At 34.9% G+C, this 72089-nt stretch overlaps 3 protein-coding genes, 1 long non-coding RNA gene and 1 pseudogene across 5 annotated transcripts; 2 read left to right on the plus strand and 3 right to left on the minus strand.

The window, feature by feature from the left end:
• The first annotated feature begins 469 nt into the window (after positions 1 to 469).
• On the plus strand, positions 470 to 7704 carry LOC143551708 (cysteine-rich receptor-like protein kinase 10). Its single transcript, XM_077042088.1, has 4 exons — positions 470 to 739; positions 1270 to 1718; positions 7038 to 7188; positions 7257 to 7704. Exons 1-4 carry the CDS (start codon positions 560 to 562, stop codon positions 7626 to 7628), a joined length of 1152 nt encoding a protein of 383 aa, XP_076898203.1. The 5' UTR covers positions 470 to 559; the 3' UTR covers positions 7629 to 7704.
• Positions 7705 to 8563: 859 nt separating this feature from the next.
• On the minus strand, positions 8564 to 10064 carry LOC143551709 (uncharacterized). Of its 2 annotated transcripts, XR_013138546.1 has the most exons (4): positions 9872 to 10064; positions 9132 to 9263; positions 8761 to 9055; positions 8564 to 8686 (listed from the first exon to the last, which is right to left on the minus strand). It is a non-coding gene; the product is annotated as an uncharacterized LOC143551709 (long non-coding RNA). The 2 variants fall into 2 exon arrangements; XR_013138545.1 differs by lacking the exon at positions 8564 to 8686 and having other exon boundaries at positions 8723 to 9055.
• A 19529-nt stretch (positions 10065 to 29593) lies between these two features.
• LOC143551710 (putative glucan endo-1,3-beta-glucosidase GVI) lies at positions 29594 to 30839 on the minus strand (annotated as a pseudogene).
• A 15326-nt stretch (positions 30840 to 46165) lies between these two features.
• Positions 46166 to 48621, plus strand: LOC143551717 (zinc finger CCCH domain-containing protein 56-like). The gene is made up of 2 exons (XM_077042094.1): positions 46166 to 47559; positions 48212 to 48621. Exons 1-2 carry the CDS (start codon positions 46695 to 46697, stop codon positions 48487 to 48489), a joined length of 1143 nt encoding a protein of 380 aa, XP_076898209.1. The 5' UTR covers positions 46166 to 46694; the 3' UTR covers positions 48490 to 48621.
• A 4185-nt stretch (positions 48622 to 52806) lies between these two features.
• Positions 52807 to 54987, minus strand: LOC143551712 (RNA-binding protein CP33, chloroplastic-like). Its single transcript, XM_077042089.1, has 4 exons — positions 54604 to 54987; positions 54424 to 54525; positions 53272 to 53547; positions 52807 to 53131 (listed from the first exon to the last, which is right to left on the minus strand). The coding sequence occupies exons 1-4, from the start codon at positions 54910 to 54912 to the stop codon at positions 53027 to 53029; spliced, it is 792 nt and encodes a 263-aa protein (XP_076898204.1). The 5' UTR covers positions 54913 to 54987; the 3' UTR covers positions 52807 to 53026.
• Between the last annotated feature and the right edge of the window lie 17102 nt (positions 54988 to 72089).

Raw genomic sequence — 72089 nt, forward strand, 5'->3', positions numbered from 1 at the left:
TTGGCCCATGTCTGAAGCCTAAAAACGCATTTTAAATAAAGTTATGGGTCTTTTTATGTTTTTTAGCACTTTTTTATGTTTTTGTTTTTGGGTTTGTATTTGACCCATGGCCTTTTTTAGGCCCATTTCGTACTAGAACCTTTATTTATATGCTGGTTATGTAATTTGGAGAGACAAACTTTAATTTTAATAATAATCATTTTTCTCTCCACTTTCCCTTACTTTTGGGTGGAATTTGGGAGTTTTTAGAAGTTCATCACGGATATTCTTTGAATCAACGTGATTCGATCTTCATTATTGTATTACCGCTGCATCAATATTCTGACTTGATAAAAGAAAATATGTAAATGCTGATACAGTTGTATTAGTTATTATATTATTTTAATACTGTTGAGAATTAACTTTGATACATTCAAGTTGACCTGGCGGTTTTGGTTATGGTTTTGATTTTGGTGATTGACTGAGTGCGAGACTTGTCAACAATAGTTGTTTGATCATGATCATCTATCTATCTAGCTTAAGACTCGTTCCTTTATTGATGGTGATTTAACTAACGTACATGGATCTTCTCTACCGTTTACGTGATTGCATGAGATGCCGAAAAGGCGCCTCCGGGGAGATCAATGGTTTCCGTGACTCATGGGATTTGTTTTTCGACCTCCAAACTCTTCAACTTGCTACTGATTCCTTCTCAGACTCCAATCGCCTCGGTCATGGTGGCTTTGGCCCGGTTTATAAGGTAAATAAAAGTCTGTGTATCTAACACGTATAGGAAATAGATTGTGTTCGGGTTGACCTGTTTAATTAAACGGGGTGACTTAATTAAACATGCCATGTTCAGAGATGGATCCAGAAAATTTTTCTACGCGGTAAGTTTTAAAAATCCATGGGGTCGGTGTCAATTTTCTTGGGGTGTTGCCAGAATTTTAACGTATAAAACTATAAATACTAAAAATAATAGAGCTCAAGGGGTGCGTACGACCCCCATTCTAAAGCATTGGGTCCGCCTCTGATCATGTATGTGATTACTTGTTTAGTTAAACAAGTCGACACATTAAAACGAATCGAACGTGTATCTAATAAACATACAAAGATGAACAATTTTTTTCGTTCATTTGTTCAACAATCAAAATGAACACATATCTCGTTAGTTCGTGAATGTTCTTTTGATTAAATTAAGTTATGCTCATTGGTTTACGTTTGTCTATGTTCATAATTATTATTATTATTATTATTGTTATTATTTGAATTGTTTGAATGTTATTGAAGGGTGTATTGGGCAATGGTGACCAAGTAGCAATAAAGAAGCTGTCACTAACATCAAGGCAAGGAATTCGGGAGTTCACAAACGAGGTTAAATCACTGCTCAAGATTCAGCACAAAAACCTCGTGATGTTGTTAGGATGCTGTGTACAAGGACCCGAGAAGATGCTCGTCTACGAGTATTTACCCAATAGGAGCCTTGATTACATCCTTTTTGATAAGCAAAAATCTCCTTCTTTGCGCTGGCCGCAAAGATTTCAAATCATTGTAGGTGTTATTAGAGGCCTTCTTTACCTCCATGAAGAAGCCCCTGTGCGGATTATTCACAGGGACGTTAAAGCCAGTAATATTTTGTTGGATCACAAATTCAATCCCAAAATCTCAGATTTTGGTTTGGCAAGGCTTTTTCCGGGTGATGATACGCATTTGCGTACTTTCAAGATTTCCGGTACACAGTAAGTAAACTAATTAAAGAAAGTTTCGTGTTGGTTTTCGTTCGTTAAGGAAGTGAACATCTTCATGTTCGTTCATTAAGTTGCTAAACGGATGTAAATGAAAACAAACGAACATATATCAATTTGAAAATATAAAACACTGTTAATCCCAAACATTAGGCATTGCCATCCAAAAGATATATCGCGTTTAACTTTAAAAACACTTTATCATAACAAACATAATCAATATTAAAAAACAGTGTGAAAGATGCAAGTTCCTCAATGTTTAAATGTTTGGATAATAAACTAAAAAATATAAATTACAAAAATATAAAAAGCCTTTAATGAAGAAACATAAACAAACTGCATTGAACACAAATAAATACACATTAACATATGTAAATGAATGAACACGTTATCAAACGCTCACGAACATAAATGAACAAACACGACCTTACCGAATTGAAAGAACGAAGCCTTGTTCGTGCTTGTACATTAAGCTTTTATCAGACCAACAAATGGTTCACAAATATATAATGTGTAAGTTCGTGCTCGTTCATTAACTTTCTAGACGAGTGCAAATGAACACTGACGAACGGTATATATCAATTTGCAAATATAAAACAACATTGTTGAACTCAAACATGAAACATAACCATCCAAAAGACAAAGCAAGTTTAACTTAAAAAAGACGTAACATAATAAACATTATCATTATAATTTAAAAAATTTGAAAGATCTAAGTTCCTCAACGTTTTAATGATCTAATAATAGACTTTTGAAATAGACCTCAACAGTTTTACCGAATTACAAACCGTCCAGAATTAAATTTTGAATCGTGCTAATGACTCGAATCTTGACAAAATTCTAATCCGTAGCCACATTGACTTTTGTGGCCCTTATTGTAACCATGCAATTTGTGATTTAACCTGCAGTTTGACTTTATGCAGTCAAACTGCACAAATCCTCTGTCTTAAATCAATTTCACAAGTGTACCAAATCTGAAATACCAGAAATGCCCCTGTTACTAAAACATCTTTTAACCTGCAATGCAATATATCCAAAGCTTATTTTAACCGGTAAATGATTTGATCTAAATACCCTTCACAACCAGTTTGTAGACATTGCAAGATGGTCAATTAATGCTGCATTGATGTGCACCTGTTGGTAGCCTGAAATAGTTACACTGCAAAACCAAGTTGAAAATATATTTTCATATTATTTTAAATTGTTATTTTAAAACGAAAAATAACTGAAAATAATTAAGCTCTGAGGTCATATATGATGATATAGAGGATAAGAACCTCAAAATTACATACATCACTATTTAAATCTACAATTCAGACTTTTAAAACTACATAAAATACTATCATAAATCTGAAAATTAAATTTTCACCATATTTTAAATCTCAAAGTTACATATATGATATATATAAAGTTATAGATTCTAAATTGTATAATTACTTTATTGACGGTAGAAAGCATCTTGTCAACAACAGACGCAAGAAAAATGAAAACGAAATCTCGACATCACAACGAATCACTGCAGTAAGCATCACATACTAGTAGCCCAAAAATTTATTTTGAAGCAACAAAAGCCTTGATATTTGGATATTCTAAACTTCCTACTATATATTCATGATGATATTAGTTCCATTTTTTATAGGTTCAATCCAAAAACCCGATTAAACTTGTAATCGAACCAAACACGAACAAAGAATATTTGTTTATGAACAAAACTAACGGATACGGATACACATTTGGTTCATTCACAAGCAAGTGATCATATACAGGTTATACACAATAAGAATACTAAGAAAGTCACTTACAGTTTTTATCGTCTTCACCTGAAGCTCAATCCGTTTTTCAGCTTGGAACCTTTTCCCCAAGTCTGCACCAAAAATGTAATACTCACATGTCTTCTCGTAATGACAAAAAAGGATGAACAAAATTAACGCAAATGAGTGTATGACATTTTAAAAATTGGCACATGCAACAAGCCAACAATGCCTGCCACATATATAAGTATTATCTTTGGTTTAAGTGACACAAAAATGGGTTTTTCGTGCTCTTGTTTATCAAAAACTGTCAAAAGGACACTACTTGAATTTTAACCCGTTAATTTATATTTTAGATCAAAAGCTGAGTTTTAACCAGTATATTCATCAATTTGTAGCAAAATTAACAATAATAAGACTCAAACAAAATACGCAAAAAGCTATTGAATTGCAAACTTTCCATTACCTGTGCTTCTTCTTGAACTTTTAATCTGAAGTTTGAAACCCGGGGATAGAATTTTGTACATCACAGAACCAAACATAATGATTTACTAAACGAAGAAATGAAGACTTTTACAGTCAAACATACCTTTGATTGGGAATGAGGGTTGACAATCATTTAAAGATTTTATGAGGAGCAAATGCATTTAATATTTAAAGTTTTAAATAAAAATTTTATCTAAAATTAATCACAACTAATTGGCATTTAAGTAGTGAACAGATAAAGTTGCATTAAAGCAAACACTTGACGTTCACTAACCAACTGTGATTGTGCAAGCAGTAACGAAATTAGATTGATTTTTCTTCCGGCAACATTAGGCATACGCCCTAAAAATTTATAACAATTATAAGGTGCTATCAGACAGCTGAATAGCATGCAGATACTCACTCACCTTTTACCTTTACATTTCAAGAAACCTACATATTTGCACTTCCAGCAGGCAAATTATACTGATTAGGAGTGACAACCTTATTATATAACATGATTTACATCAACTGAATCAGATCAAAACAAGATAATCCGATTAAAAAGGCGAATTCGGACGAAATAAAAGAATCACATTAACAAACTACAATCGAAGCTTGGTAGAAGTTGTTATAAGGTTTGACGGATAACAGACACAATAGAACCAGGATGGTAGAAATTGTTGGGTATTAGAGTCGAAGCTTGGATTGCTATATAACCCGTTTTGAGAGATTTGGATCCCAAAACCCATGGATACCCACAAAATTAAAGGAACTAATGAGAAGCCTAGAAATCAAGCAATCTGGTAGCTCTAGAGAATGGAGGACGCAACATGAGAGTGGCACGTAGGATTTTATGGCAGACAGTTGTATAGATAGATATATTTATTCATTTGAAGGAAATCAATCCTAATCCCGAAACACTTAGGCCTTAGGGCGCGTTCGTTCACAGAATTCGTAGGAAGTCAAAGGAATTTGAATTTAAATCCCATGAGATGCGTGTTCGTTTCGTTGGAATTGGAATCTTAATTCCATTTTGGTGTGTTCGTTGTCAAAGAATTGAAATTGAAATTGGAATTGGAATTCAATTCCTTCAAATTCCTTTAAATAGGGGATTCCAAATCCTTCCAAAATGTAGAGGATTTCAAGTAAATTCATTAGAATATTTTCTCGAGTTTTTTTTTTAATTTTTTTATATTATTTTTGAATATTTTTTTCACGGGTTTTTAATCCTAATAGAAAACCCGTAAAAAAAATTCAAAAAAATAATAATAAAATATCATGACGCAAAATATAAATTAAAAACAAAAACATCTAAAAAAACTAAAATGTTTCCGCCATTATCCTCCTTTAAAAAAATGATTCCAATTCATATGTGGTTTACATTTATTTGTCAAACGAACACATCAAAAATGGAATTGGATTTCAATTTCAATTCCTATTAGAATATTCAGATTCCAAATCCATTTACTTCCAATTCCAAATCCTATGCAAATTACAATTTCACTAGTATTTCGGACCCGCGAGTTGCGGCGGTGACGTTAAACCATACCAAATTGATGTTTCAGCTCGTTATAGTACTGTAACTCGTATAGCAATCAAAAGAGGAAGCCCGAAAATAAAATGGCAATATGTTAAAAAAATGGACATGCATTTTACATTAATCTAAACTCTATATATAACCTAACAAAACCTTTATGCAAACCCATTAACTTTAATTTAATTTATACTATGACTATTATTAGATATAATAAATATTTTGATAAAATTATTTAAATATAGATGATTTGTCAATAAAGTTTATGAATGACTAATCCATTAACACGATTGGCACATGAAGTTAGATTTCTTAGCATACAAAATCATTCACGTGCCTTTTGTTTGTTTGTATAAATAAAAAAAAATTATTTGTGATGTAACAAAACTTAGAGGGTGTCATTAGATTTTGCAAGACATTGAAGGGGCATTTTTAAAACTTATCTTAGTACAAAGAAAATAGCATGTGATACAAGTGAATCAAGCACAAAATCAAGTGAACAGTAAGTTTGTGTGAGATAACTTGTTTTTGATATTGTTATATATAAAATTTCCATTCCATGAAACGAACGCGCAATAGAAAACCCATAAAAAAAATTCAAAAAAAATAATAAAAAATCATAACGCAAAATATAAATAAAAACAAAAAATCTAAAAAAACTAAAATGTTTTCACCGCTATCCTCGGATAAAAAAAACCCTCGATTCCTATTCATTTGTGGTCATAATTACAATTCATTTGTCAAACGAACACATTAAGAATGTAACTGGATTTCAATTCCTATTGGAATGTTCAGATTTCAAATCCAATTATTTCAAATTCCAAATCATATGCAAATTCCAATTCCAATTCAATTGCATTCTGTGAAACGAACACGCCCTTAAAATCATGTGGATACATGACCCCTATAACCCGTTTATCTAAACGATTCAAACAAGTTGACAGGTTATAACATGTTGTAAAAGTGCTAAACAGATTAGAGATTGCAATACTTGGTTTAAGTCGGTGTTAATTGGCTCGGCTTGTTTAACTTACAAAAAGCTCAAATTTGGCTCTTTTCGAGCTCTATTTCTAAAGCTCGTGCTCGGCTCGGGCTTGTCTCGCTTAATATGTATTAGTTAAATTCTATATATTTATAATTATTTTATATATTTTCTATTCTAGTTCAATATTTAACATGATATTTATTATTTAGTTATTTTTATGATAATTTTATATATAACAATTGTTATCAATTTATCATATAGATATATGTTTAATATATTATATTAAACTTAATATAAATAAGTGTCTGGTTTACGCTCGGCAACCATAAGTAGTTCAAGCTCAGGATCATTTATTAAGCAAATTTAATTTTCATTCTCAAGCTTGTTTACACTCGGCTTTATTCAAGCTTTAAGCCATTCGATCTTGAATAGTTAACGAGCGGCTTCACTTGTTTACACCCTACTTTGTGTTAACAAAAAGGTTGAAATTGTTACCCGTTTTGATTTCTTTTGCCACCCATTTTGATTACAAAATTTGACTTTTAAATTGTAAACCTTTTGTTTTTTTGTTACAGCGGATATATGGCTCCCGAGTATGCAATGCACGGGTATTTATCGGTGAAAGCTGATGTGTTCAGTTTTGGGATTTTAGTCTTGGAGATTGTTAGCGGCCGAAAAGTTAGTGACGGACAACTTGGTGCTGACAAGTCAGATCTCTTGACCTATGTAAGCCAAGCACATACTTTCTATTTTTCAAGTACAATTTGTTCTAAAGTTAATCTCCATATGTACAGACATGGAACCTCTTCCAATCCGGGAGGCAGTTGGAGCTAGTTGACGAAACACTCGAAACAATTGACGCTAGCGAAGCATTAATGTGCATACAATTAGGGTTGTTATGCTGTCAAGCTATTGTTTCTGATAGGCCTGATATGAACACTCTTCATATGATGATATCAAATGACTCTTTTACGCTTCCTAAACCTGGAATGCCTGGGCTTCAAGGCCGTGGAGGACGTTGGAACACCACCACCAACTCGTCGACGTCACTTACTAACACTAAAGCTCCTACTACTACTTATGACACTAAACAGTCTGTTGCTAGTACTGTAGAAGATTTTTCAAGAAATTCTATTTCTTATTCGTCGATTAATGAAGGTAAATAACGCTATGTTTATGGTGTAAAGGATATATATATATATATTCTTTTGATTCGATTTTTACTGAATAAAATATGTTTTGTAAAGTGATTTATAGTGTGTATATGTCTATGATCCGAAGAGATTTGATAATTATGTTAGTTCAAATTTGTTTTTTTATTAGTTAAAGTGGTTAGCTTTTGCCCAATTTGAAAATTAAATTGGGTAGGAATAATTTGACTGAGATGGAACATGGATAAAAATGTTCTTGTGATCTTCAAACTATTGTCTCTATTGGTCTTTATGTTCTTAGGATAAAGATTTCTATTTTTATGAATAAAGGTAAGATTTGCCTACATATTTTTCTTTCTAGACCTTATTAATAACTTTGTTATTGATGACATTTACTGGGTATGATTTTTGCCGTTGCGTCTTGGAACCAATTGCAGCACCTACGGCATAATAACAAAACCCAATGATCATGTTATATTACTTTTTAGGTTTTTTTAACGGCCATTTTAGATTACTAACGGGCCATTGACTCGTCAGATTATCTCCGCTTCATCATTAAAAGGAAACCAACCACATGTAAGAAAACCCCATGACTCAACCTGAAACCCCTACATTTTATTTATTTATTTATTGTCATATAAATATATAAGACTTAAACCAAAAAAACCTCCCTTTTCTTTAGAACTCTATCCAAAATAAGCAAATTTATTTGTATGATTATCTTTACATTTCTCAAATGAGTCTTACACCATATTATTTTAATATAGTACATACTTTAAATTTAAATTATTTAAAACTAGAATTTGTATCCGCGCTTCGCGGCTTGGACATGTAGTTGCGAGTTTCTTTAGAAAGTCTTGTTCTATTCATTGAGATGTGTTAAATAAACTTACATATATAGAGTAGTTGAAACATTCATAAGTGTTGATTACAAACGTTTTGATATACCCTACATATATTGTTAATATACATTCACTGCAACTGAAGCATACATGTCTCCGTTTCAAAATTTTATCGCTGATGCATTGTTTTTGGTAGTGTTGTACCTATGTGCTCGATGCGGGCGATGTAGTCTGCATTTGTTTTTTATGAATGTTACCGGTGTGTTGGGGTAAATAGCATATTCGTAGGATATAATGTATTGTACCTGTCAATTGTTTTATCTCTGTGTTCGCTGCTTTGTTTTTTGTATCATGAATCCTTTCAGTCAATGACTGGTATGATGCAAAGCTGTGGTAAAAAGTCGGGATATTGCTATCATTTATTGGAACGAAGGTTGTTGTTTTGCCAAATATTATTGATGTGTCATGTCGCATTACTCTCATCTGTCTCCTTGCTTTTGTGGAAATGTATCTGGATATGGCAAAGCAAGATTGAACTTTTATGAGCAAGTCAAATAAACTTTCACGCTCTGAGTCTGCAACGGTCTCAATGGCGTCACCCTATTTTGTTTTTAATATAGGTTAGTACATTGAAGAATGTTTTAGCACTAAAGGAATTAATGTTTTGTTACTGTACATGGCGTCTGCAAATATGCAGCTGAGGTCCTCCTTTTTGTTGTGCCAGATCCACTTCTTCAACACTCAAATGTGTATTTCCTTATCCGATACACATGCAGTAATTTCATTGATGTGGCCTATTTAAGATGACCTGCAATATAAATGACAGCTAATCAATGTCGTTAAATTTTTTTTAACAAAAGGTTGATGACGCATGTTATATATGAAGCGCGTTCATGCCATTCTCGCCATGTAGGAATAACAGTGGATATTGCACTGCCATAGAAAACAGGTGTAAGTTGCTTCTACGTTTAGGATCACCATCTTTAGAAAGAATGATAATGCCGAGCCATCAGACATTGGTTCATTATTGGTTACAATAGCCCCAATACAGTTGCCAGATGGCATAGTACAATGCGTCACGACAGTCGTGTAAACATATGTAGAAGTAAGTAGTCTTAATGGACTGCATAAGATACCTAGCAGTATGAAATAGCTTTACCAGTTTCATTCGATTCTTCAAGTTCTTTTAAAAGAAGCAACCAATAAGTAGGGGTGCAAAACGGTATAGGATTCACACAAACAACTAAGACAGATTAAGAAAACGACCAAACAAACATGCAAAGTTATCTGGCACTTAAACATCTAATAAGCAAACAACGCAAAGTAAAAAAAAAGAAAAAAGAAAAGAGACGTGAAAAGGTTATCTAACAGGTAAACACACAATAAGAAAAGAACAACACACCAAACAAAACATACCGGCAAACAGTTGAACAAAAAACGAAATGAACTTCAAGTAAAGAATACCTTGCCAAAGACGAACTCATATCGCAAGCAGATTTCTGACACATCGAGCAGCTGCAAGATAAGAGAAACAATTAACTTTAGTGCCAAACGAAAACGCAGAAACATATATGAAGTTGTACGCATGTACGTTAAGAATGCATCACAACATAACTCTTAAGAGATCAAGTTTTTAATAAGCATTTAGTAACACATTAGTTCTATATAACTTAAAAGATATTTAAATTCTGCCATTATGATGACACCATGAGCAAAAATCCAAAAGGTAATATGCATATTAAATTTATGTTGGAATTTCAGCTAAAACAGAGTATGGCGAATTTACGGGTTGAGATAGAAAAGGCAATTCATGGACCTTGGTAGAGTTTGGTATGTTTTCTTAAAGTTATTTGATCAAATCTACTTAAATGTGGAATTACTTTCTTCCTATTGGTTCTATAACGAACTGCTGTAAGAATGTCTAAAAACAGACTGAACATGAATTCGTAAAAGTCAAATGATTATGTTTCTGAATTTAACAAATTATAACTTTTTATTTAGGGATTAAGGCCGGTACTCTAAAATTACTGATCACCGGATATAATACCAATTCCCCCAAATCAATTACACGAAATGAATACCCAATAACACCAATGAGTTGATCAGACAAAAACACCCAAAACCTATTTTTTTTTTTTAGAGAAAATATTGATCCTTTTATATATAACACAAACCGAAATACATCTGGATAACGGGTAAGCAAACAAAGTGAAGTAATAATGAACCTAATTAAGCAAACAAATGCACAAAACAAAACACCGAACATAGTAATAGAGAAACGTAACCAACAATTTCTTACCTGATACTGCCAATCAACAACAAAAAGTGACGAACACGTACACAAAAACCCCAATTGACATGCATTAGACATATGCGGTGGCCCTACGACACCACCGCTGTAAGCCACGTGTTCACACACATGGCATCTGAAGCACACTAAAAAGGAATGTACAATATGCATAAGAAGTAGGAGCTGTAGAACAGTGGAGATCTGTGTGACCGACCTTTACAATTAATATATATATAATAGCATAATGTGTTTTGTATAAAAATATCTTCATATATTGTTATAAATGTGTGGATGAGTATATCCACGTGTATGACACCAAATTTCAACTCCAACTACATAGCTTTGTCTCGTAAATAGTAAAGTTGTTGTAATATATATGGTACGTAAGTGTAAGGGTAAAATCCATCCAATAATTCACATTCTGATATATTTGCTATCATCATTTTACTAATTTTCTTTAATCACATATCCAATCTTCTTATAATTGTGGTAATATTATAACACGTTATCAGCACGACTCATTTGTGTCTTAATCAAGAAGATCAACCAAGTAAAAAGACGTTAATCATAAACAAGGTAAACACATCGTTAATAATGATTAAATAGATAATTATAATTATAAAACAAAACAAATATAAAATAAATCTTATTATGGACTTCTACTAATTATGGGACTATTAACTCTTTTTTTTTTAACGGCCAACTAAGTAACGCCGGGTACTCCGTACGCGGCCCCCATTGGCTAAAGGTAGCCCGAGCCGACCACTAGTCTGGACGGACAGAGCCCCTAGCGGTCCACCTATTGAGGGATTCACCGGATAAAACCCGACCCCCACGCCCGCCAAACGGCACAACAGCGAGGAGCCGGTAAAACTGGGTGAGATCAGGACTCGAACCCTGGCAAGCCAGGGTCATCCCTCATATCTCCCATATAAGTTGGTGATGGTGATAGTGAGGATTGAACCCCCTACCTCTCACTTATCAAGTGAGTGCTCTACCATTGAGCCACAACCAACTTATGAGACTATTAACTCTTAACCATTATTAACTCTTAACCATTATTTATGCATCTAACCTTTATTTACTAACTCTCTAACTTTTATTTATGTACTAACATTTATTTATGCATGCTAACAAGTTCATTATTATTATTATTATTATTATTATTATTATTATTATTTTCACACTAATTTTACATCTTCTTAATAGCTTATCATTCATATCTCATTTATTGTATTACTTACAAAATAATTTTATATCTATACATAATATATATATATATATATATATATATATATATATATATAGGGTTGGTATCAGTTGAGAACTTTAGAAAAGTTAAGAACTCTTTGGAACCCTTAACAATCAAACAATTTTTTACTTTTTTTTATATATTAAGATTATTTAAGAGTAGTTTTATCATATTTTATAAAAAAAAATTTAATTACATATATTAATCACAAGTTTACATATATGTAAAATTTATGTACTAACAAATTTACATAGTTGTAAAACAAAACATAGATATGTATAAAAACTAATTTTCAAAATTGTAATCGTAGATATAGATATAAAAAATGATAAATTTACTCTCAAACAACATTAACATACAAAATTTTTTATAAAAAACGTTAGTTTTTAAGGGTTTCTTCAAGTTCTTAAATAATTTAACAGTTTTGTAATGATACTCATCCTATATATATACATATATATATATACATATATATATATATATATAACCGTTGATGAAACGATAATATAGCCGTTAACGATTATAAATTTTCAACTATAAATAACCAAATATCAATCTCAATTATTTCACAAATACAAAATTTTCTTCTCAGGAAAACTCAAGATAATATTTTGAAAAATGTTTCACCCGGTTTTGATGTTAACCACCATAATATTGATAATCTTATTGTTCTTAATTTGTAATTTCCCACCTAAGGAGTTTAATCTTTTCTTTTTCCTTTATCTATTTATAGCTCTACATTGGTATTTTTTTTTTCAATTTTAATGAGTATGTAATCCTAATATTTATCTTATTTTTGTTTAGTAATAAAATGGTAAACATCACAAAACTTGAATTTTCAGCTCTTAATATCACCGGAGATAAATATATGTCGTGGACGGCACATGTTAAACGACACCTCAAATCAATGGGTATTTTGAAAACGATAATGGAGGAAAATAATTGAGAAGAACAAGACAAGACAAAAGCAGATGTCTTCCTCCACAAACACATTGATGAGATGTTACAATTTGAGAATTCAAATTGTGAAGATCCATACGTTTTATGGAAAGATTTAGAAAGCAGATTTGATTATCAAAGGGAAGGTCTACTTCCCAGTGCTAAAGATGAATGGAACAATCTCAAGTTTCAAGATTGTAAAAAAGAAAATGAGTACACCTCTGCTTTGTTCAGAATATGCTCAACGCTCTGATTTTATGGGTAAACTGTTACTGTGAAAGATATGTTGGAGCAAACTTTCTCCACATTTCATGTATCATATACAAACTTTTAAAAGATATTATGATCTATATTCATTTCTCCTCGTAGCAGAAAACAATAACGAGCTTTTAATGAATAATCATCAATCTCGTCCTACCGGATCACTAGCAATCCCAGAAGCAAATATTGCTACTAATAATGACACTAAAGAAAAAACAGTAAGTACGAGGCCATGGTCGTGGCAGTTTTGATAAAAAAAACTATTATAACGATCGAAATCGTCCTTTCAATGGTAATAATAGTTACCGAGGTAATTTTCGTGGTCATGGTCATGGTCGGCATCAAATAACCAAATTACCACGCTCCACAAAATAACAATTCCAACCAGCACAATAAATGGAATGAAGCTGATAGATCCGAAAACAATAACACTTCTTGTTTAACTGTGAAAGTACAAACCACTAGTCAAAGGCTTGTCGCACATCTCCACATGTATGTGAACTATACCAAGCCTCTCTCAAAAGAAAAGAGAAAGAAGTGAACCATGTGGATAACTTTGACGATCTCAATGTTGAGCTGAAAAATGCAGACTTTGATGTGGAACTCTGAAACAAATGTTGCTTGACCACAATAATTATATGCAACAATTAAGTGTGTGTCTTACTATCTTTAATTATGTGTTTTCCTTCTATTTGTCTTTTGATTAAATAAAGTTCTAATTAAAATATTGTAACAATCCCAAATTTCGTTTGATATTTTAAATGAATCGGGTTTAATTAAATTATGGAAGATAAATGTAATTGTCTAAAGTAGGAGGGGAATACGTGTCATTAGATGAAAAGTTAAAAATGAAACCATACCCTTTTCCTATAAATGTAGCCACCGTATCATTCATAACCATCATTTCCTCCACACCTCAAGAAAACACACACTTCTCCAATTCCTGTTTTTGAGAAAATAGCCCACAAAGACACGACGATTCCCGGAGATCTAACCGTCGGATTGGTCTCAAATTTTTACTTAGTGTTCATGGCATATAAACTAATATTTCTACTGATAAGATCTTCGATCAAAGGTCGGGAAGTCTGGTGTTTATCAATAAAACCGTAACAGCTAAAAATAGAGTTTTCTTGCATCTGTTTTAGTTTTTCGACGACTGCAGTGGCGGATTCCGGCGGCGACGAGGACAGATCTTTGCGACCTGGTCGTGTGGCCGCTTGAATCACTCAAATCAGAGTTCGTTTGATATGGTTTTGGGCTTCTCGAGTGATTTAGACAGAAACCTCAAAGTTAGCCGTGCACAGCTCAAGAATGGCATAATCGTAAATTCAGAAAGAATCGCTTACAGGTGAGTTTCTAGCCCCACTTACTTGTTATGTTCTCGGGGCTGTGTGCATACTCGATGTGAATAGTTAATACACTTACCTTAAGTGGTAAGTGTATGCCATATATGAATTATGTGATAGTTATTGAGGTTACGAAATGCTTGTCGGTACATGAACGATCTTTGGATATTGCACGTATCGCCTAGGAAGGTAATCGTTAGAAGATGTGATTTTTAATAAAGTATGTATGAATGATATAGAAAGGTATGTAAGAGATTGTATGTGACATTCGTGACAAAACGAGGTATATTATATTCACTATGTAGCAAGTAAACGATAAATCGGTTAATTCGTAGTGCTTAAACGAGTAACCGACCGATACTAATTATGACCCGTATACATAATGAGGGGTCATATACGAGTTATAAATATATTATAGAGGCTAACATATTGATATTTAGGCCCCAGTACGTTTAAAATTCTTTAAACGAAAAAGGTTTCGTTTATCGATACACTATAAGCTTAAACGCAATCGTTAATATCAAAACGAGCATTGTAGCATCCGTTAAGCCGAAAAATATTTATAAAACACTTATATGACATGTTCTAAGCAATTCGTGAAAATATTTTGGAATTTTACAACGAGTCAGTACGTTTTTCTTATTTTACAAAAAGAAGCTGAAAAACACTCGTTTTCGCTCTGGTTTTCGCACTCGAACTAGTTTTCTTGCGAAAAACCAAACCCGAATTAAATTTTGGACCGAATTTTACGTATGGCACGAATACCGAGGCACCATTGGGCCAAAATGGAGGCCCAATGGGCCTTATACATTGGCGGCCGCAAAGGGGGCAGCCCACCCCCTTCTAGTATTTTCTATATAAAAAAAATTTAGAGATATTTTGGACCAACTTTTCCAGAAAATACTTACCCTTGCTATTCTTCTTCATCCTCCAGCCCAAACCCTAAGGTAAATATTGATTTTTACATTGATTTTAACCATGATTAACATAGTTTAACCATGAAAAATTAATCCTTGATTAGTTTTAAACATGTTTAACCATCCAAAAAGCATAAAAATCAAGTAAAATCATGTTTTGATGTTAAAGATGTTTACAAACCAGGAACATATACTTTTTTGATAAAAAACGCGGATTAAACATGAATACAACGTTTTTACGGTTTGAAAGTTCGGTTTGATACCAAAACCGAAACCCTAGTTAACAAGGCTGTTCAATGGATGATTTATGCTTGATTTGATGTTATATGATATGTAGATACACTGAGTTTGCAACCCAAGGCCCGAAGAGTCATTTAAGCTATCAAAAACCACCGAAAACCGACAAGGTAATACCGTATTACTCGTTTAGGGGCTGTTTAGTATTAGGTTGTGACGTGCTTGTTGTTAGCTTGTGAAAATTTTCAGGGACATTAGGGATCATATAAATGAGTCCCTGTTAAAATTTGGTAATTTTTCGATAAACGGAGAATATTTGGTGAATTTATTTCCGTTTATGAGCGTTTATTTGGGAAAAATAGCTAAACATATTGAAAAATGAAATTTGGTTTTGAAGATTAATATGTGATGGTAAGATCACTAGTAAAGTTTGGGGATCATTGGAAATGCCTAAGTATGGTTTGTGCAATTATTATTTAACCGAATTTTAACAGCCGAAAAACGCACAAAAATGCATTTTTTCAAGAGTTAGGTTCTGGAGATTTTGCAGGGGCTATGTAATAATATTGAGGCCATTTGTAAAAATTATTGGATTTTTCGGAGGTCGTTTGATATAAACGGGCCATTTATTACACGATTATAACCTATTAAATGAATTTTTATAAATAAATAAAATTAATCAAAAAATTTCTGAAAATATTTTTATAAAATTCTCCATATTTTAATGTATTTTTACAAAAATTTACATAATTTATATATAAGTACATATTTAGTTATGATTAATCAAAGATTTAAATTATTATTGTTTTAACGAAACCGACAGTTTGATGTTTAACGGACTGACTGGTACGTCAAAATATCAAAAGTGGTCAAATATTATATTTTTGGATGAAATTGATAAAAATGAACTTTTTACGAGAATTCCGGACAATTCGGGTGGATTGTACGCGTCTTGTATAATCAAGCCCGTGTGAAAACGGAAACGAACCCTGCGATCAATCCAGATACCGAAACCTTAAAATTCTTTTAAAAATTAAATCATTTTATCAATCAATATGTTTACTTAAGTTTTTATGATCTTACCTATTCTCGAAACGCGTAAACGATCAACTTGGCTAGGCTCGGAAAACGGTGAAACTGAGCCAAATATGATTTTAAGTATTTCACAGTATACAACGTCACAATCTAAGACTATGGTCATGTTTCTGGCCTAACAGCTATAACCAAACTCGTTATACAGCCCGATTTGGTTTAAACACTATACTAGTATTAACAGTACGATACCGATTATAGGATACAAGCTATAATCGAGGCATAACACTTATTGACGTATATTACCTGCTCGAACTACAATAAGGTGAGTTTCACGACCCCACTTTCTAAACTGTTTGATAAACTTTTGGGGTGGAAAGCATGTTTACATATACTTATATACTTGAAAACGTGTGATGATGTGAATTATCTAAGTACTAACACTTGAAAGTCCCCACAAACACAAGTGATTAACTTCGTGCCGGTGACATGTGGATAGTACTATCGGTTTGACAGAGCCGGTGGGGTATGCCGGAACATGTTAACCCAGTTGCACATTATCATTTAAACTTATTACATACTGCTATGTGGTGTTAGACATAGTACATACTTGGGGCAAAGTGGCTGTTAAATGCCAACGGGAGTGCATGGGCAGGGGTGGCCATATGTTTTAGCTCGTTTCGGTTTCACTTGTGGCTTAATATAATACATCATACACATAGATATATACATACACACTGTAAACTTTGCGAACTCGTATACTGATTTCGTTGATACTCGTGAATCTTGAAACTCACCAACTAGATGTAGTTGACCCGTTTTAACATGCTTTTCAGGTAAAGCAAAGGTGGAATGATTTGCTTACGTTCTTGGTGTTAGGAATGAAGTTGAATAGCTGTGAATAGACGCAGATATATAATATTGAATAAGAAGCTCGTAAACGGTTATGTGATTCTCATCTAGTTTGTAAACATAGTACCAACCCATGTAATATGATGTAAATTAGTTTGTGAATTTCTTTATAAACAATGTTGTTGATACCAGTATTATCTGTTACATTCCCGTTTTACGCTTCCGCAACTACCTAGTCGGGGTGTGACATTGTATGAATGATAGTATGAAGAAAAATATGTATGAAGATATGAGGAAACGGAAAGGAGGGACCAAACCCTTATAATATCTGAGAGGTTATAGGGCGAAAGGCTCTTTAAAACGTATAATTGTGTAAAGTAAGATTAAATATAAAAGTATGAAAGAAAAAATCAAACCAGGAAGAAAGAAAGATGGTATATACTTATGTATGTACGAAAGAATGATGAGCAGGTTAATTATATAATATGTATCTTCGGATGCGTATGTATAAGTATGTTAATGTATTATATGTTACCTAATTAACTAGAACTCCTTCAGCGTAGCTGACTTTTAGTATGCACGCAGGTAAATAGATTGAAGCAATTAGCTTTAGGGAGACACATGACAAGATCTGAAGAGGCTGACATTTGAAGAAGGATTTGTCATAATGTTTTTAATAAAAAATCTTATGTTATGTATTTAAAGACAAGTTTCGAATGTTTTGTAACGAATGGTTGACTTTAAATATTATTTCCGCGAAAGTTTTAATTAACTCTGATATTTAGAACTGTGTTTATGAGTAAATCGAACGTAAATGTAGGGCACCGGGATCGGGGCTTTACAAGTTGGGATCAGAGCATGAGTTCTAGAGAACTAAGCATCCTACATGCTTAGACTCGAGCAGAGAATGGGACTTAAGTAAGAAAAGAAAGAAGATGCTAGCTCAAAAAAGCCATGTGTCACTCAAGCAAGCTCAGTAAAGGTAAAGTACATGATTAATTTCATGTATAATGTAATAATGTGTAAGGGAGTTAGCTTAATTGCTATAGAAAGAATGTTTGTATGATAGCTTAATGCTAAATAAAGAATGTATGTATGCTAGCTTAATTGCTAGGGATAAGAATGTAGGTTATATGGATGTTTGCATGATTGTGCAAGTAGTAGCAACTAGCACAAGTGAAATCATGAAGGAAAATATGTAGGACCTGAGGACTAATGTAAAGAGTTAATTATACTTGGCCAATGTCATTAACTACTTACCTTACGGATCATGTGCTAAATAATTCCTAGAGTGATAACCTTTGTGTTTTCTTAGAGATAAAATAGATTAATGATACAAAAGGACGAGCACGAGAAGCTCATATCGGATGTTGTGATATGACACGTGCCAACCAAACACCCTTTTGAAGAATGTGTGGCAGAACGATATAGGAAAGCAAGATGACTCGGACTGTAGAAAAGTAATGAAGAAGGATTACACTTGGAGCTTGTAGTCATATACACTAAGGGAGTTGCTCAATTGTTTCGCACTACAATGCCAACAATATTCCTTGAAGCATCAAAAGCAGCCCGAACTGGAAAGTCCAAATGAAAGCAACATGAAAGAAACAAAGATAAGGTGAAAGAAACTGAGATAAGCCAACTAGAATGAGTCAAGACATGTAGTATGTCTACAATAGTTAACTCCATAAAGAAACTTGTTGGGATCGTGAGTAACAAAGAGAATGATGATAAAAGCATAGATGATTGAGAATGACAGGTGAATGTCAAGGTATCCTAATTGAAATGGAATGAAAGGATGAGGCTACATAGTGTGGCACATATGAAAGAAGACGCTAAAAAGAATGTAGATGTGTATCTGAGACTTTATGGAAAAAGACCACTAGCGATACTTTCGTTTAAGTATGAGTATGATTAAGAATTGTAAGGTAGAACTAGAGGGACGTGAGTTCCTTGTTACTCGTATTGTTTGACCTTAAGAGAGTTCGATGTCGTTTGGGAATGGATTTTTTGTTTGAGTTTAAGGATCATATAGCATGTAATAGTAAATTGATAATGTTTAAGTCTTTAGATGGCAGTACAATGATGGTTTATGGTATTGAGGAAAGTTTAGGGCTAACGTCATTCCGATGATAAAAGCTGAAGGTTTGTTAAGGCGATGGCGTAATGCCTACCTGGCGTATGTTGTCAAAGCTACGACCGAGGCGAATGAAGTGAAAGATGTTCCTATAGTATGTAACTATCCATAAGTGTTCCAAGAGGATCTTCCGAGGTTACCACTGGAACGAGAGGTAGAATTCCTAATAAAGTTAATACCAGGAGCACAAACCGTCACGAAAGTACCTTACCGCCTGACACCGTCCAAGATGAAATGGTTAATGTCCCAATTGCAAGAACTCCTCGACGAAGGTGTTTTAATGACAAGTATTTCCCTACGGGGTGTACCGGTGATGTTCGTGAAAGAGAAAGACGGAAGTATGAGAATGTGTATAGATTACTGCGAGTTGAACAAGCTTACTAAGAAGAATAGATATTCGTTGCCACAAATTGATGATTTGTTTGGTCAAATGCAAGGTGCGAGTTGGTCATCACAAATAAACCTCAGAGTAGGCTATCGTCAGTTGAAAGTGAAAGAGGCAGACAATATTTCAGACGCGATATGAATACTACAAGTTTTTTGTGATATCATTTGGATAGACGCATGCTCATGCAGCATTTATGGTTATGATGAATAAGGCATGTCATCCGATATTAGGACAAATATGTCAATGCCTTAACAGGCGATATTTTTCATAAGTCCGACCATGTTGAACACTTGAGAGAAGTGTTGGAAACGCTGAAGAAAGAGTTATAGGTTTTCAAGGTGTACCATTAATACATGTCATAAGAGTTTGGCAGGCAGAAGAACGGATTATGAGGCAAGAAGATGGGTAAGGCTGATAAAGGATTATGATTGTGAAAACAAGTGTTATCTTGGTGAGGCTAACTATGTCACTGATGCACTAAGTCGTAAAGGTGGAGAGGTCATCACGACGATTAAGTTGTATAAATTAGCTAGCACTTTGGATTTCATGAGCGAGATCTGCAAGACGCAATAAAAGTTATAAATAATGAGAGCAAGATGAAAAAATGAATGAATTAGTGGGTTACATAGAGATTTGAAAGATAATACTTATGATGTGAGAATCAGATTTGGTCGCATGTGGATTTGTTAGACATGCGAGATCCACCAAGATGTATGAAGACTTGTAGATAAACTACTAGTGGCCGAGTATGGAAAACACAATGATATGATATGTCAGTAAGTGTTTAACTTGCTTGCTTGTCAAGACAGAACATCAGAAGCTGCATGGAGAGGAACAACCATTAGAAACACAAGAATGGAGATGGGATTGCATCATCACGGATTTCATAACTAAGCTACCGTGTACAACTAGAAACCATGATACTATCTGGGTGATAGTGACCGTTTGAAGAAAGGTGCTCACTTTATACCAATACGAGAAACTATCTCATCGGAAATGTTAGTTAAGGATTTTATTAGAAAGATTGTGACAAGGCATGGAGTGTCGTTGTTAATTGTGTCAGATATAGATAGTCGATTTACATCGAGGTTTCGAAAAGAAGGAATTTAATTACAATGAAGGCAGGTATTAATGAAAGTGAAACCCTTAAGTATAAGTTAAATGAAGATGAGTCCATGGTATGTGACAGTTGTGGAAGAACATGATACTTTGCCTACACGGACAAGAACAAGTGTTAAACCGAGAGGAGTGTTGATAGGGTGAGGGGTATGAACATATATGTCTTAACCGGAAACAAAGTACACTCGTCTGGGCGGCTCTATTGTTTTTATAACATCATTTAATCATATTTGTGGGTTGTCAATCTAGAAAGTGTCAGTTTTGCAAACTAGGTATGACTTAAACCTTACTGGTGTTAATGGCGATAATTCACATACTTATGATGGGGGTTAATGTTTACTTTAGAGTTTGCTTGAGGGAAAGCAAAAGATAAGTAAGGGGATGTAATGGTTGATTAATTTATATATTTTTTAGTTCGTTTATTTCCTATTTTTATCCGCTTATTGTGTGAACTTTGATACTTCATACGTGTTTATTGTATTTCAGGTCACAAGCGTTAATGCATTTAATTTGGACCTGTTGAGGCACGGGACGAAGACCCGGGACGTCTAGCACGCGAAAAGATGAAAAGGATATTTTATTGCTGGTGAAGGGACCCATCGCGATACGCGATGGGATTAAAACAAATTAAACTTTGACTTCGGTCCATTGCGTATCGCGATGGGTGGCTGATGTGCTAAAAGTAGTCAAATAATAAATAACTAAAATTATACTAATCTAGACACTAAGTAATACTCTAGACCCTTAAACTACTAACCGGCAAGTGAACCGATCGACTCTAGTACAGCTAAGTAAGTCCGGATATCGAACCCACGAGACTTTTTAAATTACGAAATTAGCAAACAAGACTCAACTACAAGACACGACTATTTATTAATAATATTTGAGGGGGAAGTATTAAACTAATTAATTAAATCTTACTAATGATTAACTAATAATTACTTAATTAAACTAATATTAAACTAATAAGAACAAATCCTGATTATTAAAATAATAATAAAACATAATCATTACTAATTAAATTAATAATAAACCTTAACCCTAATTTAATTTAAAGTAATAAGCAATTAAAAACTTAGATGAATTCAGATGAATAAGATAACTACCCAGGCCAGAATCCCCAAAGTTACGTTATTAATCAAATGGAAAACTCACGTTATGGAACTGGTAGACCCTTGACAGAAAACCCGAACAGGACCTTGAACTTCAAGAAGACGCCTATGGATTTCTAACAAGTTTTATGTAAGGCCCCGTTACCGGTAGCCTTACTTTAGCGTCGGATTTACTCATAAACACAGTTCTACAAATCAGAGTTTATTAAAACTTTCGCGGAATATAAAAATGTAACTGTTTATTTCAAAAACATTTAATCTTTTCTTTAAAACCATAACATAAATCATCACAATAAAACATCATTTCTTCCATCTTCAAATGCCAGCCGTTCGATCCATGCCATGTGCCAACCTCATGCTAGCTCTTTAATCATATTCACCTGCGTGCATACTAAAAGTCAGCTACACTGAGTGAGTTCTAGTTAATCAGGCGACATACAATACATACACATATATTACATACATACATATCTTAACCTTGTATAATTATCCATAAGAGGACGCCACATAATATCTATTAAAAGAACTATTACTATTTCCCTACTATTTATATTTTCCATAGAAGGACACTCTATATGTATATTCTCCATGGAAGGAACATCCTATATACTTCCATTAAAGGAACACTATGCTTTCCATCAAAGGAACACGGGGCTTTCCATTAAAGGAACACTATGCTTTCCATTAAAGGAACACTATGCTTCCCATCAAAGGAACACGGGGCTTTCCATTAAAGGAACACTATGCTTTCCATTAAAGGAACACTCTGTATATTATCCGTATAGGGAACTCTGTATATAAGTTATCACTTAATATCCATATAAGGAGACAATCATAGCTATCCTTGGCAATACATGCAATATCCGAAGATCGTTCACGTATCGACAAGTAATCATCCCTGCATTTCATAAAATATCCATATCTTTATTTATAACCTAACGGTACATGCGGTATCCGAAGATCGTTCACGTACCGACAAGCAATCATTCATACCGTACACATATATCACATAGGGCATACACTTATCACTTATGATAAGTGTATTAACTGATCACATCGAGTATGCACACAGCCCCGAAAACATAACAAGGAAATTGGGCTAGAAACTCACCTGAACTCGGTTACTTCTTCTGCTAACGGTTACTCCTTCTTGAGCTGTGCGCGTCTAACTGTTTAATAATTACAGTATTAAGTACCGCTCTAGTCATCTCATTGCTACTTAATTAGTCTTACACGTCTAAGCTGTTTTACTTCATTAAATCATTACCTGGTTAGTTAATCGTTACTCATTAACCTTTAAAGGTATCTTTCATAAATTGCCAAACTCCAAGGGCTGTTATGTAATTATATAATTCTTTTCTAAGTCTAGGGACCATTCTGTCTTTATATTAAACTCCTAGTTCGTTACTTTGCCCTTAACGAATTGGGTAAAGAATCATCCTCTGATTCGCTAAGCTCCCATAACGAATTAGCTAACAAATCACCCTCTGATTCGCTAAGCTCCCATAACGAACTAGCTAACGAATCACCCTCTGATTCGCTAAGCTCCCATAACGAACTAGCTAACGAATCACCCTCTGATTCGCTAAGCTCCCATAACGAACTAGCTAACGAATCACCCTCTGATTCGCTAAGCTCCCATAACGAACTAGCTAAAGAATCACCCATAACGAATCACCCATAGTTCTTATCCAGACTTTGACTCAAGGGTCAAAGTCAAAATCGTCAAGAACAGCAAATAGTCAACAAATCTTAGATCAGCAATTAAACCTTCGTTTCTTAACCAAATATCACGATTTTGGTATCAATGGAATCGTCTGACCAGCGCCTACAAACCCTAACCATCAAATCAGCCAAAATTTAGTGTTTTAAGGGTGCGATTTAGGCATAAGGTTTACGGGTTCGTTTATCAATTGATTAACCCATCAAATCTTAACCATTTTCAGTAAGTTTAGCTTTGTTGGATTCGTTTTTACCATACAAACCTATCATTTCTAGACTAATCCAAACCTAAACGAACAAGTTCTCGATATAAACGTACCGTAAACGAGTCGAACTACGAACACGAGCTGGTCTTTGATGTTGCTTTGGTTCGTCACGGCGATCTAGCACCAACAAGCTCGGGTTCTCGCCTTTGGATCTAGGTTCGGATTGTAAGACGGTGTTGTGTGTGTTTTCTAAGGTGTAGGCTATGATGTAGAGATTGATAATAATGGAAAGGATTAGGGTTTAAGGGGTATTTGTACTCCCTTACGCCCATGGACCTAAAGCCCATCTTTCTCTTTTGGTCCATAAATAAGTCCATCTAAAAGCCTACTTATCCTATCTTATTTATTATTATTATTATCCGAACGAAAAATTGGGATGTTACATTTTAAGACTCATCAGTTTTATATTAAACTTATATACGGTTATTTAATCATTTATGTCTAAGTATCTTTTATGACGAAAACCTACCTTACAGGGCGGAATTCAAAGATAGCAAAGCAGACTCAACTGAAAAACGCAAAAGACCAAGTGAGTAGACTCGAATACTTAAAAACAAACAAAAATAAACTAAAACTTAAATTAGACTCCTACGACTCAAACAAAAATACAACAAATAGCACGGATGTAACAGATAAGTCCAAGTAAAGCTAATAACGCAATCGCCAAGAGTCCCCGGCAACGGCGCCAAAAACTTGATGTGCTAAAAGTAGTCAAATAATAAATAACTAAAATTATACTAATCTAGACACTAAGTAATACTCTAGACCCTTAAACTACTAACCGGCAAGTGAACCGATCGACTCTAGTACAGCTAAGTAAGTCCGGATATCGAACCCACGAGACTCTTTAAATTACGAAATTAGCAAACAAGACTCAACTACAAGACACGACTATTTATTAATAATATTTGAGGGGGAAGTATTAAACTAATTAATTAAATCTTACTAATGATTAACTAATAATTACTTAATTAAACTAATAAGAACAAACCCTGATTATTAAAATAATAATAAAACATAATCATTACTAATTAAATTAATAATAAACCTTAACCTTAATTTAATTTAAACTAATAAGCAATTAAAAACTTAGATTAATTCATATGAATAAGATAACTACCCAGGCCAGAATCCCCAAAGTTACGTTATTAATTAAATGGAAAACTCACGTATGGAACTGGGATCATATAATAGACCCTTGACAGAAAACCCGAACAGGACCTTGAACTTCAAAAAGACGTCTATGGATTTCTAACAAGTTTAAAGACTCATCAGTTTTATATTAAACTTATATACGGTTATTTAATCACTTATGTCTAAGTATCTTTTATGACGAAAACCTACCTTACAGCGCGGAATTCCAAGATAGCAAAGCAGACTCAACTAACTTAATAGACTAAGCTGACAATCAAACCTAGACGAACTCCTTATGAATAACTAAATCTAGCAATCCTGACAAGCAAAGATCTATCAACAACCTATCACCTTACAGCTTTCTAGGCTGGCAGTTCACTTTTATCTATTTACTTGATTTTATTGTTTCTATGATCTTAATCGATATCAATCATAAACTAGTCAAGAACACACAGTAAATGACCTAACAAAACCCTATCCTATGAAACAATCAACAAGGGCAATATGAAATAATAAATTCAAGTAAACAAAACCAAGCAATCATACGCATCAATTAAATCAAACTCAACCATTTACTTAAAACATAAAATCCATAACGAAACGAAATCCAAACAAATATCAAACCGAACTAAGGTTCATCACAACCTAGGTAGTTTATGGAATTTAGCCTGGCATCTTAAAGTTTAAATCAAACAAAATAAATAATAATGAAAACATGGTGAAAATCTAAATAACGAAGAATTAAAGGCGATAAAACCCGTAATCTCCAAACGTAAACGTGTAGCTATTCACCGGCTGTCCTCTTGCCTTCAAAATCACCACAAGACTTGTAAAATAGCTCCAAGAACTCTCCAATTCGGCTGGTGGCTTTCAGGTTATGTCAGGTTTAAGTTAAAGGTGTTTAAATACCCAAAGCAAGGCCCAACTAGTCGCAAAAACGAATTAAAAACCCATCAGTGACCCCTAGGCGCCGCGCGACGGGAAATAGGGTACCCCTCCGCGCGGCGCGGCGTGCTTTTCCATGGGGGTTGGTCAGACCGGTCCGGTCTGACCAGTTCTCTGTTCTGACCCTTTCTGACGCGTTCCGGATCTCCGTTTCGGCTCGTTTTTCGCCCTTTTTAATCACGATCAAATCCCGGAACCTACGACACACAAAAACGTTAGTAGTATACAAATATTGACTAAAAACGAACAAAAACGATTAAAATATTAAATAAAATAAACAAGGGAAACATATATATTTAGCATTATATCAATGGCGAAGACGGGAATGCTAGGGTTTTTGTTATATTCTTCTTTGGACGACTTTATATTTGCCCCAACTCATTCCAGGCAATATCTAGAGCAAAGAGAGGACAAATACATCACACCGTTTCATTCCGAGATCACATCCATGTTCCAGTTCATCATAATTAAAGATTTCGTGATGTTGAGGCTCGCCTAAATCCTTCGAATCATACCCGAGATGTAAAGTTTGTATCACTTTCAGGTTCCTCATGTACTAAGAACGAATACTTTGTAACTATTGTTGATTAATCTATGAGTATTTATGTTTATTATTACTGTGCATTCAGTCGGTTTAGGTTTACGTTGATAATAACGATTAGTTTGTCGGTTGCTATAATAATTTCTCATAGGATTGTTTTGACTAGTTGAATTCAATGAAGCATACAATTGCCCTTTGAGTCACACTGTAGGGACTGTTTGATAACCAGTGCCGTGTGTTAGCAATTGTTGATGCCTAAGGTTTAGCCTGTTAGTCAGTCTGTGTTAATCATTAATAGTTAATCTGTTAGGGTGCATGAGATTACTGTTTATGTTCATACTTGAACCCCGGGTGTGATTTGCTTTTGTTAATTATTGTATTTGTTAATTGCTTGTTTAATCATTAAAACCAAACTTATTTTCTTGTGTGATCAGCACTACCAGTCATACTTCATAATATTAGAAATTGTTTACACGATTACATTGACCACATACTCCTCGTGGTTCGACAACCTACTTACCCTAGCTTGCTTAGGTGATTAGGAACTTATTTTAATTGTTTTTTTACTAGATAGCGACAGTCTAGCATTATCTGCATGATCCACTAATCAGCCTGATCCGCCAATCTGCCTCATTACTTCCATCCTGCCCCTGATCTATTTCATTCCATTCTCTTTTTTCTTATTCATCCTCGGTGTGAATGCCAACATAATCTTCGTCTGGGTGCACCTGAACTCTGTGTTTGTGGGTATTATGTGGGGCTGATGGTCCTGGTTGACTGTTGTTTTTGTTTCTGGATAAGCGAGCAGAGTTTTTCGGGTTTGATTGTAGGTTGGAATTTACCGGTGGGTTTGGGTCGTTCTCATATGGATCTTTGTTGTTATTGTTGTTTGGGTGGAATTTGTTGTGTTCATTGAGTGGGTTCAGGTTTTGGTTTTGATTCTAGTTTTGGTATCGGTATTGACCTTCCATTTCTGAACCTTTGTGCTGAGCGGTTCTGTCGGGCTACTCTTTCAATTTCTAACTCGAATATAAGCGGGAATTGCTTACCAGAGTGGCGGGTGTGCATATGCCAGTTGCATGCACAAATAACACACCCGCGCGTAAAATGGGAAAGATAGAAAAAAAATTGAAACTAAAATAAACAAGGAAATCAAATCACACAAGAACGACCCAGGTGGTAGGAGCCTTGGATTCTCCGATGAAGACTTAAGTTCGAATCCCACTTGTGTCACATTTGGGTGGATATTGTCAATGAATGATTTAAGCTATGCCTTGTGCAAAGGTTGTCAGTTTCAACCCTGAGCCCACCTGGTTTTCGTCTCACAGTGTATTACTTCATAGAGTTCTGCTCTTGTGATGGCACAACGGCTGTCAAGTGGTAGTCGGCGGTATGGTTTCCCCGAAGAATGCCCAAGCCAAACTCTGAAGCCAACGTGCACCCGGTTAAGACAACATAGTCTGAACAGAGTGGGGCATCAAGACTCTCCAAATTTGGAGAGTGAGCTAGCTTAAATACAAGAAAGTTGTCGTTCTAAAAAAATCACACATAAACATAAGCGCACTAACTCTCCGACAACGGCGCCATTTTGGTTGTCTATAATCCTTAGTTAAACTTTTCTTGCTCTCCAAAATTGCTTCCTTGTAACACAAACCCCTTATTTAACTATTAATTAAAAGATCCAGTAATCATTCCCCAAAGAAGATAATTAAGTAATTCAAACAATTGATAAAACTAACAAAATTGAATGAGGGCCAAATGAACTCCAAAACAATCAGTTACATGTATTTCTCTTTATACATGTTGAACCAAAAATACAAGTGCAAGAATAAATCCTAGAATCTTTCGGTGTGTTTGAAACAAGTTTCTTCTGCAATTAAAAAGAAAAAACATGTGACTTACATAATTACGTTACATATATGGGATAAAATTACGTATATGTAATAACATAACTGCAAACATGTAATATCGTAATAATATAATATCATAGTAAACTACACCTGTTGGACCGCAAACCAGACCCACGCATTCCAATTTTTATTTTGTTTATATCCTTTCAATATATGATTTAGTGGTCAATTCAGTAATTTCATCTTAATATTTCATTTAATTTACGGCTTAGTTAATATTGTCAATATAAAAATATATAAAACAAAAGCTAACGATCTTCAATCCAAGTGGTCGAGACTCGAGATGAAACACTAGACTTCACTAAAAGGGAGAGGTCTTGGTTAAGACATTATGCGTGTTTTAAATTGGGGTTTTCTTACTTATAGTGGGTTCCTCCCAAGAGTACCTGTCTTCGGGTCGGGATTGATATGGAAGACAGACATGCACGAGCTTCCCTTTAGAGACGTATCAGCCTATAACCCAAGGTTATGTACTTAGAAAAAGAAGATGATGAGGCAAACTGATGTACGAGTTTACCTTGGATTCGTCCAAAAATAAAAAATACACAAAAAGGTAATATATTGTTATGAGTATTCCATATATTTTTGCATGTAATTCTATTACACATGCATACAATTCAATTCTATTATTAGGTACATATGTAATGTAATTCTATTATTAAGTACGTAATTAATCATATCATTGCCATATTATATGTAGTAGTTATATGTAAAAACACCATTAAAACCAGTAGAAGGTATGAAGAAAGTACACTTTCATAAAACATAAATTGTACTTGCATTCTTGACCAGTTCTAATTAAAAATCAATATGATACACTTCAGTCATATCAGGATAATACAACCCAAAGTTCTGCTCAACTCCTGGTGACTTTTGATTCTCATTAAAAATGGCAAAGATGTCTCCACTTTGTTTCCGGGCTTCTTTGGTGTACCCGAATTCGATGCATGCCTCACAAGGTTTTGATTATAGGCTTGAGCCAAAGTTTTAGTCGCAATCTCCCCATTCCCGTCAGACGGCCACCCGCTCTCGCAAATTATCACCTCCACCGAACCACCATTAACCTTCTCCAACGCCGCATAAACCCCATCAACCATCGCGTCGAAAAGATTCCTATACTCTAAATTTCCATCTCTCACAACAACTTCAGTAGAGTTTATCAATGCATACTGTAACGGTATGTTACTAGGGTCACTAGCGTACGCAAAATAAGGGTACGCTGTGACCATAATAGGGTACCCGTTACCAGCCAAGAAACCAGCGACCTGTTGCATCGCTGGTTTCGCTTCTCCTGAAAAGTCTCCTTGTGACGGAGGAGATGAACTTCCTAGCAAGTAAATCCCGATGGTTGTAGTCACCGGGATTTTATACCCGGTGGCCTTTACAGCCTCGTCAAGATTCTTGAGAGCCGAAAGCACTACATTTAGGTCACCGGGGTTTACTTCATTACCAATGGATATAGCACGAATATAGACGGTTGGTGCATACAGGATAACGTTGGTTTGCACCCAGTTTTTCGCAAAGTTTATATCGTTTGCTAAGTTTGGAATATCAGCATGAGTGTTGCGATTATCACTTTAACCCCCGAGTTTTGTAGCGCACCAAGAACATCATGATTCGGCTCAAAGAGACGAATTAGTCCTACGTTTCGTGATTTCACGAGTGAGATGACTTGGGGTGGAGGTGGGAGGTTGTTTCCGACAAATCCGTAGTTTATTCCAATGCCACCACCATCTTAGAATTATGGAAACAGTTAGATTAATTAAAATTAGAAAGTATGTGTTGTATTACATGAAGATCAAAGAATATATTGTGTACCAGCAAGAAAACTATGATGAATTACAAGAAGACACAAGATGGTGATTGAGGAAAGATCAACTAAACTCATGATTGGAACTAGTTTTACTTGAAGAAAATACTGTTATGTTAAGGGATAAAGATGATCATATGCATTAAAAGAGAAAGAGATGGAGTTTATAAGCATGGTGCATGATGAAAAAGTCAACTTGTATTTAATTTCAAGTTTGTTATGTCTTAAAGTTGTTACAAATGAGTTTTCTTTTTTTTTTCTTGAGTATAACTAGCTTAAAAAAAAAAGTTAAAAAAATGTAATTAAACTATATAATTAAATGATAAATTAAAAAAAACTATATTTTATCAAATTAAATAGTTAATAAGTTAAGAATATATTTTCTAATGTAATATTCATACGAATACCGTGGTGCAATTTCACGCAATTTCTTTATAATCACAAAAAATATGCACCTAGTAATATAAGTTTATTTTTAATGGAATAACGAAATTTTTCATTATAATGACATAAAAAGGAACATCATATACAAAATTAGCATGACGAAAACACATATTTGTATTACAGATTTGAAAGAGATGGATGAAAACTCCATGAATCCATGTAGATTGAATGAATATGTGGGAACAAAAATGTTATTCATTCATAACTTTTTCTTGTTTTATCTTGTTAAATCTATAAGTATCGTTCATTAATTTTTACTACATTCATCTCTTACACTGAAAAATGTTTATAAATTGATTTAATATAAAAATAGGTAGATATGATTTCATTAACAATATAAATATTTTTATTATACATATATAAATACTCACATATTTTAATCTCTATAATTTAGGTAATTAATTATTTGATTACTTGATGGATTGATATGTTTTGATTACACTAACATAAATAAGTATTCATCAATAATAGGAAAATAGTTTGAGCGGGAAATTTTGGCCAAGAATGCATCTCCAAGTGGCATGTGTTCCCAGTTATTTTACTTCATTAGAATAGGTAAATTATACCCTTATATTGTTTTGTAACGGCGCTTGGAACTACCTTCAATAGTATTCGAGTAAACTTTTATGACACGGAATGTTAACCCTTCATATTGATTTTGCTCTAGGTCTGACTCATCAAAAACACCTTCAATGAGTAAACTCGTTTCTATGAGAAAAACCTATTGAGTCAAGTTTTTGAACTTGAGACTTTAAAGACCCCAAGCCTTAAACCGTCACGCTCATGCCATTGCACCAGAAGACCAATTGTATATCATGATATTTTTGAAAACAAAAGTTCAAAAGCCCATATACGTAAAACAAAATGAACAACGCAACACACTAGAGTACACCATAGAAAACCTTATTGAAAAAACGCAATAATCAGAATCATACCCATATTAAGATAAAAAAACGTTTGCTATTACGGTGAATTTTCTTTTAAATAGTTTGTATAACGAGTTATAGATGTTTTAAAATGATGGAGAATTGACACACATATATATATATATATATGACTAGCATGTGAAGATAAAGAGTCATATATGAGCTATTACATTTATGTCATTTCTCTCTCTTTTCCCCAATTAATCTCAACTATTCAAATCCAAAATAAGTGAACTATAATTCTTTTGATCATTTCTACAAAAATCATACTTTATATTTGAACTTAACCCTATAAATACGTATAGGTGTACGTATATCACATACATGTTGGTGCATATCTCATATTTGAACTTAGCCCAACATAGAACCTCTATTTTTTGTCTCATATAAGCGTATATCACATATATATGTTGGTGAACCAAGACCTCCCTGTTCTTAATGTATCTTTGGGTTTTAACCATTTTTCATCATATTAATTAGTTTATAGTTATATTATATACTAGGTTGGTAATCCATGTGCTATACGGGTTGAATATAGGATACCATATTAAAAAATATTCATAATATGATCTCACTACATGTCAAAACAAAACATGAGCTAGATGTCATATAATAGTTGTGTATACAGAAAGTAGATGATCAATATCCAGAAAAAATGGTATAATTCATTAATTTATAGCAATGGTAACAACTTGTGAATTATGTTTCGCATTGCTGCATTTTAAAACTTTTATCACCAGCAAAGTTTGTGCTAACTTTACAATTGCATCACTTACATCCCAAATAGTACCATATTATCTAAGACATGTTCATATAAAGATAAAGGGAACTTGTGCTTTAATATCTCTAACCATTTGTACTTCAATATTTATAAAAACTTTGTTCAGAGCATAATTTCTATATATGTTGTTACTTCAATATTTATTCACTTTTCAAAAAATGTAAATTGGTGCTTCCTTTTTCTGGCAAAATAATAACACCGTGGTCCATATCAATAGAGGTTTGTGGACCGTGAGTATCGAGAATGTTTTTGGCCGACGGTTTGGCCCAAAACTTCGGGGACACCGTCCCCTTGGCATTTTGGGGTGCGTTTTAGGGATAAATGTTGTGTAGAGAACGTTGGAGAAGGGAAGAATCTCCTTTTCTCATTCCCTATCGTGCTTTCCCTCTCCTCTTTATCTCTTGGATCTCTTTCTCTATTTCTCTAAAGATCGAACGACAGCAGCAGGGGAGTTGGAGTGAAGATGGAGATGAGATAAAAGTCTAGGGTTTTCAAATGATATATATAGTTAGGGTTATAAGGGCAAAAGGGTAAAGAAGTGAAAGTTTTTTTAACATAGTTTTTTAATTAAATGTAGTTTGTTTGTTTTTTCTTAATGTATTTTTTTTAATTTTGGTTCTTCATCAATGGTAAGAAAGCTCAAATTATTGCATTATTGATATGATTAGTGTCATGTTTCTTGATTGCATAAGATTTTGGTTTGATTTTCTGGAATTTTGAAATTGATTCAGAAACTGAAAACTCTTGCATGTTGATGATTTTTGGTTGACCAAATCTATTTGCGGTCAATCGAGAACCTTGCATGATGAATTTAATCTAGTTTGTGTTTCATTGTTTGTTGTTACATATGAGGGTTAATCAGATGAAGTTTTGGATGATTCTCTTTGGAACATGTGTGAAGATAAGACGATGTCTAAAGGAACGGAAGTTATCATTTAGTGGGATTTTCAAAAGCGCAATGAAAAGACGTGCAAAAAGAGATGACTCCAAGAAGACAACATGTTTAACATCAACATGGGTTGTAAAGAGTTTAAAGCAACCTGAAAAAGCTTCTGGTGCATGGTATCAGAATGGATAAGAAAGAAGACTGAGGTTGAAAATGAGAAGGGTTCAAGTGCTTGGGTCAAGAAGGTGGCAAACATAAACCGGGTTCATGGGGTTGGAACTATAAGGTTGAGCAAAAACAGGACCATGGTGGCGGACTAAATGATATTCCAAGACCAAACATATCGATAATCGCAACAAGACAACATATTAATATTATTCAATCTTCAACGTATTAAGAGAACCTGTTACATTTTTGTTGGCAAGACGTGATAAAGGAAAGCAATAAACCAAGGGGAAGATGGTTAGGACTTATTTTGTGGTTTATGCTTTGTATAGAGTTTATGGAGTTGTTTAGTATTACCAAAATCTCTATGGTTTTCGGTGGCCTAGACGAGTATTGGGTTTAGATTGGGCGTGGCTTGTGTGGCTTGTACTAGCCTATATAAGTTATGGTTTTATCATTTGTTAGGTTAGACGCTTTTATATGATTCTCTCTAAAGGTGTAATCGGTTTTTGTATTTTTGGATTAAGTACCTGACGTTTATAATAAACGTGTGCTTTGAATCTTGTGTTTGTGTGCTTTCAATCTATTTCTTAATTCGTCCAATCACGTGTTTGTTTGATATTGCGTTATAGTGATCCAGATTCGAAACTTACAAAATAAATGGTAGACTTAATCAGCAAGCGAAGAACAAATGCGAATGTAAAGAGGATTAGAATTAGGGTTCCTGCAGAAAATGAGTTTAATGAATAAAATTAGATTACAAGTTCTTGATTTTTGTAATCATAAACGATCAAACGATTCACAAAGTAAATTAGGAAAAATCATGGCGAATGCAAGTAATTGAGATTGAAATCCGCCTAAATTGATTAACATGTGCACGCGCAATAAACAAATCTTCGATGAGAATGAGGATTCACTTCTTTAACGTGTTTCGTAGCATTTGAAGTTGAATCATAGGGTGGCCATTTTGATCAACATTGAAAGGTCAATTAAAAACATTTGTATAATATCTTCACCAGCAAGGGCAAATAAGGTGTTGGATCCACATAGAGTCAGTAGAAAGTGCTAATAAAACTCGTGATTTTTTAATTAATTAACTAAACAGACACACGATGTCAAGCATATTAAATATTGATTTGGTTGTAAAAAAAATTAGAGAAACGTAACCAAACTCCAGGTCTCAAGTTGTTTGACTTTGTTGATCTTCGGAACTTAATCCGAACAATTGGCTGACCTAAGAAGAGGTGTTATATTTAGCTCCGAGAGAAATAGGATCCAAATGAGTTTCTAGCCCCTTTCTCTGTTATGTTTTTCGGGGCTGTGTACATACTCCTATGTGGTTAGTTAATACATTTACCTTAAGTGGTTTAGTGTATGTTATATAAATTCTTAATGAATGATATAGAAAATGTTAAGAGTATGTATGTAATTATATGAATAATGATATGAAGAAATGTATGTATGAATGTATGGTGGTATGGTTATATGGAATGAATGTACCAGACCCTTATAATATCTGAGAGAATAGGGACCAGAGCCTTACAATATCTGAGAGGATAGAGACCAGACCCTTATAATATCTGAGATGATAGTGACCAGACCTTATAATATCTGAGATGATAGGGACCAGGCCATTGTAATATCTGTGAGGTTATAGGACGAAAGGCTCTTTAAAACGTAGATATAGTTATGTATGCACTATGTATGTTAATAAAAGAAAGAATGAAAATTTGAAAGAAAGAATGAATGAATGAAGAAAGATAAACATGTTAATTATGTAATATATGTCTTCGGATACGTAAGTGAATGTTGTAACAACCTTCAAAATTCTGTTTCAAAATATCAACTTTGTAAGTTGGAAGACCAAAATGTATCACCCGACATAAATAAGCGGTGTAATCGTACGGTACGGTTTGTCCATTTACCGTATATAAATTAAATCTTTCATTTTATATTCAAATATTATTACTTAACGTTTAAAAGAATAAGTGATCATTTAAATTATAAAATATTTAAACAAATTTTTATTATAGAACATCATTTAAATATTTGAAACAAACATAACTTCATAAATGCATTAAAATAAAATATGAAAGAAAAGTCTGTTGTGAGGCCACGTGACATTTGCTTCTATATATCAATTCACAAAATTATATAAGTAAACATCAATTCACAAAATCATGTTATAATTTCAAAATTTACGAATTCTTCATGACGAAGAATAATACTACCCAACTTTATCACTTTTTATTATATAATAACTATATATAAGCATAATATTAATAAGGAAGTCTCCATAATGAAGTAAGTAAATATGGTGAAGCCACCATTCATTGTTTATATGCTAAGTCATCATTATTATTATCTATATACATACATTCAAAATCCCTTACAGACCAAAACGATAGTGGGAAAGCTAAAACAAAGAAAAATAAATCAAACAGAAAGTAATAGGGCCGAGTGAGAAAGAAAGGTAGTCAGTTGTAATGGTGGCGCTAGACGGCTTCGAACGGTCGTCCTCAATGAGCGAGTCATTTCCCGGATTCCGACGAGCCGTTGTTGTGTCGCGAGTTTTGTGTCATACTCCGACGATATATCAACTCGAGACGAGTACTCGTGCCTCGAACTTCGTGCTATCCTGACGCCACTCCAGAGTTCTGACGTTTCATACCCGGACACGCGACGTGTAGTAGAAGGGCAACATGTTCATTCTAAGCTTTATAACCGAATACCCATTTAAGGTAGGAATTATGCTTAAGTTATTTTATTATTATAATACATGGATTAGACCATAGTCAAGGGTATAGCCCAAACCTTGATCATAATTATATTTACATAAGCTTTAAACATACAAAGGTATATAGTAATGTTTCTTTACAATCAAGAAACACAGAATTTTTCATTCATGATGATATAGTAAAAATATAGTTTCTTCACGGTTAAGAAACATAGCATTTTATATACATGGAGTATAGTTAAATCGTTGTTTCTTTATGATTAAGAAACATAATATTTTACATACAAAGATAGCAGTCAATGAATGTTTCTTCTTGAAGAAGAAACAGATTATAAATGTTTCTTCATGAAGAAGAAACTCAGCATATGATTTGGTAAATAAACAAAAAGACTATAGGTCTAAATATTTCATTCGAAAAAAATGATCAATCAAGGTTTAAGTCTATCAAAACCAGACTAAAGGTCTGCAGCCGGATCAAGAGACGATCCGGATATTTATATAAACATATTTTATTATAGGTCAATCATATTCATTCATTCACAGTCAAGGTTTCAAACGCACACCGACGGTACAAGTGAATACGTTAACCTTTTCAATCAGTCAAAACTTATTTATACTCAATGAGACGAACGAGTGTTTGTCTTAACGAGTCAATCAATGTCTACATGAGATCGTGTAATCTCTAAAACGTTATAATACAAAGTAGAGAATAAAATCAACTCAGACCGAATACGCATGTGTATGGATCCAAACATAACTGTTAAAGCCTAATCAATCAATCAAAGGCGAGGTAGCCGCGGGCTGAAACGGTCATGACTAGTTCTCTGTTCAGGGCCGTTTGGCTCAGAGAATACCGTTATGTGTGTAGGGCAGTGGTACATATACCGGAAGTAGTAATGCTTCCGATGAGATTGTCAAGAAAACTATATTTGTATTGTAATCGTCATTCAAAATGTTTTATAGAGTCATACGTGTTCACCAACATATAGCTGACGTATTTTTCCTCACATTTCAGGGAAACATATTAGCACAGGTAGCAAGGGATATAGTCATTCATGAAGATAGACGCTTGCAAGGTAGAGATGGCTCAATTTAAAGATATTATAAACAAGATTTAAATATGATTTATAAATCAAACACTCGGGTATTTATTATCCGAGAAGATTTCAAATAAATTAATATTATATTATAACCAAAGACTTCCGCTAAAATAAACCGCAACTCTGATATATTTACAAAACAGATACCAACTATTGGTCATACGCCTAGGCCCTAAGCCGGGGTGTGACAAATGTAATGTATGTTGTCTGATTAACTAGAACTCTCTTAGCGTAGCTGACTTTTATTAGGGGTGTGCATGGGTCGGTTTGAGACGGTTTTGAGCAAAACCCATAACCATAACTGATATGTCGGTTAATGGATATCCATAACCATAACCGATCCATTATAACGGTTTCAGTTAATCGGTTTTAATGGTTATAACGAGTCGGTTTAGGTCGATTAATCATAACCAAAAACAATCTATCTACGTCTAAAAGTTTGGTACCAAATATTACAAAAAAATGACATTACATAGTCCAACAAAATATATAATCCATAATACTTATACCATATATTAAAAAAACGGCAACGTATAATCCAACAATGAAATTCCAAGTTAATTCAATAACAAACGTAGAACCAAAACCAACAAAATGGTATATTTCGAGCATATGTTTGGTGGAAGTTAGCCTCAAACATATTGTTGCTTAAATAAATTGGTCGGTTCGGTTATGGCGGGTTTGGAATTATCTTTAACCAAAACCGACCCATATTTGGCGGTTTTGAAAATTAACTAAATTCCACCGGTTATGTTGGTTATCGGTTAAAATCGGTTCATTTATGGTTCGGTTAAACGATTATGGCGGTTAAGTTGCTCACCCCTAACTTTTAGGATGCATGCATGTAAATAGGCTAAGGCAGCTAGCTTGAGGGAGACACATGGCATTGGACTGAAGAGGCTGACAACTTAAGAAGAATGTTATGATGTTTAAATATATATTATGTTTTAAGACAAGTGCTTGATTATTATGATGAGATTTGGATGATCATGTAATATATGGTTGAAGTTTAATGGTTTCGCGACAGTTTTAATTCACTCAGATATTTAGACTTGTGTTTACGAGTAAATCCAACACTAGGTCACCTGGGCTCAGGGCCTTACACGTATATATCCTGACTCCACCGTAAGCTACGGTGGTCTTTATATGGCTACAGTCCCAACATCATTTTTTTCATTTACGTGACACTCGTTTGCCTTTCCGAGCCCTAGTTAGCATTTGTTTGACTGTAACTTGATTCCTCACCATCCTATAAGCTCCAAATTAGTTCATTTAAACTCCAAGCACTTGCGATCAATAAACCACTCAAAGTATTCATGTTAGATATATAAAAACAATTAACACACATGAAATTAAACATTAAAGGCACGTTATTTCACCCACTCATCAGGATGCGATAGGGGTTGAAGGAGAATTAAGGGAGGTGATAGCGACTAAAGGATGTTTATTTATGTTTGCATAATGGAAGCAAAGAAATCATGGAGGAATTAAGTGATAATGAAAATGGTAATCGTGGAATTAAGTGATAATGAAAATGGGTAATCATGTTACGAATGAGATTCACGAGATTTTGTTTAAAATTTAGAGTTTAACTTGTTTAATTTAATTGCGGTACCCCTAGTTAAGGAGCATGTGTCCCTCTAGAGTCTTTTAACATAGTAAGTAAAAGGTACATTAATTTTACAAATTCAGTGATGAAATAAATACAGCTCTCATATCCTAATAGCGTGATAGACTACTTGATTCGAAAGATACATTTTTTTCAAAAATTGGAGCAAGTAATGAAGATGGTCAAGTCAAGATATATTAAAAAGTTTTTTTTTGAAGAGACATAGACATGATGGTTCGAAAAAAACCTTGGGTACCTGAAAATAAAGATCTCTAAATAAAATTTATCATGTCTAAGTATATATGGAATCGAAACAAAATTGACACCATTATATTAATTTATAAAAATTAGTGCTTGAATTTATGAAATGATGGGGATTAAAATTTAAGATATGTCTATGAATAAAACAGAGATATGATTGACCAAAGTGGAAATATGAAAATAAGGTAGAGATTGTAACAATTCGAATTTTCAAACTTATATTTTATATCCGATACCCAACCCGCTTCTATGTCGGCACATTTTTATTCATAAAATATCGAGTCTAGCGAGTATTTGTTATTTTATTAATAATTATTTATTGTATTTATTTAACATGTATAAGTAACTTTCAAACATATACATTTTTAACCCTAAATATAATTTAACCTATTATGTTTCCACACCTAAACTAGAGGAACTAAAATGCAAATATGATATATTAATCTATAATAATATTATAATCCTATTACCCACTTACCCTTACCCGTTAACCCGTATCCATATTCAACCCATATACCTGTTTAGTTTGCTTGGACCTAAAGTCTCGTCTTTAACTTGGTAATTGAATCTTGCATTTGTTAATCTTACCATTTGCGGCTTACCCACACTGTTAATTTAGTAAAATCGATCAAGGGTGATATGAATTGCTCATTATATCAAATCGCTCCAACTCGTTAATCGTTATACCATATAACAACCATAATAATTCAATTAAGCATGCAGATACGACCTATTACACGTCGCCAACAATACCCCTTATTTAATTATATTATCTTTGCTGCTACTGCTCGTTCTTGATCTGTTCTTGGCTGGAAACTGTTGAATCAATTAGACCATTAATCTGACATCGTTAAAGGTAATTAAGTAGTGTAATCGGTTCGTTTTTTATCGGAAATTATTAACCCTAACGTTAACGGAATCAACAGTTAACAGATTATTTAATTTGATATTCTAGGGTTTGTTCTATTGATTTATTTGTTTGTCTGTTTTATTATTTTTGGACTTGCCATATAAACAACTGTAAGGCCCCGTTACCAGTAGCCCTACTTTGGTATTGGATTTACTCATAAACACAGTTCTAAATCAGAGTTAATTAAAACATTCGCGGAACATTAAAACTTACACCACAATATGTTACATAACCTTCAAATCTTGTCTTATAAAACATTCATAGCCATTTAAAACAAAACATACTCTTTAAAACATCACAACATTTCTTCGAGATGCCAATCTCTTCGATTCCATGCCATGTGTCTTCAATCATGCTAGCTGCCTCAACCTATTTGTCTGCGTGCATACTAAAAGTCAGCTACGCTGAGTGAGTTCTAGTTAATCACATAACTTACTTTACATACACATACACGTGCCCGTAGGTACGCATTACATACTTAACCTGTCCATCAATCTTTCATACACATACATATCTAACCTTACGTTATAAAGAGCATTCGCCCTACATACCTCGGATATTATTAGGGTCCGGTACCCTCCATCCTCGGATATTATTAGGGTCCGGTGCCATCCATCTTCGGATATTATTAGGGTCCGGTATCCTTCATCCTCGGATATTATTAGGGTCCGGTACCCATTCTTCCATACATTTTTAACATACTTTTCTATATACATAATCGTAAGTTTCATACATACATCATTCATTCTTTATCTTACAACATACATATAACATCAACCATTTCCTGGCAATACATGCAATTCCGAAGATCGTTCATGTATCGACAAGAAACCATTCATACATTTCACATAATACATATATGGCATACACTTATCACTTAGGATAAGTGTATTAACTAATCACATCAAGTATGCACACAGCCCCGAAAACATAACAAGGAATGAGGCTAGAAACTCACCTGAAGTCGGTTACGTTCACCGTTAATAGTTATTCCTTTCTTCAGTTGGGCACGGCTAACTGTATAACAATTACTCGTATCAATTATCTATCACTAGCCATATCACGTTTCTATTCTAATTATAACCCTCAACGGAAGGGGGTCGGGGGGCAGCGCCCCTGGCAGCGGGGTCTAGGGGCGGCAACCCCTAGCAGGGTCCAAGGGGCAGAACCCCTGGCTGGGGTCGAGCTGCCAGGTCAGCTTGGAAAAATTTTATTTCCATTAACCGTCGTAACACGTTTTCCATTACAATTTTGAATCATTAATTAATTCGCTAACTCAAAAGTTCAAGGGCCTAATTGTAATTAATTCATTCTTTTCTAAGTCCGGGGACTGTTCTGTCATTTTATCAAAGTCTAGTTCGTTAATAAGCTCTTTAACGAATTGGGGTTCATTCGTTACTTCTGTCTTCCATAACGCTAATTCGTTATTTCATAACGAATTGGTCTTTTTAGCGAATCGGTCCAAATTCGTCTGGTCTGTCTAACGAATTGAACTCCTTGGCGAATTGAACCCTTATGACGAACCAGTCCTCATAACGAATTAAACCTCATAGCGAACTGGTCAACAGACGAATTGAACTTAACGAACTGAAGCTAGTTCGTCAGTCTTTCTTTAACAATTTAGTACACGAATCAAAGCTAGTTCGTTAGACCTCCGTCAGCGAATTAGGGTTAGGTCAGGGAATGTCAGAACATTCCTTGACACCTCCTTACCTCGTACTAACTTTTTGGGCGCCGCCTTTCCGGCGCCGCCATTGCCGGAAAGCCGCCGGAAAACCGCGAACACGTCGGAAAAACGAGTTTTAGCTCGTTTTTCACCGTTTTTTGTATCGTTCGATCCAGATCTGAGCTAGGGTGACCCCTAAGCTCATCATAGGTTCGGTTTATACCCGATTCCACCCGGATCTCGTGACTTAAACGGTTTAACGGTGTCGGCTCGTCGTTTCGTGACTATATCTAACGGGTTAAGCTCATACAATATTAAACTATCATTACCTCGGGTCGGTGCTCGGTTTCCTTCTTGGTTTCGGCTAGAGAAAAAGGAAGAACTAGAGAGAGATCTTAAGTGTGTGTTTTGGGTGGTGTATGGAATATGTGTGAATGAGGATTAAATGGATATTAATGGTTTATATATTTATGGATCATGGGCTTAAGCCTATGGTCTTTCCTTCTTTCTTTCCTAACCCAAGTCATAACCCATATTCATTTACCCAACACTAGCCCGACTCGTATTCTATTTATCTAAACCGTTAACGACCCACTATAAAATAACGAAATTTATTTTATTATAATAACCAAAAGTAGGATGTTACAACAACGAACACACCAGCGCGCGTGGCTGGTGTGTGTTTGCTTAAGACGTTGTGTGGCTGGGAGCGCATGCTTGAGCCTCCCCCGGCTAGTCGTGGTTTTTTTTAAATCTTGTAAGCTTTATTATTTATTATATTAATCATCTAAATTATATTATTAAAATTATATATATACTAATTAAATTACATTTTATTAAAAACCGACATTTTAACTTGTTACGTTTCTGAATCTTGGTTGCAATCATATATTTGTGTGTGTGTGTGTGTGTGAGTGTGTATATATTAGTATTAAAGGATTGATAAATGTTTTAGTAAAGATTTAAAATGGTTGTTTATTTAAAATATATAATTAAAATATATATATTATACCTTAGTATTTTACATAATTGTTTAGTTTAAGTATTTTATAAAGGATCATATTTTATATAAATATTGTTATTTATATTTGTTTTCTATTATTTACAATATTAATATAAAAGAATTCTTTATTAATAACAAGAACATGTATATAAATACATTAAATGTATTTTAGTTTAAAAAAATCATTTATAAATATTTATTGAAGTATTTTATTAACTAATTTATACTATTTACTAAAGTAATACTAAATTTATGTAACATTTAGCTTTTGTAAGAACACACCGATCATCAAATCCCGAACCTCTATGTAGTTTTAGATTCTTTATTCAATCCGTATTTATTCTGCAATTATTTGTTACTTAGGATTTTTCGTCGGTATTCCCGAAGAGCATGATTTATCGCTTTCTTTTCGTATTCATTTCCGCTTTGCTTATTCGATCAGGTGAGTAATCACTCCCCTTTTTTACTTATTTTAAATATTTTGGGGACATATGCGTATTTACAATATTGATTTATTATCTAGTATTCAAAACCGCAACTGTTTAATCCTTGTGTGTATATCAGTTTATGCATGACTTGCTATTTGTTTACTTGCTTTATTTGAATACATTTCAGAGAGGTCCAACATATTCTCATTATAGTATGATCATACGACTGTCGTAGTAGCAATCCCCTAGTTCATCTGGCATCGAGCTTACCGACAACTCATCTTTGGTAACCAATCCCCGGCGCATGGCAATGGTTTAGCCCTATATTTATATTTGTGTGATTTGTTTATATGTTATGGTTAAATTGCTTATCTCACAGGAACAATTTGCATTTTTCTTTATATATTATATATTATTATTGTAGTGTCTTAAACTGGTATTTTACTCACTCAACATGTGTTGTTGACAAACCTTTCTATTTTATACGCATATGCAGGTTATTGTTTGAACTAGTTGCAAGATTTGGTGAAAACTTAGTGAAGAATTAAGTTAATCAAGACTTAGTTGTGTATTCATTGTTTGTTTAAATGAGTTGTACTTTGTATTTGAATTTATTTGGATATTTAATTAAATTAAATAGATATTGTCACCTTTAAGTTATTGCATGATAGTACCTTGAGAGCTGTGAGCAATCAGCTCACGCCCCGACATTTCCGCCTTAGGTTGGGGTGTGACAGAGATGAAAGATGTTATTTTCATACAATGTAAAATATGTTTGAGATGTTAAACTTAAACTTAATATTTGCACGCTTACTTGATGTTGAAGTTTACCATACTACCTTTGGAGATGGAATTTGGAAACTCACTCGTGATTCTTTGATCATGTAAGAAGGTCAAAGAAGTTCAAATTTATATAAAACACATCCTAATATCTCCAAAGGTTCAGTCCATTCATTAATGAATATTGATATGATCAACTTGTGCCATAAAAGACTTGGTCAGGCGATTGAAAAAAGGATGTCTCTGTTGTTTAAGAAAAATGTATTATCCGGTGTGCATGATGTTCATATGAAGAATTGTTATCATTGTCTGGAAGGTAAGCAAACAAGAGTTTCCTTCAAGAGTCATCTTCCTTCTAGGAAAGAAAGCACACTTAATTTAATACATTTAGATATATGTAGTCTTATAAAGTATGGAACGCTTGAAGGATGCTTATACTTTGTCTCACCTATTTATAAGTATTATATCTATTTATGCAACCTCATGCCTTAGTTGAGAGACGAACTGTGAAGAAGTTAAAGTGCATTCGTCCAGATAATGGAGGTTAACACATTAGTCCTTTTGATGCTTATAGAGAAAAAGCTATTCAACACCAAATGACTCCTCCAAAGTCATCAAAATTGAATGGTTTAGCAGAACAGCTGAGACGAGAATGAAACTTTCTTTATAAGGGAGTGGAAACCTTCCATACCGTGACATGTTTTACCTAGGCGAGTGAAAATCGAGTGAATACATATATGTGAGTACCTGAACGGGTAAACCATTAAGGGCAAACCAGGAAATATCCTGAAACGGTTTACTTGGACAGTTACAAATGGCATCAGAGTCAGTAAGGCGGCTAGCCGATCTGCTAGTGAGGTTGGGCTTCCTAAAAGGGGTGGCAATGTAAGTCTCCACTAAGGGGCTATTTGGTTGCCTCTTAACGGCCATTAAGAGACTATCTCTTAATTGTTCATAACCTCTTAATGGTTAAGAGACAATCTTAAGTTTGAATAGTTAAGAGGCTACCTCTTAACCATATAGACTTAAGGATGCCTCTTAACCATTCAAAGATTATAAACCATTAAAAGATAGACTCTTAACGATTCATACTTAATCTTACCTCTTAACCATTAAGAATCTATGAAATATTAAAAGTAGGGTTGTGCACGGTTCGGTTCGGTTTTTAGGCAAATCCGAAACCGAATTCATCGGTTTTTTGAATATACAAACCGTTCGGTTTTGGTTTTTTTTGGTTTTTCGGTTATTTTCGGTTCGGTTATAGTCGGTATTTTATAATTATGTGTAGACGTTGCAAAAAATATTAAAGAATGAAGATGATAATTTTAAGCTTGTAATGGTGTATTAGATTAACACAAATATATCGAATACAAAAAACAAAAATAAACGCATGTTACGTGGAACAATACGAATACAAGGTTGTTAGAATAATAGAGTTTAAAATTCAACAAATTTCTTAATCGAAAAACACTAAAAAATATTTTAGTTCTCATCTTTATTCATCATCTTGTTCATCTTCAAAGTTTTGTCTCAGCCTTCATAATCTTCATTACCATTAATCGGTTCGATTTTTTCGGAATTTTTAAATATGGAAAATTGAACCGAAACCAAAAATTTGATTTTTCAAAAAAAAAGAAAACATTAACCTTCGTTAGTGCTTCGGTTCGATTTTTTTAGTTTTTTATTCACCCCTAATTAAAAGGTAATCTTTTAATAAACATTAAGATACTACCAAACTGCCTCAAAGATTTCAAGTATCAAAGTACACAAAATCATATCTTGAGGGTTCTTAATGTATCAAACTCCAAACATAACTGTCTGTGTTACTAACCTTTGTCCTTTGTCTTCATTGATTAACGACGCCCTCTTCTTTCTTCCTCAATCTCCCATCCAACAACGGCGGTACGTTCATCAAAACCATAAATTAAAACCAACCCACTTCTCAAAATCTAATCTTTATCCTTTAATCCATTCACCAGCCTTATCTGTTATACTTTCCATGTTGTAAGTCATAACTTCTTATACACTTCTTAACAGTTACGTTACCCAGATCTGTTTCACCATCAAAGATTGTAACTTTATTATAATTTCACCTTTATATTTGCTTCTACTGTTGTCAATTTTGTTGTTCATTAGGTTAGTCATCAGTTTCTTGAAATACCCCCTTTTGTTGTGTGTGCAGAGTTCTAAAGATTTCATTTTTAAACACCATTAGTCTTTAATTAAATACCCTTTTGTTTAATTTCACCTTCAGTTGTTCCTTAATTAGGCTTCAAGTTTGAACCTTTATCTTCAATACAGAATTAGGGCTTTGTAGTTTTGCCTATCTTGAAATGGATTATGGTAGAGAAAGTGGAAATGTTGTTCAAATTATAACCGGCGGGTCACGGAACGGTGGTGATTATTGGGGGGACCAGCCGGTTTGGGCAACCGAGGATGAATATGGAGTTTGGGATCGAGAAGCGTCGGTTGATGGTAACTCGAATTCGAATTATGAAGGCCGGCAATCGCAGACTAGGTCGGGGAGTGAACCGCCGGGCAAGAAGAGAAACGGGCAGGGTGGTGATGGGCAGGCGACTAGCCGGTCGAAGGCGATTGGGAAGATGTTTTTTAAGACGAAGCTGTGTTGTAAGTTTCGGGCGGGGACGTGCCCGTATATTACGAATTGTAATTTTGCTCATAGTATTGAGGAGTTGAGGCGACCGCCACCGAATTGGCAGGAGATTGTGGCGGCTCATGAGGAGGATCGGGGGGTTTCGAGTGAGCCTCGGGAAGAGTTTCAGATTCCGTCACTTGGGTCGGTGAGTTTCACGGTTGATAGTCAACGGTCGTATAAAGGGAGGCATTGTAAGAAGTTTTATACGGAAGAGGGGTGTCCGTATGGGGATAATTGCACGTTTTTGCATGATGAGCAGTCGAAGGCTCGGGAGAGTGTTGTGATCAGTTTGGGGCCGGGTTCGGGTGGTGGGTATGGTGGCAGTGGTGGAGGTGGTGGTGGTGGAGGAGGTGGAGGTGGTGGCGGCGGTGGTGGTGGTGGCGGAGGAGGAGGAGCTGGTGGTGGTGGCGGAGTGGTGGATTCCGCGGGTGCTAATTCGATGTTGAAGCCGTCAAATTGGAAAACAAGGATTTGTAATAAGTGGGAGCAAACGGGCTATTGCCCGTTTGGGAGTAAGTGTCATTTTGCTCATGGAGCTGCAGGTATAGTTTTTTTTCATAAATAATATAAATTTTATCAAAGTTGTTGGTTAGTAGAACCGGGTGGTTGGTTAACGGGTCATTTGGGTTGTGTTGGCGGCCATTGAAATAAATAAAATAATGTAATCTTTGTTGTCAATGTGCATGGTTTGGTTATGGGCTCAAATCGAACCAAAAACCGAAAATTCAGTTTTTGAGTTCCTGAAAACCATCAGGTTATGGTTTTTTGGTTTTCACAATGAGTTCGCTTTGGTTTCAATTTTACTATTTGGGCTTTTAAATTTTTCGGCAAAACAAAAATGGCTCAAAATATTATGAATTTGTGCCTGAAATTTTGGGTAAAATTTTGCTTTTTTTTTGTTAGTGAATTTTAACATCTATTTCTTGGCTACTCATTTATCAGGGATGTGCATTGGTCAGTTTGGGCTCAAATCGAACCAAAAACTGAAAATGCTGTTTTACGATTTTTGAAAGCCGTCCAGTTTCGGCTGTTCGGTTTCACCATTTGGGTTGAAATTTTTGGACTGAAAAAAAATTGGCCCAAAATAATGAATTCCTAAAGATTTAGGCCTAAGTTCTTTTTGTTAATTAATGGTTAATTAATATTTGCATATTTGAGCTTTGTATATACGGATTATAATGGTTCTTTTGGCAGAACTGCATCGGTATGGTGGTGGGCTTGTGGATATAGATGCCAAAGATTCTCCTACATCAATGGACCCAAACAAGCCAGGGCTCATGCCTTCAAAGACACCGGCTGAACCGGTTGCAGCCGCTGGTCCATCAGTGGCTCATTTGGATGGTTACCATGCTGGGGCTCCTTCTTGGCTTCCGGGAGTAATTCCGAGGACTGGACAGAGACCATTTCAAAAGTGGAAAGGCCCGGATAAAATCAGTCGGATTTATGGGGACTGGATTGATGACATCGAGTAAGTTGTCGGCACAATTCGGTTTTGTTATTGTTTTGTTTTGTTTTATGTATGCTGCTTTAAGACTGTTGTAGGCAGGAACTGTCTGTTTTATTACTTTCTGGTTGCTGGTGTTTTAGATTTTAAATTATGTACTTTTATGAGTTTATCAGACCTTAAGAATTGTTACATATGTTATACCGTGTTAATTAAAATATTGGTGGAGTTTTGTTTGTACCAATTGCATAAAATGGTGTAGAAAGGCGTATAATGTTTTTTTTCCGCTTTTGTTAATTTAATGATTTTAGTTTCTTGTGTCGGTGGTAGAAACTTGTGAATATCTCATAGAATAATAACCAAGCTTCAATATGAATATACATTTTATTATTTTACACGTTTACGGTTTATCTAGTCATTTGATTTGATGTGATTTTAACTCTTACGGTGCGAAATTGAAATTTCCTGAGATTTATGGACACAATCAATATCAATATACAATATTGTTCTAGGTTTAACATGGTTTTAGAGCAAACTAGAGCTAAGTAGCTTCAAAACTCTAGTAGTCGGTCAAACAGGTCCCGTATCTTGCAATGGTTTCAATTCATAATACAGTCGTTGCTAGAAACCCTAGCTGCCACAACAAGCTCTCACAACAATTCAGTTTCTATCATGTCTATACAATATCAAATCAAATTACAACACACCACTAACACCATTGTGTTCGAACCCGAATTTTTTACCAACCCCACTTAACTCCTTTTTATCATGGTAATTATTCAGTCCACGTTGATAGTGGATAATAGCAAACAACGCCATATCCATCATATTGGCTCTTTACAAGTTTTCTCGCCACAAAACTTTTCGCTTATGCGATATTCTATATGTATGTACCTGTGATCACCAAATGTTTTCTTTCTATTCAAATTTTTGTCCTGAAAATAATGCTTTCTTTAAGTTTCACTAGATCTTTTTCACTGTGAAGGAAGAGTACACACTACCCTACTCATGAGCCTAGTGAACATGATCTCTACTCACTTCTTCCGCATCTTCAGTCGACAATAAATCTACTTTGTTAATTGTGCATCCTCTACCGTTTGGAATAGACGGCTAGGTCATCAACATCATCATCCTTCGCATTCTGTGTTATAACATGTTATGAAAATTCTCTTCCAGTTACATCTAGATCTTTACAAAAATTTTGTTCTTCTTGTCAAATGCATATATCCACAAAACTCTCTTTTATGTGTTTCTAATTCCATGGTAAAAATTCATGATTTGGTTTATTTTAATGTTTAATGTCCCACGCATGTTTTATCTTTTGAACGCCATCGATACCCTATATTGTGTATTGTCGTTTTGATCACCACCCTTGATACTTATGGATTAATCATCTAGTTAAAAAAATTGAATGTGTATACCACTTTCAAAACTTACTTATCAATGGTTGAAAGACAACTCAATACAAGACTTAAAAAAGCTCAAACTGATTGGGATGGTGAGTTTCGTAATTTAACGATTCTTTTCTTATCTCTTGGCATTGTTCATCAAAGATCTTGTCCTCATAGTCTCATACTAGTGAATAAAAGGGTTTTGTAGAGCGTCATCCTCGACATGACCTCGAAACCAGTCTCATTCTCCTTTCTCAATCTTGTGTTCCTAAACCCTTTGGCACTTTGTTTTGATACAACCATCTATTAACAATGTTTTCCTTATCTTTGTCCCGGCCTACAATTGCCAAAAAGTGGATTTTTTTCATCAACCCTTATCGGAAACATGGACTCTTGTTCCTTATTCTCCCAAATCTAATATTGTAACGTTGATTGTAAGTGGACTTACAAGTTCAGAGAAATCTTCGTTTGTGGTTTACAACAACAAATGATCAAATTACCAGTGTCTTTACAAAGTCGTTGCGAACATCTAGGTTTCTCAACTTACGATCCAAGGTACGTGTCCTTCATCCTTAGCTTGTGGTGCTATATCCGACTAATTATAGTTTTTATCAGTAGTTATAAATTATAATTGATTAGAGAGTATCTATGTGAAATTATTGACTTTATACATAGCAATGCTATTATAAAAACAATTATTTACATCTTGGTTTAACTTATAAATTGTATAGGCAACCATTTTGTGAAATCTAATTATTAATAACTTTAATCATAACTCATAAGGGTGTGTATGATACTTAGGTACTAAATATCACACAAGTTTCTAGTTAATAATAACCTTATGTCCACAAACGGCACATCTTTAGGTACTAAATATGATTATTTGACACAAGTTTCTAATTATATGACTCATTCAATGGCTGTATATACACCCTATAATCAAAAGTGAAACCAACCCCACATCACCCTCTTACCAAATATATTTCACTCTCCAATATCCCCTTTTTCTTAATTTATCCCATAAACCATGCAAACACAAAATTTCATAGAATCCTGCCACCTTTCACTTAGACCACATTGTTCTCCATATATCCCTCAATCTGAAACCACCACCGGCCGGGATTTCACATCTCCGGCCAACCTACAACCGCCGCCTGACTCGGCCAATGACGACGGAGCCTGCCAACATTCCTACGCCAACCGAACCCCATGCATCCCCTCACGTTACCATCGTCCTCACCACCGTTATCCTCGTCCTCTTCTTTATTGGATTCTTCATGATATACTTTTGCAGGTGTTTCATGCAGAACGTGTTTCACACGTGGAATTCTCGACACAACCCATCCACGACACATATAGCTGGTATAACCGGGACTAATTGTCAACAGGGACTCGACCATTCAATCATAAGTACCTTCCCTACGTTTACCTACTCCAATGTTAAAGATTTTCGTCGTGAAACATACGGTTTGGAATGCGCTATATGTTTATGCGAGTTTGAGGATGATAACGTCCTTAGGCTTTTACCAAAGTGTTCTCATGTGTTCCATCAAGAGTGTATTGATCTTTGGCTCGAGTCACATAAAACATGCCCCTTTTGTCGACGTAGTCTTGAAACACCGGTTAACTCACCCGAAAAGTCCCCTCTTCCGGCCCAAAATAATAATAATACACCCATGCATGAGATTCAAGAAAATGAGGTGCTTGAAGACACGTATACGATCAATATACGCGATGAAACCGAAGGTAACAATAATATTGATCATGCCAAAGAAGAAACAAGCAAGGGGAAGCATGTCACTATTGAAATGGAGAGACAAGATAGGGAAGAAAGTAAAAACAAATAACGATTCTCGAGAAACAACTCAACGGGACATTCGATTTCTAAAACTACAAAGACAGGTGAAGACCAAGATCGGTTTACTTTAAGGTTGCCGGAGAACATACGTGCGAAGCTGATTCATGGGCATAACTTGACGAGAAGTTGTACCGAGTTTGGAGATGTGGAAACAAGAACTACCTCTAGACATACTGGATTTGGTGAGGTATCAACCTCTAGTGATGTACAGAAGGTACAAGTAAAGGACTCTAAAACACAAAATTAAAGTAGAATTGGTTGGATGATATGGTATGTTTGTAGTTTTGAAGGAGGAAATTTTGTTTATTATATACAGTTTTGTAGGATTAGTTAGGAACATGTAAGGATGAAATATTAGTGCCTTTTCTTGCTTCTTTACATTGTAATTGAGTATAATGTAAATGACCTTTAAAGTCTTATGATAATGGATTTATGTTTCAAAAGATCAACTAAATTCGAGTTTTGCTTGCTTAACTCAAAGGACTCGAAACGTGAAATGTATTTGAGCCTTCCTTAAGATATACGAATGGTGTTTAGGAGTTATTGACGGGAAGGTGGTTATCATTGAACCTCGCATTAATTCAAACTCTCAAAACACCGGTTCATATCTAATATAAACGATGTCAAACTCAATTGGATTGTGTGTGCTATTCTTGTTTTGTTTGAATACAAGTCAGGTTTGATTATTATTTGTAACAAGATCAATATATTGTGTGTGATTCAAATCATGAAAAACTCTCCGAGATGCTTGGGAAATTCACTATGCAACACGTAGTTTCTTGGCGGCAACCTGGCACTATGCTTATGGGATTTAAAGGAAGTCTGAACATATGGTTGTATGTCAATCCAATGCTGAGAACTTGTATCTTAGACTATTACTCGAAATAGATCTTCATGTCATTTCTAACTCAGTAACCCTTTACAGTTATCGGTTATTCATGGATTCTGTCCTAAAGTAGGTGAAGGCAACAATGGCTTCGTGTAGAACTCCTTGTACTATTACAATTGGCATTTATGATTTTAACGACTAAACTATCATCTATGTAACATAGTTTATAAAAGTTGTCAATACTATATGTTCTTGATTTGTCATACATACAAAGGTCATATAATCGCATTGTCGCAAACTGTGTGTTCTAATTGAAACATTAAAGATGTAAATAATTAACAGGCCAATCCGCTATATGATTCAAAGATACAGGATGCCCACGTGTGGAAAACGATAAAAACAAATTGAAGCTTACAAACGATCGTCTTCTTCCATATGATCTTCAACTACCAAAAACTGCTTGAGCAGGAACTCGGATTTCGACAAACTATGATTCAACCGGTTGCTCCTTAGAGGCATTCTCTTCTCCAGTTCCAGTTTTATCTGCACTTCTGTCACTAAAAGCCAACGTAATCGGTCTTCCCAACAACTCCTGTAGTATTAGATAGAACATATTAGCCAAGCTTTACTGTAATATAGTTATGAGATAAATTTTGATTAGGTTTCTTGTGTAATTATCCTCGTTGTACAGGTGACAAACATGATTAAACGGTTTATGAAGCAAAAATCTACCTTTCCGTTCAACGCAGATATTGCAGATTCAGCTTCTTCTTTTGATGCAAAACTAACAAACCCGTATCCTGCAGATCTGCCATCCGGGCTTTCGAAAACAACCCGGGTAGATAATGGATTAAACTCACCAAACAAGTCCCTTAGATTATTACTTCTTGCTCTCCACGCAAGATTTGACACATAGACCTTGTAACGTTTCTCCCCACTAGTTCGCGGTGGTGTAGGTTTCTTATTATCTTTTGCAAATTCTACCCGAATAATTCTTCCCATTAGTTCCTGCACCAAACCATAATGTTATATCTCGTACATGAAGCGTTACTTATTAGAAGCATACTTACAAGTTATTTATAGATAACACTTTAAACTGGCAACTTTTAAACACTAAAATATAAGATATTATCATCTATCTTCAGTCAAATTTTTTCAATCAATGTTCTACTTTGTTCAAATATTCAAACTCGTTAATCAATGTCAGGTTTGTTTAATCAGATTTGAAAATTCAAACATTGCAATCGATGGTCTAATTTGTTCAAATACTGGTCAAACACATAACGCAATGCAATGGCCTAATTTGTTTAAATACAGTCAACTGCATAATTTCTTGCATCACGCCCAGGGTGTAAACGAGCCGAGCACAAGCTCAAGTAGACTCGAGATTGGCTTGTTTGATTTACAAGAGATTGAGCTCAAGCTCGGCTCATTATGAGCTCTTATTATAAAGCTCGAGCTCGGATACTCACTCATGAGTTGTTTATTCGCAAGCTCGGGCTCGGCTCGTTTATTATTTATTAACTAAATTATATACATTTTAATGATTATATTTATATATTTTGAGAATGAACCTTGAACGAGACTAAGATCGGCAAGTCCAAAAGAGATATAAGTAAAAAATATACAAGGCTTGAGCTCGGGCTCAATAACTAAACGAGCTTTATTTAAGGTTTGGGCTCGGCTCGTTTCAAGCCTTTTATCGATCTAAGCTCCAGTAGCTTGCGAGTAGCTCAGTTCGTTTGCACCCCTAACTCGCACCCTATGGGCGTCACACATTTCGCGCTCATGATTGAGCCCATTTTAAGACCAAGACTACAAATACCTTTAATTGTAGGTATAGTGACATTTAACAACACAGTATTCATTTAGTGAGTGACTTACATAAGAATCATATTTTTGGATTGCAGAAAGTGCTTCTTCTGTAGAACCCATTGTAACAAATGCATACCCTCTGCTCTTCCCATCCTTCTTCCTCTTTATTATCTGTCACCAAAATCATTTTTTTTAAAAGATAATTAATTTCCCAGATTAAAAATATTCAATTTTGAAGTGAAAGCAAACCTCAGCTTCTTGTACAGTTCCACATTCACCAAAAAGATTCTTGAGGTCATCAGCAGAATAAGACCATGGAAGATTAAGAACAAACACCCTGTTTTGTTGAATAACTTTCTGGGTGTTTTCTGATTGTTCTAAAGAAACATTTTGTTGAAGTGCTGATGTTTGAAATTTTCTTGAAATTGAAAGAGGGTGTGGATAAGATTTGTTGGGAAATGAAAGGTTTACTAATCTTGAATGGGTTATTGATGGTGGATTTGAAGAGTGTTTGAGATGGAAGAATGAGAGTGGTAGTGATTCAAGTGCTGCTGCCATTTTTGTTTATGAGGAATTAGGAGCTTTGAAGAAGATTTTCCATCTCTGGTGTAGTGGATAAAGAACAAAAATGAAAAAGAAAGTCAAAAAGGATATTCTCACACCACCCGGGATTTTCATACATCATTTTAAGTCTTATACGGCTTGTATAGGGCTATACGGTCGTATAGAACCTGAATCGTGACAGAGGTTGTCTGCCATCATTTATTGTGCCTCGTATAGACCTATATGGGTCGTATAGGCCTATACGGCCGTATAGACACTTTTTTTTAAAAAAAATAATGACCATATATACAATATATGTGATTTATACGGGTCGTATTTGGCTTGTTTATAGACACTTTTTTTTAAAAAAGAAAATGATGACCATATATACAATATATGTAATTTATACGGGTCGCATTTGATTCATTTATCTTAACGGGTTTAAATGTTGAGCTCAAGTTTAGCTCGTCAAAAGCTCAAGACTGTCTAGGCATATTTGTTGCTTACATATAATAAAAATTTGAGGTTTTTTTAACATCTAATCAACATACATTAAAATAAAAATATACCCCAAACTTTGAGGTTTTTTTTAAATCGTTTTCCTGCAGCGATTAAGGCAGTCTGAATGTTTCTGCAAATGTTTTCTATACGGTCGTATAACCATATACGAGCGTATAGCTTTTATTTTCGATACGGTCGTATAGCCCTATACGACCGTATAGCTTTTATTTTCGATACGGTCGTATAGCCCTATACGACCGTATAACTTTTATGGTTTTGTTTGAATGCAATACGAGACATTTAATGCATATACGGTCGTATAGGCCTATACGGTCGTATAGGCTGCAAAAAGCTGTTTTTTTTGTCCCCTTGTCAGGCATGTGTATCCTATACGCCCGTATAAGCCTATACGAGCCGTATAGGCATGTGGGGGAGGATCACATCCCAAAAGAAAAATGGATTTGTGATTGTTGGTTTTTTTCTTTTTTTTTTTGGATTGTATTGTAGCATCATTTGATTTATTGTTACAATTTTTTTTTTTTTATTTATATGATGTAAAGATATTTATAAGTTGTAAAGATATTTAATTTATTTTACTTTAATACATATATCATAAAAAATCTTACGGTGTGAAGATGTGTACCAAAATTAGATCAAAAACGTTGATTTTGTAGCTAGTAATTAAACAGTTTAACTCGGTAAGTGAATGATTATATCATTTTATTTCTACACAAAATGATTATATAGTATCACTTTTATAATTTATTACTTGATAAATTAATAATCCCGATAAAATTAATAATTTGTCCAGGTTCAATTTGGGACCAGTACAAACTGGACCTCAATCGATAAAATAATAAAATAATATTTTTTTTTGAAATCTCAATGTAAATATATTGGTCTCATTGAAATTATAAATTAATAATTAATAAAATATTTCAAAATTTCAAGATTGTCTAGTAAAAATGGATTTATAGTCACTTGTTTTTTTTTTAAACTCCAACGATCTCTTAAGAGTGTTTGATCTTGTTCCTTGACTAACTTTCAAATTGAAAGTTTTGTCAACCCATTGCACCAAATCTTGTTGAGTGCGTCCTTGGTGATCTCTCTTATACTCGCATAATAGTTTTTGTTGTTGATTGGTCACCGTTGATTTTTTAACACATTTTAGCTTAGAATCTATAGTTGATTTGATTTTAAAATTTATCATTGGACATTTTTTAGTGATCAATATAGATTTATGTACATTGAACTTGACAAGTTCATTAATGTGTGAATATAAATGGAAATTTTGAAGGTTCTTGCATCTGTTTTATTTAAATAGGTAAAATGAATGGACATGAAAAGTTTGAAGGTCGATGCATTAATTTGAGAGTTGCTCACGAATATAAGTCAACTCTTTAAATTAATAATTTATTGATATAATAATATCTCGCTAAATTAATAATATATATTGATCTCAACATTATTAATTTATATAGATTAATAAAAATATTGAGTTGGCATCTTTTTACATATTAAATAAAAATAATGTTTTAGCTTGACATGTTCAACTCGTTAATTGAACAAGTTATGTTTAACTTGAAATGTTTATCCTATTTAGATGATAAACAAGTTGACTATATTATATTATACACACACACATATATATATATATATATATATATATATATATATATATATATACGTATATGGATGGGATCTAGAGAGAACTCCTCTTAAAGAGAGAACTAGAGAACTAGTAAAGAATTATATTAACTATTTTTAAAAAATTATTTTATGATTTTTTTTTTCTTTCCTCCTTCTAGTAAGATGATATTGTTTCTAAAAAAACAATAGATGTGATGCGTATGTGCATTAATGTGTATTGTATATGTAAAATAGTGTTTTATTGCATATAATTCAACACAAATACATTATCTAATACACACTATTGAATATATGCAAATACGACACTAATACAGTAGAAACTCTATAAAATAATACATTTGGGACCACCAAAATTTATTAATTAAAAGAGTTATTAATTAATCGATAAATTAATAATTATTAATTTATATATTAATTATTATTTTATTAATTGTAGAATACTTAGTTTACAAACAACTTTCAAGCTTCCACTTAATTATTGTATACAATGCATGTATATCAAATGAACGGCCCAATTTGAAAGAAACCTTCAATCTTCCACCTTATTATGCTTCTTGTGTTCAATGTATCACTTTATGGACATTAAAAATATTTTCTATATGAATACAAGATCAAAATAGGTTAACACAAACAAATCATACACACAACATGGCTTCCCATCTTAAAGGGAGCCCCCTTCGCGAAACGAAGTTATTAAAGCGGCAGCCACATTGAACAATTTCTTGTTGAGCTATGAGAAAACAACACCAGAAGTTCTTACCATGCTAAGGAAAATTAGAGACGAGATTCAAAGGGAAATTGATTTCAACAAAAAACAAAAGACAATTGAGTCATTTTTCAAGAAACCTTCATAAATCATTCATGTAATATGCTATATATAAGGAATTATTAATTTATATTTTATATGGAGTCTAAAGAAATTATCAAAAATGTATTATCTTATAATTTTAGCGAATTATTAATTTAGCACCCTATCCCCGAGTCGGGACCGGCAAAAAATATTATCTTAGAGAGTTTATTAAATAATCGAGTATTAATTTATCGAGTTTCTACTGTATGTGTATAATGATGTTTTGTTTTTGTTATCATACCATGTTGACGTTATCACATTTACGTATAGTGAGTAATATTTCAGTGTATAACATAAGTGTATAAATTATAACCAAATAGTTCATTATAATATACATATTTGGTAATTATAGCTTGTGTATGTTATACAATCAGCGCACGTAATATTACTAGGTATATGTAGAATGTTATTATACATATATGTACAGGGTTATTATACATATATGTGCATATCTTAATTATCTATATATGTCCATACATATATGTACAAAAATCATTATACATATATTTGTAAATACCGTGTATGTTAATGTTTTAGAGTATTAACATATATGTATAATATTTTGGATTACATGAAAATTGTAGAAAGGCTGCGTATGGAACCAAGTTTGGGTCACAATGCAAGCATTTTGCCATCGCCGAATTCACACGCACACCATTTGGTACATCAATTATTGATTCTTGGACAACTTTGTTAAATTTTGAAGAAATAAAAAGAAGCAACTGTTCTCCCATATATATGTTGTTATGCTATACATGCTTATTTGTAAATAAATAAAAAAAAAACATTTTCTAATATATTTTTTTGTTTAGTTAGCAATTGCTTAATATTCTAAAACAAAATGTTATATAATTTACCTTTTTTTCTGTATGATAGGCTCAACATGTCTTGTCCAACACACTGATTGATGAAGAAAGGAGATTGGAAAGTTGTTTGATGAAGAAATGAGACTAGAAATGATTTAAACAACTATGTTGGCCGGCTTCGCCTTTTATTTTTAATTATACATATATGTACAATATGATTATATATATGTATAATCATGTAAAAACCTTGTAGTTACATGTTTTAAGTTTACTGGTGTATATGTGTATAGTCAATGCATGTTCATATTTGTACATACATGTATTGAATTGTTTTATGTTACTAATTGAAGTACAAAATTATTTAATGTGTTGAACTGATGTATATGTATAATATTTTGATTCTAAATAAAACTTGCAAACGCATGCATACGAAGGTGTTTACATGACTCGGTGCATGCATTTAGGAAGAAATATGCAGTTGCTATATTGTTATCTAAATCAACATCCATTGTGACAGAGTTCTTCCGGAAACTAAGGAGTTGCAAGAGAGTAAGAAAAATAGTAATGAAACTTGGTTTATAGACTTATATTACTAAGGAATAATTTATCTTTGTCTTTTGACACTTTATCACCCTGAAGGAACAATTTACCAATTGAATTTGATTATAAGTGTTACTTTTTTGTGTACATATATGCATGATGTTGGTATTTAAGTGTTACCATAGTTAGCTAAACATACATATTTGCATAATATACTAAGGATACATATATGTATAATTCGTAATGAGTTTGAATGCTCTAATATCTAACAGGCAAAACAAACAGAATAATATAGCAAAAGTAAAATATTGGCTAAAATTAAAAGCGTAAAGAATTATTATAAAAAATATAAAGTAATCCATTTAGAAGAAAGAATATTTTTAAATAAATTATATATCTCAAAATATAATTTATATATACCGTTGAAACGGGTCTATGTCTATAACAAACCATAAAATAAAAATAAAGGAACAAAAGAAGGAAAATTCCATCTCACATTGAAGGAGGAAAGAAAAGGAGAGGATTTCACTATGGTATAAATAGTAGTGTAAGTACTTGTCCCACATCTTTAGATTATAAAACTAGTGAGCTTTTTATAAGAAAGAAAATTCATATGTTAATGTTCTTATAAGAAATATCACACCCAGTGGTCCTAGCGGAGGGTGCGAGGCACCCGAACGTGCACGGGGACGGGCTCGGACGAAGTGCGATGGGTGCAATGTGGCGCTTTGATGGCACACTTTGCACTCATTCTATCGCGATACGCGACGGGTTTAGATTAGCCTCATTGCGTAGCGCGATGATGTGTAACGTTATCCAGAAATATTGCGGCGTAGCGATACGCGATGACCTGTCAAGGTAACCCATCGCGTATCGCGACGTGAAGGTTACTCAGACGGGACACGTAGCGTGCCACGTAGCATGGCTGATTAGGCAAAGCTATAAGATTCTTCGTGATACGCGACACCCTTTGCCTATGGCCATCGCGTATCGCGATGGGCTCCAGAATCAGCTATAAATAGATTGGCAACGGGACGTTCTCCCTTGCTCAAAATTATCTTTTCTCTCTGAATTCACACACACATATAATTATATATTAAGAGTATAATACCCGAGTGTCGTAACGATATCCTATCCGATCGAAAGAAACTTATATACACGAATCCAAAAGTTCTGCCTATTAAGGTAAGACATTGTGCCATCGTGTAAAGTTTCTACTCCCGTGATTATCGTTATGATTATTGGTTTTATACTAATCTAGACATACTACATTGTGTTTACCCCTAGGTACTTAATACCAAGAGGCGTTACTTAATTATAAACTTGCAAGGTGAGACATTCGAGTTTTTGTACCACTCACATTTGCGTGAGACAACTGTTTTTCCGACACTGTCATGATAAATTCAAAACCTATAAAACTCATGACAGATGGTTTAAATGTTTTCAAATATATTCTTAAAAGTATTTTAATTACATTACAGTGATTAAGTCTCTGTAGACTTACGGGATGGTTACTACTGGTATTGTAGGGTTTTGTATACAAGGCTTGCCTACTGGGCTATTACACGTTACTTATTGGACAAGTGTTAACTAATAAGTAATATGACCACAGTCATAGATATGGTCGAGTGACAAGTACCTTTCGGTAATTTGTAAGCAGACAGATGTAAAAACATCTTAATACTGTAACTGTAAAATGTGTCATTTTCAAATGAATGTACTCACCAGTATTTCTTGCTGATTAAATATTTTAAACATGTTTCAGGTGACTTGTTAGAGACAAAGGAATGATGCATGCGGGCTTCCAGCTTAAATAAGTGGCTTGTCACCTGAATAAAGAAACGTGTTTTGTAAATTAGGGTTTATCCCTATAAAAATTATGTTTGTATCAAAATGGACTAAATTCCCAGTTTATTATAATAACAATCGTGGTGTTTTTATAACTCTGATCATTTTTTCTAACTACGGTTCTGATGAAACATTCCGCTGCAAAATAATTTAATAAACACCGATACCACCAATCAATGTTCATGGCTTCCCTTCCAAGGTATAGGGGTCGGGGCTGTGACAATGTCTATATACTCAATTATTGGAAAAATAGTTAATACACAAAAATGAATGATCTCTTAAACATACAAATATGAAAATCTAGTACAAGATACATATATGTAAAATCTATAAAAGTATACACATATATATAATCTATATTAACATTCAAAATAAAAAAAATATTTCTATTCAAAACATATACTCTATTATTCTCCATGCTCTTCTATTTGGGCTTATCACTTGAACCAATTAGACGTTTATTTTTCCACAATATTTGTTTCATACAATACATATTTGCCTTACAATGAGTGATTGATGGATGAGAGTCTCTACACCATTGCGGATGAACATATCTCACATGAATCTTCTGTACGTTGTGATGTTACATTCAAAGCACATGACAACCAAAGAGATACCAAATGCGTGTGAATCCAATACACACAAGAAGCCGCATGATCAGACAAATCAAGAGTAATCTGCAATAATAAACAAATGAGTCTGAGTATAGAATATATAAATATGAACATTGTGAAAAAATAAAACCTTGAACTCATTAACAATAGTTTTCTTGTGATCTTAATGAGCAACCATATAAAAATAATTATTAAAAGACTTTTGTAAAGCACAAATGCAATCAGGTTGCAACACTATCCCTAATAACACATAATGAAGCTTGAACCGAGAAGTATACTAAAACTAACAAGCAGAAAAAAATTCTTTCTACCTAAACATGCGTTTTACTTGGTATAATCTTTGTCGAACTACGAATTCTAAAAAGGGAGAAACTGGAGACAACTGGAAAATATTTAAGATTCTATATAATGTTTCACTTAATAGTATAATGTAAATCAAAACAAAAACGGGTCGATTATGATTACAAGCATGTGTTGCATTAATTCAAATATATATGTACAATTAGTGCATGTGTTGCAAGTAGATAACTTTACATGAATCTACAAAATGTTATTATACATATACGTATAATTAGTGTATTGTCCATAAATATATATCAGAATTTTCAAAGATGGTTAAAATTCTAGACAGATCTAAAATTCAGCATAAAACTAATCGACCAGACTTGATTTTTAACCTCTTTAATGCAACCTAAAATCACTTGTAGTAATCTAATTTTTACGCCTTGTTCATGAGTTTTTTTAAATGAGGGAAAGGAAAGGACAACTAAGGATAATTAAAAAAATGGGTGTTCTTGAGTTTTTTTTAGGATGGAAAGGAAAGGAGTAGGAGGAGTTAGGAGGGATTAGAGTAATGTATTTTCCCAATAAGTTATCCTCCCAAAAATGGGATGATTACTAAGGATAACTATTTTTTAACATAGTTATCATTACATTTCCTCTAATTTCCTTTAAACTCAAGAACACACCTAATTAAAAAAAAATTTCCTTCCCTTCCCTTCCCTTTCTTATCCTTCCCTCTCATTTCCTTTTCTTTCCTTGGTTAAAAAACTCAAGAACAAGGCGTTAGTGTTATATATCCAATTTAGGGGTGAGATAAATAGAGTAAACATGAAACCGAGCCGAATTTTGACCGAAACTGGTGTCAATATGTTGCATTGTGTTGGTCTTTGGGTCCCATATCTTGGGTTCAGGCCGGTTCTTAGTCTTGGACAAAAAACAACCAAAAAAAAAGATTGGTTTATATCAATGTATTTGAAACTCATACAGACATTTGGTCGAGCATATGGCGTGCATGTATTCAATATAGTGAAGAAAAATTGAAATTTGTTCAATTTAAACCCATAATCAATTTATGTACACAAGTATCAACACTAATAAGAAAACATTAATGGTTGATTACTTGCTATTTACATAGAAATTAACAAAATTACCACACCACGGGTTAAATTAAGCAAGCACAACATGATTCATATCATCCAGATTTGTAAACGTTGTTCATGTATGTGCTATAAATCAATTCAGAACTACTTGCAGATCCACTAATTGCAATATCCATCATTAACTTCAACGACCAGAACTAACAAACCCTAATTACTCTGATTGAAGTTGTGATCATACCTGAATCGGATTTGAAGTTCTGATCATTCACTGAATCAAATTTGTGCTGATCCGAACTGAGAAGATGCAAACCCTATATAAGGCATCGAAATCAACATATACGATACATTCTCAAGATCTGATGGTTCTCTTTGTAGGTCGGATTGCTCTCCCAATTGTGTGTGATGTGATGAACCATCATGATCTTCCAAATGTGTAATATCAAAATTCCTTTTCTACTCTTTACATATATTTTAAATCCTCCATGCTTTAAATAAAAATTAGTGGTTAAAAAGTGGTTCTCAAAGTTCTCTCATGATCCCAATTATATATATATATATATATATATATATATATATATATTAAAAGACAACTTCTTATGCTTTATTTATTGTACTCTTTAAGTTTTTTTTGTTATACATCATTCTTATGTTTTACAAGACAAAGTTCTTATGCTTTATATATTGATTTCATAGCTTATATTGTTGTACAACATTAGTACCATATGCATAAGAGGTTTTTCTATATGATTTCCTTTACAAATTTTTCGTTTAATATTTTGGTCTAATTATACAAGTTAACTGGTTGCAACGTACGTGTGTGGTTCAACGTTTGTATGTCTATTTTTCCATGCTAACAACCCCGTCTCAACACACGGTATCTAAGTCGACTTAGTTTTATCTTTCATATTATTCATGTTTCGTAAAAATTTTAAAAAGCTTCATTTGAAAGTTTTTCAAGCTTTAAATGAAGTTTTACCAAACATCTTTACTTTAATAAAAAACAAATAAGTAAATTAGTATGTTTTAAAAATCAAACCCCCCCCCCCCCTTCCTCTCCTTTGTTAAAAGCATGGTTTTTCATTAAAGATAGAAATACAAATTTTGTCTTTTAAACATAGCTGATTTATGGATCAAACCCTTTAAAAAATTTACTTTCAGGCGGTGTCCTTTACATAGCATGTTTATTTAATTTTCGTCCTTTACACTAACGAACATCCATTTTCTCAGTTAACTCTTGTCACATGACACGCATTTAAGGACAACAACGTAATTCTAACCCCTTATTCTTAAAAAATCTATAATATATATAAACGAAACCCTAAAAATCATACGTGTCGCGTTCTAGTCGCCCCCACCCCTATGGAGTCACCGGATTGCTTTATTTGTAAATGATGAGCTTTCATTGATTTAACCCGATTTGACCCGAACAACTTTTACTGGTCATACAACTCAAATACCCTAAAATCAAATACCCCATTCCTTCATTCCCAACATCACGCTCAACATATGAAACCCTAATTGTTCCTCACGTTCCTTCAAGATCACTTCGATTTTGGAACCCTAACTCCATGTAAATAATCTTTAGATCGATAACTTTAATTTCTGATTAGAAAGAGTGAAATCAATTCCACCACGAAGCAAATCATATATGTGTTGACATGATATATAAATTCACGGAAGGCACCATCTTCAATCGATTTGGAACCCTAGACGTATCCAATCAGTTGATGTTCGATCTCCCTCTGCAATGGCCGTGTCTCTTCAACTCTTCTTCAATCGAACCAATCGTTTTGTTTATTTGGTTAGTTTGTCGGCTATTTGTTCATTACGGTTAATAACCAAAACCAATCATTTACAAAATTTGCCGATTTTAAACCTTTCATTGCAATTATTGGCAACTCCTTGATAAAAAGTTATGTTGAAAGATTTCCTTTTATGAATTGTGCAATTCATTTTAAATAAGTCGTATCTTGCTCAGACCAATAAATAGAGTGTGGCTGATCATCCGAAAAGACCAGCTAAGCATCATTGGCTTGGTCAGCCTTTACCTGACCAACTACCTAATACTACGCAGGCTCATCAAACAGCGCTTTTTAGCTTTTTTCAGGATTTGGCCCGAACTGTTCGGCAGATTCCCACGCGTTACGCACCCGTTCGCCACTTTGTTCTCAACTCTTCTCACCTCCTGGGCGGGAATTTAAACGTTCATTTTCAAAATTACAGTGGAAAAAGGAATACTCCCTTGGATTCAATATCTCTATAGGGTAAAGAAGGTTCAAAAATATTTTGAATCTTTAAAGTTCTCTGTAGATTACATTATTCGTTTATAATATTTATATAATTTTTTGGATTTTAATTTTATTTATTGTAAGAAAGTTAATATACTTAGGAATTTGATGATGAAAGAGCTTTACAAATAAATGAGATGTTATAACCTGGTTTAAAAATTATTTGGGTTTGGTGAGACCCATGACCCTGCTTATTTTCATTTACTATAAAATTGTTTGTTAATTATAAATAATATTTCTTTTAATAATCGGATACTAATTTTTAGTATATCCCTATTTCATAGGATTTTCATATCAAATATTTGGTGAGATTCATTTTTAATCTAATGAGATGTTATAACCCATTTAAGGGATATCTGGGTTTTGTGAGACTCATACCCGTGAATTTGGGTCAAATACATGAGAAGTCTCCCTTCACAATAAACCAATCTGAAAAGAATGTAGGGAGACTTCGTTTATATATATATATATTTAAGATTAAGATAAGATAAATATATATTTTAATAAAGTCCAGAAAAAAAAAGGACAGGACAGGCCCGGTACTACAGTAGGGGTGCAAAAAGCCTAAAACCGATCAAGCCCATACGTCTTTGTAAAGACCACTCTTTTAGGCCTAGATTTGATTAAGGCTATTTTATTTGCTACACTAAGTTTAAACTTTAAAGCTACGTATTTAAATTTTCATGATGCACTTAAAATTTAAATACTAGGTGCTGTATTCTTAGGTTCCATTTTTACGCTAGTTAATCTTCAAATAAATTTCAGTATGAAAAACCAATCATAGTTATGTTTTAGCTGATCCAGATATGTTATGTTTGGGTTAAGATTGGTAAAAATGGCCAAGACGGATTTTATAACATGCCAAAACGGGTTGGAGTCAAACTGGTTGGCTTTAAAATGCAAGTCAAATAGGATGCTACGTAAAATGAGTTCGAGTAAAATCATATGCTTTAGAGTACAAGGCCTTGACGATGGCAGGGTGACAAGGTTTGTGGTGTTACACAACTATATGTGGCATAAAGTTGTTGGCAACGGTTGTGGTGGAGGTGACTTTGGCGACAATGTGGGTGGTAAAAAAAAAGCTTATACTTCCTTTATACATTGTTTTTTGATTTATTTTCATAAACTATGATAACTTATTTGGTTATTTGTAGGTTAAACGAGTTGAGCGAAACTGGCCTAACCTCGAGCCCGGCTCGTTAATAATTTTCAAACTTGAAATAAAGCGTGAATAATTTTGCGAGATCAAACTCGACTCATACTTATTTACAACACTGAAATGTCCAAGTCAATTTTATTTATCTTCTGGCTTTACAACTTTTAAAATTTTTCGGGTGTTTCGCCAATTTTCCATGAAAACGAGATCTTTTTTACGAACAACAATACAATATTCCATATTGTTATTTGAAGAATTATGAACTAAGATATCTAACAAGACAACAATAACCGTAATTTAATGAACATGAAGGAACAAAGCCTAACATAAGAAACATGAAATCCAAAAATATTTGTCCATAAACTAGTTGTAACGCCCTAGATATAGGGGACATTCCATGTTTCATAGAGACAATATGAGCCCACTGCCCACGTCTTTAGTAAACTTTATCTTCATGGATATTGAAGAGGTAGGTCCCAGCAGAGCCCAGTTGGACCCGCAAGACTCACCTTAAACAGGGACGTCTGCGCAGAAACCAACTGGATCCGCAGGACCAACCATGCTCAGAGACGTGACGTCCTTACGCGCAGTACGCAAGCTGTTCCCGCAGGAAATGCCTCCCAATGGTGAAGGACTCCGCCTGTCCCCGCAGCCTCGGATACAAGCCATCAGGGAAGGCCACCCGCGCAGCAAGGCTACACGCACAAGGCACTTAGCTCTCGATCATTCAGTGTCACCTGAAGGAATGAGCAAAGCCGGGAACAATCCCGCACAGTGGCGGGAGGGGGAATACTCCCGCCCAAATAAGCCAGTCCGTACGATACGGGAAGATCTTCTGTACTGTACCTGACGAGGTATGGGAACAAGATCTGACTAAAGATACGACAGCTTATGGACAACGGTATGGCGAGCAGCATGCTCCTACACTGTATGTCACTATTAGCCGCTGCCTACTCACCAACTCTTGTCATACCACGTGCGTAGCCGGCAGTTGGTGGAAAAGGAATAGTATACAGCAGGCCTGGTCGCTATCAGCCGCTACCTACCCACCAACTATCAGCAGGGCACGTGCGTAGGCTACTGTTGGTGGAACAGGAATACTGTTGCAGCCGGCCACACCTCCTTGGAAACCTACCTTCGGCTATAAATACCACAAATGGTATGACCATCTCATCTTATCATATCTTATCTTGTATCATCATATTATACCTGATATCTGCTCTAGCAATCTCTTAATATACATTTATATTTAAAGAGCAATCTAGTCTGATTCTCACGCCGGAGGGTGGTCACAAGGAGGAACCCCCCCCCCCCTTCTCAGTGACAAGCTCACGGTGTCTGTTTTGCAGGTTATCAGAAGAACCATCTTCTCAGGGTCTAACCCCTCGTGGGAAACATCTATCTAACCCCCAGGTTACCAGTAATCTGCCCGGGGTCCGGTTAGTGTTTCTTCATTGGCGCCATCCGTGGGAAAAGCTAGAACTACATTTTTCTCCAGTTTTTTCAAACTTCTACAAAGATGGTTAGAGAAATTCCGGTAACCACAACCCCAGCTACTGGGGGGAATACCGGCAACACAGTTTTTACAAACACTACCCCGGTTACCCAAGCCGGGGCAAGTGAAGTGAATTTTACGAACACTACCCCAGTTACTCAAGCTGGGGCAAGTGCAGTAAATGATCGCCTACTGGGATCCACCGATACCCAGTTTGAGAAACGAAGACTCCCCCGCCAAACTCTCGATGAAGTTAAGGCATGGGCGGAGGCACGACAAAAGGAATTCCAGGCTGAGTTGGACGTACGCTTGCGTTCCGTACAACAGGCCGACGAATTCGAATACTTGGATGACTCGGAGGAATCCGACTCCGACGCGAACCCTCGCCATAGGGCAAAAGGGAAGCGTAAGGAAACGGAATCCCAACCGAAAAGGCATTTTGGACAAACCTTCAAACCAAAAAGCACAGGCGGAAGTCCACGAGACTTCTCCAAAACGTTCAGACCAAACGTTGCAAATGCGGGAACGTCCAAATTTGTAAGGGACATTGCGGAAGCAATCGCCCCAAAGAGTGCCAAGCAAATGTCAAGCATAGGCACATATGATGGTATATCTGACCCCGATGATCATTTGAACAGATTCATAGCGGGGGCAACCGTCAGTAGTTGGACGGAACCTACGTGGTGTTACATGTTCCAAATGACACTGGTTGGGGCTGCTAGAGCGTGGTTCGATCGTCTACCGGTCAACCACATCTATGACTGGGCAGACTTCCAACAGAAGTTTAGCCAGCACTTCAGCCAGCAAAGAAAGTATACAGAGGAGCAATGGACAATCCTCAAATGCGTTCGAGAGACAGATGAATCTTTGCTGGACTTCATCACTCGCTTCAACTCGAAGAAGCTGAGTCTGGGTAACATTAGCGAAGATCTTGTTCGCGCTGCTTTCATACAGGGCGCGAACGACCCAGAGCTCATCCGCACCTTAACAGGTAAAGATGGCATGCCATCCACATGGGATGCCATCATGACAGCAGCTAAACGCTTTGCGGAAACGGAGAAGCAACTGGGTAGAGATCTCCCACAGAGCACAAACCTCTACACCCAGAAAACAAGAGAGGACAACGTTCTCACCGCCCGATTAAACAAAAAGCGGAAGCTAGGCATTTGGCAGTCAAGGGTAAGCTTTGACACCTCATCCGTCTTGCAACATAGGTTAGGCGGAAGGGATAATGTACGATCGACCCAGAATCCCAGGTGGACGCCGCTCACCAAAAGCGTCACCGAGATATTCGCCACCGAGGAGCTCCCATGGCCAAAGCCTCAAATAATCCGACATCGTCACAATGCTGATCGGAGTAAATACTGTGACTTTCACAAGACAAAAGGCCACAACACCGAAGAATGCATAGACGTGAAAGACATGGTCGAAGCATTTGTCAGAGATGGGACGCTCGCGCACCTCGTGGCGCAATGAACGCTGAACAGGCTGATGCGTGTAGAACCCCAGCTGGGGAAAACACGAATAAAATTCCAGCTTCGATATGGAGACTACATGCTGCGTAAAGAACGAGATCCCGAACCAGGTGCGTATCGGCTCGATGGCACTCCCATCCCAACAACATGGAAGGGAGCTCATTTACACAGTTTGCATGTAAATCAATTCCAAATTTGTAAAGAAAAGGCCAAGAGCCACTTCTAATGGAAATGATTCTCCTTAAAACATCGATGCTGATGATTTTACATTTACATTTTCATGAACTTTCAACACTAATATGCCGGTTTTCACCGCATAATTACGTGAAAAGTCGTTACATGGGGAAGGCGGCAAAACCCGCATAAACCCAAAAAACGACAAACCTTCACGCAGGTCAGTTGAAGGGGAAAAGTTCAGTTATCCCATTAAATGAAAGTGCCGGTCTATCCGCATGAATCATGAGAGGAAACTGAACACTAACCTATTGACAACCGCGCGTCGAACGGTTAATTTATTCAACACGAATATGCCGGTTTTCACCGCATAAATACGTGGAAAGTCGTTGCGTGGGGAAGGCGGCAAAACCCGCATAAACCCAAAAAACGACAAACCTTCACGCAGGTCAGTTGAAGGGGAAAAGTTCAGTTATCCCATTAAATGAAAGTGCCGGTCTATCCGCATGAATCATGAGAGGAAACTGAACACTAACCTATTGACAACCGCGCGTCGAACGGTTAATTTATTCAACACGAATATGCCGGTTTTCACCGCATAAATACGTGGAAAGTCGTTGCGTGGGGAAGGCGGCAAAACCCGCATAAACCCAAAAAACGACAAACCTTCACGCAGGTCAGTTGAAGGGGAAAAGTTCAGTTATCCCATTAAATGAAAGTGCCGGTCTATCCGCATGAATCATGAAAAAGGGAACCGAACACTAACCTATTGACAACCGCGCGTCGAACGGTTCAAAAGAAAATTTCTAACAAAAAGATGAGGAAAACCTACACGCAGGTCAGATATAGGTAAAGTTTAGCCATCCTAAGTGCAAGTGACGGTCCTACCCGCACAATCACTAAGGAGGAAACAAAACTTCACACCAATTATCTGCCACGTTCAAAGGTTAACTTATCCTAAACACTTAGAAATTTCATAAAAAGATGAGGAAAACCTACACGCAGGTTAGACGCAGGTAAAGTTTAGCCATCCTACTAAGTGCAAGTGACGGTCCTATCCGCACAATCACAAAAGAGGAAGCAAAACTTCACACCTATTATCTACCACGTTCAAAGGTTAACTTATTCTAAACACTTGGAAAATTGCTAATTTAAACTAAAGTATGCAAGTCATATAACGTTTATAAAGCAAGGAATCCAATAAAAGAAACGGTCTTACCCGCACAAAAGATTTATATTTCATAAATATTCATTACAAGAATGGCCGGGTAACCACCCGCCTACAAGAAAATAAATCTATACAAGCTAAATCTATCCTAGCAGCGGGAAGGGATCTTCAGGATCAGGCTTCAGGGCCACTTCCACTTGGACCAGCCCCATCAGTAGAGCGTGGCAGTTCAAGGAAAGCTTTGAGGATAGCTAGCCCATCATCAGCAGCAGCAACTTCGTTTACCTTCTCCACCACTGGATGCGGGAGGGCGGCGTATTGATTTACTGCTTGGTCATATATGGCTTCAGTATCTACATCGAATAAAGGGAAGTTGGAAGGCGGGATGCCTTTCTCAACGAACCCTAGACCAAGCAGGAAGCCGGCCTTTTCCCCATCCTCGTGAGAAGCGTTGAGGGCTGCGCTCATAGCATCGTCGTAAGATGTCTCTGAGAAGACCCGATGCACAACCTACAAAGAAAAATACAAGTGTCAGAACCTTTTCTATTTATAAGGAAAAGCGTGAAGACATGAAGTTAGACATACCTGAGACAACGCTTCTCGAAGAAGCCATTCCTTGGCAACCAGAGCCTCTTGGAGGGCAGCTTGAGCTTCGTTACGGGCGCGTTCGGCTTCATTCTTGTTGAGGTTGGCAAGCAACACCTCTTTAGCCGCAGCCTCTTCGACGCCCTTTAGCTTACGCTCGGTATGGTCAAGCACCCCCCTCTGGTCCAGGATTTCTTGAAGCTTCTTAGCATCCTCCATCGCCAAGGCATCATGAGCCTGCTGGAGAGCCTCTAATTTGGCTTTAAGTTCTTCATTCTCCACGCGTAGAGGCTCAGCAACAGCTTCAGCCTTGGTGGCCCTCTCGGTTGCGTTCCTCGCAGTTTCCTTAGCCAACCGAAGCTGTTCATTAACAGCTTGGGCAGCCTTGGAACGGGCCTCGAGTCGAGCCTGAACTTCAACCTCGAGGGCCTTGAAGGCCTTTTCCTTCTCCGCAGCCGCTGCGGAAAGTTTTTGGTTCTCCTCCCGGATAGCCCGCGCCTGAGCTACTTCTTTAGCGCGAGCTGCTTTTAACTTGTCGTTTTCACGACAAAGCAGCTCGACGCGCGGCTGCATCCGGGCCAGGAGAACCCGAAGCTCATTGCTTAGCCTACCCTCCTGGTAGCTAGCCATGGCTTCCCCCAACGCACCACTGGGAGCAGC

The sequence above is a fragment of the Bidens hawaiensis genome, unplaced genomic scaffold (assembly GCF_021521415.1).
Source record: "Bidens hawaiensis isolate Kalapana, Puna unplaced genomic scaffold, B.hawaiensis_p1.1 tig00016562_1, whole genome shotgun sequence".
NCBI classification, from domain to species: Eukaryota; Viridiplantae; Streptophyta; class Magnoliopsida; order Asterales; family Asteraceae; genus Bidens; species Bidens hawaiensis.

Coding starts and splice junctions, on each gene's coding strand:
- LOC143551708 (XM_077042088.1), top strand. CDS start 560: ATGGATCTTCTCTACCGTTTACGTGATTGCATGAGATGCCGAAAAGGC. Junction 740..1,269: donor GCTTTGGCCCGGTTTATAAG/GTAAATAAAAGT, acceptor ATGTTATTGAAG/GGTGTATTGGGCAATGGTGA. Junction 7,189..7,256: donor AGTCAGATCTCTTGACCTAT/GTAAGCCAAGCA, acceptor CCATATGTACAG/ACATGGAACCTCTTCCAATC.
- LOC143551717 (XM_077042094.1), top strand. CDS start 46,695: ATGGATTATGGTAGAGAAAGTGGAAATGTTGTTCAAATTATAACCGGC. Junction 47,560..48,211: donor TTTTGCTCATGGAGCTGCAG/GTATAGTTTTTT, acceptor TTCTTTTGGCAG/AACTGCATCGGTATGGTGGT.
- LOC143551712 (XM_077042089.1), bottom strand. CDS start 54,912: ATGGCAGCAGCACTTGAATCACTACCACTCTCATTCTTCCATCTCAAA. Junction 54,526..54,603: donor GAACTGTACAAGAAGCTGAG/GTTTGCTTTCAC, acceptor TTTTGGTGACAG/ATAATAAAGAGGAAGAAGGA. Junction 53,548..54,423: donor TCCAAAAATATGATTCTTAT/GTAAGTCACTCA, acceptor GGTTTGGTGCAG/GAACTAATGGGAAGAATTAT.